General features: G+C 41.6%; 2 protein-coding genes, 1 long non-coding RNA gene and 4 other non-coding genes across 7 annotated transcripts; 1 reads left to right on the top strand and 6 right to left on the bottom strand.

Annotated features, from left to right (window-relative positions):
* Positions 1-1,248: 1,248 nt before the first annotated feature.
* On the top strand, positions 1,249-2,188 carry LOC149695155 (uncharacterized). Its single transcript, XM_089867408.1, has one exon. It carries the CDS (start codon positions 1,259-1,261, stop codon positions 2,186-2,188), a length of 930 nt encoding a protein of 309 aa, XP_089723534.1. The 5' UTR covers positions 1,249-1,258.
* Positions 2,189-20,539: 18,351 nt separating this feature from the next.
* Positions 20,540-22,083, bottom strand: LOC149695154 (uncharacterized). Its single transcript, XR_016382497.1, has 2 exons — positions 21,711-22,083; positions 20,540-21,629 (listed from the first exon to the last, which is right to left on the bottom strand). It is a non-coding gene; the product is annotated as an uncharacterized LOC149695154 (long non-coding RNA).
* Positions 22,084-41,142: 19,059 nt separating this feature from the next.
* Positions 41,143-43,272, bottom strand: LOC149695153 (uncharacterized). The gene is made up of 3 exons (XM_089867499.1): positions 42,749-43,272; positions 41,563-42,659; positions 41,143-41,147 (listed from the first exon to the last, which is right to left on the bottom strand). Exons 2-3 carry the CDS (start codon positions 42,050-42,052, stop codon positions 41,143-41,145), a joined length of 495 nt encoding a protein of 164 aa, XP_089723625.1. The 5' UTR covers positions 42,053-42,659; positions 42,749-43,272.
* Positions 43,273-51,099: 7,827 nt separating this feature from the next.
* Positions 51,100-51,222, bottom strand: TRNAL-CAA (transfer RNA leucine (anticodon CAA)). Its single transcript has 2 exons — positions 51,185-51,222; positions 51,100-51,145 (listed from the first exon to the last, which is right to left on the bottom strand). It is a non-coding gene; the product is annotated as a tRNA-Leu (tRNA).
* A 2,322-nt stretch (positions 51,223-53,544) lies between these two features.
* TRNAL-CAA (transfer RNA leucine (anticodon CAA)) lies at positions 53,545-53,666 on the bottom strand. Its single transcript has 2 exons — positions 53,629-53,666; positions 53,545-53,590 (listed from the first exon to the last, which is right to left on the bottom strand). It is a non-coding gene; the product is annotated as a tRNA-Leu (tRNA).
* A 1,565-nt stretch (positions 53,667-55,231) lies between these two features.
* Positions 55,232-55,353, bottom strand: TRNAL-CAA (transfer RNA leucine (anticodon CAA)). Its single transcript has 2 exons — positions 55,316-55,353; positions 55,232-55,277 (listed from the first exon to the last, which is right to left on the bottom strand). It is a non-coding gene; the product is annotated as a tRNA-Leu (tRNA).
* A 10,280-nt stretch (positions 55,354-65,633) lies between these two features.
* TRNAL-CAA (transfer RNA leucine (anticodon CAA)) lies at positions 65,634-65,756 on the bottom strand. The gene is made up of 2 exons: positions 65,719-65,756; positions 65,634-65,679 (listed from the first exon to the last, which is right to left on the bottom strand). It is a non-coding gene; the product is annotated as a tRNA-Leu (tRNA).
* Between the last annotated feature and the right edge of the window lie 6,333 nt (positions 65,757-72,089).

Genomic DNA, 72,089 nt, shown 5'->3' with positions numbered 1-72,089 from the left:
TCCACTAGAGTGTATACTGGACACAGGGTGGCAGCACCTCGTTACGTCTAGCACTCGTGCAGTCCTATGTTGGCCGAGGCCCAAAATGGCGGCACTCACCCAACCGATTTTCGTAGAACGATACGATTTACTAACCTTGATAATATTAAAACCACGAAATCCCCGCTAATAAGGAATATCTCTAACGAAAGCTGGACTTAAGAGCTAACCGTTTTGATAGTTTAAATTTTAAATAGCGCGCTATTGCCGTAAAAATAACACTATACAGAGCAGCTAAAGAATGCTGCACTAACCAAATACGTTCGCTGCAACACCTAAACTAGGAGCCCTCGTTATGCTGAGAAAGCTTGCTGTGTTTTATATTGCACCCAGAGAGGAGATTCAGAAAACGTAAATACAAAATTTGAGAGTTTAAGGCGAAGTTATTATTAAAAAATTGTTTCAGATTTCATATCATAAAGTTCCTTCCTTAAAAAATTCTGCAATGAGATGTCTATGGCTGAAGAGAATTCGGCGTCGCGATTATATTTATAAACCAGTGAAGCGCATTTTAGTATGCTTCAAGCATTTCAAATCGTCTGATTTCAAAACTTTTAATGGGCAATTTGGGAATAGACCAAATTATTTGAAAGAGGGAGCTGTACCTTCAATATTTCCGTGGGAGTTTTCTCATAAAACTAAAGTTACCAGAATTATGGAATCAACATCTATTAAAATCCCTAAAAAAACATGAAACCACCGTAGAAACAATATCAAAAGAACATACCACAGAGCAAAACAATATCAAAAGAACATACCACAGAGCAAAACAATAGTGCAAAAAACAACCATTCTAGCGAAGAAAGCATAATACCCGTAGCAGAAGACCAGGAATGTGTTATAGAACCAATATTATCTGATATAGTTACAGTTGTTGAGCCACTCAATGATTATATGAGTTCTGAAGACCAATGTATAAAAGATTTATCGGAGAAGCATTTTGACCAACCAGAGAATAATATTAAATGAAAATGTGCTGAAACAATAAAAGAGCTGAAAACAACCATCGAAAAACTAAATAGAGTAATTGAGGTACAAAATTTCAAGATGAAGAAAGCAGAAAAAGATTTGCGTCATGCGAAGAACTTAAAAAAAGTCAAAAATATTGATTTTAAACCGAGCATAGAGAGAATAAAGAATAACAACAAGGACATTTTACACAGGATTACCTAACTATAAAAAACTCATGGCTTTATACCATCGGCTAAATCCAGGTCCAATGGGGGAAAATTTAAATTTATGGAATTGTGGCAATGTTTCACAGCACACAACGCCTACAGGTCGTCCCAGAAAACTGAGCGTAGAAGATCAGTTTCTACTTGTTTTGATGCGTCTACGATTGGGTCTATTTTTAAAAGACTTAGCTGATCGCTTCAGTATTTCACCCAGCACAGCATCAAATTATTGCATATCATGGATAAATTTCATGTACTTTCACCTAGGAAAAATAAACATATGGCCAACACGAGAGGCAATTGACGCAACTATGCCGCAAGATTTTAAAACGGAATACCCCACTACCCGGGTCATAATTGATGCTACCGAAATAAAATGTCAAACCTCTAAGTCATTAGTATTGCAATCAGCATCATACTCAAATTACAAATCGACTAACACGTACAAAGGACTTATAGGCATAAGCCCGAATGGATATGTCACATTCGTCTCACATTTGTTTACCGCATCCATATCAGACCAGGAAATAACTAGACGTAGTGGCTTTCTGAAGTTGAAAGTTTCGGCAAATGATAGTGTCATGGCTGATAAGGGTTTTCTCATTGAAAAAATGTTAGACAAGATAGGTGTGAAATTAAACATACCACCATTTTTGAGCGAAAATGGCCAGTTTACCAAAGAAGAACTAGAGACATCTCAAAAGATTGCAGCCCTGCGCATCCATGTAGAACGACGAATTGCGCGATTAAGAGGGTTCCACATCATTAACCGTCCTGTTCCCTTAACTCTTTCTCCGGTTATTAACCAACTCTGGACAGTTGTAACTCTATTGACCAACTTTCAAAATCCTCTCATCAATGTCACAGATAATTTATCTCTGAGCTCACTCGAAGATGATGAATTTTACGAAGAAATAACAGTACCTATTCATGAAGAGTTGGATAATTTCGAAGAAGAAATTAAGCAACCGTAAAATGAGTCCCTCAGCGATGAATCAAATGGTTTTATTTCAGATGAATATGAAAATAAGGAAGATGTATCTTTAATTAATTTGGATACTTCATCTGAGGAAGGTAACTTATGTATGCTAAAAAAACAATTGTTCCATACAATTTTTGTAAAACATATTGTAATAAATTTTAATTACAATTAAATGTACAATTCAGTAAAATCATTTTCAGCAACTTTGACAAATTTGTACATTTCAAACTTAGGCCATTTTAGGATCTTTAAAAAAATTGCACAATTTAGACTAACAATCTTAGGAACCAGAGACAATTGCACACTTTAGACTAAAAATCTTAGGAACCAGAGACAATTGCACACTTTAGACTAAAAATCTTAGGAACTTTGACTTTAACGATTTTAGGAACTTTCATTTTTTATTATAACTAGCTATTATTATTAATATTGTTGTTGAGGAGGGTACGCGCCCTAGCACCGATGCCAAAGGCATATTGAGCATCCTCATATTCAGGCCTTGAATAGGCCCGTAGCTGCAGCGTAGCGAAGAATTCGCTCCACCGTAATAGAGGAGACCCTCAAGGGTTCCAAAGTATGTGAATCAAAATATTCTAGTCTAAGCGAGGCGAAGCAGTCGCACTCGCAAAGTACGTGAGCGGATGTTTCTTCCTTCTTCTGACACGACCTACAGAGAGGGTCGTCGGCAAAACCCATCAGATGGAGGTGCCTATTAAGCCGACAGTGCCCGGTCAAAAGACCGGTGGCCAGCCTAATATCCTATCTGCTGAGCGAAATTAGGTCTCTGGCACGAGACCTGCAGGGACCATTGACAAAATGTTTTGTCTGTCTCTGGCCCTCCATGTTATGCCAGAGCTGGTTTTGACAGTCAACCTGTCATGCAGACACCGTTTGACGTGCCTGTAGGAGATGGGGACGGCCGGCTCCGGCCCCAAGAGCTTGGCCTCCGCACCCCTTTTCGCAAATCTATCGGCTTGCTCATTGCCATGATATCCGCTATGCCCTGGCACCCAGTACAACAGAACCCTGTTGCAGGATGCCAGACGCGCTAGCAGATCAAGGCAGCTGCGCACCAGTTGAGAGGTAATCTGACACTGGTTCAGCGCGTTCAGGGCGGCCTGACTGTCAGAATAAATTCTCACAGTCCGTCCGGTATACCCTTTGTTAATACAGTAATCTGCGCAATAACAGATCGCGGCAATTTCCGCCTGGAACACACTAGCGAAGGTACCCAGGCAAGCAGAAAAGCCGACCCTTGTGGTTTGGCAGTAATAGCCGGCGCCAGCGCCGGAATCAGTCTTGGAACCATCGTTGAACCAAATAGTTTCACACGCAGTGCCAAGAGGCAGCAGGTTAGTCCACTCTGCCCGACTGGAAAAGTGGATGCTGAAAGGCCTAGTAAAATCAAAACTGGTAACGGTTTTGTCAGAGCACATCGTAAGCGACGGCTCAAGTGCGGCGTACTCCCGAAAGAGCTTCGTATGGCTGTAATCCCAAAGTCTTGGAACCCAGCAGCCACTAATGTTGAGCCTGTAGGCTCCCATGACAGCCTCCTCCTCAATGAAGAGATGAAGAGGAAGCATGTCAAGGAGCACCTCCAGGGAAGCAGTTGGGGTCGATCTCATGGCCCCCGTAACACCAATGCAGGCAAGCCTTTGAAGCTTGCGCAGGGCAGCCTGCACCGTCTTTAGCCGGACCCTTGTCCACCAGACAAGTGCCCCGTAAGAAAGTATGGGTCTGATGATCCCAGGATAGAGACAGTGTACAGCCTAGGGGTTGAGGCCCCAAGTCTGGCCGACAGAGCTCCTGGTCCTCCAGAAGAGCATCTTGGCCATCTTAGTACACCGATCAAGATGCGGCTTCCATGTGAGTCTGCAATCAAAGGTCACCCCCAGGTATTTCACCTCGGAGGACTTTGTCAGGACCTGGCCAAAGAAAGAGATATCGTTGAACAGATCCTTAGTATTCTTCCTCGTAAAAGGAACAAGGACAGTTTTATCAGGATTAACGGTGAGGTTAACCGCCTGACACCATTGCTCCACGCTAGAGAGAGCAGATCTCATAAGCCCGGTAACAGTATCCGGGAACTTCCCGGTAAAGACTATCGCTACATCGTCCGCATACCCGAAGCAGCTACAGCCCCCAGCACCCCCGAGCCTCCCCAAGAGTTCGTCCACCACCAGGCACCACAACAGGGGGGAGAGCACTCCACCCTGAGGGCAGCCCCTGCTGGTAGTCACCCCTAGAGAGTCCCCAAGGAGGGACGCCGACACCTCGCGGTCGGTAAGCATGGACTTGATCCAGCGGCCAAGAGTGCCGCTGATACCAAATCTCTTGACAGCTTCTGTAATAACCGAGCTAGAGACCTTGTCAAAGGCCCCCTCAATATCGAGGAAGACGGCCAGTGAAATTTCCTGAAACTCGAATGCCCTATCCAGGCAATTCGTAAGGCCGTGAAGGGCCGTCTCAGTGGATTTGCCTTTTTGGTAAGCGAATCGTGAAGAAGAGAGAGGAGTTACCGAAAGTACCTTGTCTCTAATGTACCTGTCCACCAGCTTCTCCAGAGTTTTGAGGAAGAAGGAGGTCAGGCATATGGGCCTGAATGCCTTTGCCTCGAGATAGGAAGCCTTCCCGGGCTTGGGAATAAAGATTACCCTGGAGCGCTTCCAGTCACGAGGTATGTGACCGGGAGCATTGCAAAGTCTATAGATCTTGCATAGCGGAGAGGCGATGTGGTCTAAGCCCTCCAGCAAAAGCAGAGGGAAGACCCCATCGGGTCCCGGAGACTTGTAGGGCTCAAAACAGTTGACAGCCCACCGAAGCTTGGGAATCGTGACAACCTGTCTGGCTACAAGCCAGTCTTCCCTCTTAGCCCTGTGCAAGACAGGGTAGAGAGAGTCGGGGTTTGTTGGATTGATTAAAGTAGAGTCAGGAAAATGGACCTCCAGCATGTGCTTGAGAGTCTCAGCCCCAGACTTAGTGCACACACCCTCTTGCAGCTTAATAGTATTAAGCCGATGTGTGTTGTCGTGCGCTAGGATCTTCATGACCCTAGCCGTGGCAGGGACATTGGAGACTGGCTCACAGAAGGTCCGCCAGGAGTCCTTCTTAGCAGCTCTAATGGCCCTGTTGTATGCGTTAAGGGACTGCCTGTATCCAGCCCAGTCACCCGTGCGCTTGGCTTTGTAAAAGAGCCTGCGCGTGCCTTTACGAAGCCGGCTGAGATCCGCGTTCCACCAAGGAACAAGCCTCGAGAGGTTAACGGTCTTAAGTGGGCAGTTCCGGTGGAATGCTCATAATGGAGCACTGTAAGTCACCAGCAGCCCTATCAAGATCCTTAGGTGAAGTAAGTTTAAGAGTGTGACCCCCTCCGTAGCGTAGGATTAGGTCTTCCCTATAGCCGCCCCAATTAATCCGTTTTGGATTGCGTATCTCCGTCCCCGCCGGGACAGAGGTAGTCGCGACAGTAAAGCAGATGTGCCTGTGATCCGACAGAGACGGCTCATTAGACACATGCCAGTTAGACACGGAAGACACGAGGTCAATGACCTCCCTTCTATTAGAAGTAACAAAAGTAGGTTCATTGTTTTGATTAAGAATATGGAGTTTACAGCCAACTAAATATTCTAGTAAATCATCACCTCTCCTGTTGCAGTCAGAACTGCCCCACGTGATGTGATGAGCATTGGCGTCGCAGCCAATGATTAGTTTGTCCCCTCTCTTTTCACATTGATCGACCAAATTAATCACCTCAATTGTCGGGAGAGAGTCCGCGTCGTGGGCAAAGTATGCAGAGGCAGCCGTGACAGTCAACTTGGCATGCCCAGTGGCCAGGACTAGCTTCACGGCCGCCGTGTCGTGGGACGTGTACAGCGGTAGAGAGATACAGCAAAGATCCCTCCGAACCAGAATACACGCCCTAGGTCTAACAGCAGTTTGGTCATAAAATAGCCCCCCCCGCCGCGTCAAGACCGAGGAATTTGCCATGGCAAATCCACGGTTCTTGTATGAGGGCCAGATCAAGACCCTCTATAGCGAACCTCCTGCAGAGTACCGCAAAGGCCGCCTTACTATGGTGCAGATTGATTTGAATTGCACGTAGCGTCCCCATGGTCCTTAAGAGAGGGGTTCAGAAGGGACCTAGCTACACCTCATCGGTCCCAAGAGGGCTAGTGGCACCTCCCCCCCGACAGGCAAGTTCCCAGTCCCTAGATCCTCCCCCTCACCAGGACCACTAGAACGCACATCGGCTGGATCCCGAAGGGTCCCATCCGATTCTTCCAGTAGGGTGGACTCATCCATGGAAGAACAAGCTTCCGAATGAGCCACTCCCTCCCCCTCTGTGCCTAGAGCGACACCAGCGAGCTCCACAGCGAAATCCCACATCTCGCTAGTCCCACCCCCTGCCGTAGACTCGGCTACAGTGGTTTTGGTGGTTTCCGTGTTCTGAAGGAGTTTGAAGGAACCCTTGTCCACTCCAGTAAAGCCCACGAAACCACCATTCTTAATGGCTTGCAATAAGGAGCCATCAATGAGCAGTACCCAGTACCGTACGGCCCTGTCCACGTACGTCCGGATACATTTCCAACGTTCAGTGGCAAAACCTGCATTAAGGGCCTTTAGGCGCTGAAACAGCACCGCCGGCTCTTTGGTGATCTGGTCCTTGGTGCGAAACATTACCTTAAATGGCTTAGGGAGTTCGCTAGCTCTCATAACTGAGAGCACCGCATCCCCAACTACCGAGTAGGCTAAGTCTTCCTTCAACCATTGCCCAGTGAACGAATCCTCACAGGAGTATACTAGGGCCCCGGTCGTCAGGCTAAAGTTCGCAAGGCGCGGTAGAGGGCTCCCCGAAGGTATCCCATCCAGCGCCCCTAGAATCGCCTTCTGAATTGGGCCCACGTCTTCCTCCGTGATGACCGCCGTCGGATAGCATTTTTTGACAATGGCCATCTTTTCTGAGCTGGCGGCGTCACTATAGGACTTAGCCTTTTTCGACGCCGCCTGCGAGATACTGGGTGAGGGAGTCGAATCCTCCGTTCTGGGCCTCTTCATTGGGTTGTCACGAGCAGCCGCACCCCCAGCGGGGGTGGAGACCGTTTCAGACCCCGATTTGACCTTTTGCCGACCAATCTGTCGTTTGAGACGACGACGCACGGTACGTTTCCAGGGCTTGCCAGACACACGCACCGATGAATCGGCACGAGTATCGCTGGATACAAGCCCTTGTAAAGTGGTATCAGTGAGGGTTCTGCCCTGAGCAGACCCCTGCACCGTAGGTTTGTTTGATTTAGTTTTAGGTAAGTGTTTAGAATCCATAAGAATCCCACGAGTAAGGGGGTAAGTAGGAGGTCACCACCCGGTAGTCCCCCACCCGGGTGAAAGGCTAGATACAACGGGGTGTCGCCTGGTGCCCCGAGGGGATCTTTAGCGATACCGTAGTTTTACTTCCCCAGTACCACGCAGCCCTCGGCACGATACCTCAACACCTTGGCTTGGGAAGGACGCGTATCCGCTTAGCCCACACAACGTAGTGGTTACCAGCTCTCACTACCGAGGAGGTGTGATACATCGCATTGATGAGGACCCAAGCTAGCGTGTGTAAAGTTAAGAACGCGAGCGGGAAGCCAAAGCAAGGGGGGAAAGAGAAAACACCCCATCTACCTTGCGTCCCCAACTTCGTGAGCCTATAATTAGCTAAATGAGGCAGCATGTACGTGAAAAAAAGCCTTTAAAATGGATTCCATCTTTTTCCACTTCTCAGCATTGAAACGAACCCGAATAATAATCAACCCAGCAGGCATATATGTTACATAATCACACCAATTAAATCCTAATAGAACCATTTGGCCCATAATTTGATAGTAATGATTATGGTTTTCGTCCAAAACTGGTTTTCCATCAACAATTTTTACGTGAATTTCTTCTTTTAAAAGATCCGTTGGGTTTTTATCTCGCTTTGACCATGGACATTTAATTTCCAAAAGTCCGTAAGGTTCGTCTTCTTTTGGGTCTTGTATTAAACCATCAGGAAAAGTACCCAGCCATGGTTTTGCAGGATCAATAATATATGCAGAAGTGTGCACAGTGACATTATGACCAATGCTGGGTTAGTCGTCCTATTATCGGACGCTCCTACTATCGGTCACATTTTTAAAAAGTTGTTTATAAAACTGCAGGAGAAAAAAGGAACACTGTAAGTTACCTAGTTTTAAAGAGGGTCTCGAAATCTGTATGTTGCATGTAATAATACAGACGGGGCGCAATGTAAGAGGAGGAAAGCGCAAACGAAACGGATATCCAAATTTTTGGATTAATTAAAACTAATTGATGGGCCGAAAAAATTCTTCCCCCCATTTTTAAATCGTGTTTTGAGGTATATAAATAGAAGCCAATTAAAGTTATGTGTATGGCTGTAAATCCCGAATCTTTTTCTATAGATTGCTACTTTAACCGTTAGTTCTAGGTTTTTTTACATGACAATACAACGCGATTCGTATCTAATGTAGAAAACCTATTATCGGACAGCTTTCAAACACGTTTTAACAAAAAATATTTAACGTAGGCTTACAATATAATAAGAGAAGGGATTGTAAATATTTAATGCTTAATACGGTTAGTGATGTTCAGAATCAGTCAAGTGTCAGAGAAGTAACAGTGTTCACGGGTATTTTATTGTTAAAAAAATTGGTGTCCCAATTGAGGAACCATTGTCCGATACAGAGATCCCAGTGTCCGATTACGAAGACCCACTGTCCGGTTCAGAGATCCCAGTGTCCGGCTACTAAGACCCACTGTCCGATTCAGAGATCCCAGTGTCCGGCTACTAAGACCCACTGCCCGATTCTGAGATTCCAGTGTCCGGGCTACAAAGAACCACTGTCCGATTCAGAGATCCCAGTGTCCGGGCTACAAAGAACCACTGTCCGATTCTGAGATCCCAGTGGTCGAGCCAGATGTATAGGCGTCCGATATATGGAACATGGGTATCCGAATCAACATCCAAATAGCCGATAATAGGGTACGATACTTGCAGAACCAAATCCATGATTGGGACAATATTACATTGTTCTTTTGGAATTATTTCTGTACCATTAGGTGCAGAAACGTTCAAAATATATATTTCATAAACTTTTCTAAGGTTTTCTGTGATTTCCTTACATTTTACCATAAATTTTTAAAATGTGTCCGATAATAGGGGAACTAACCCTATCAACACAAAATCTGGCACCCACCAAACCAATTTCAACTGCATACGCCACAATCATAGCTTCCCTGACGAAATTTTACAACCCAATTCCACTCGAAATTGCCGAACGTCACAAGTTTTACAATCGCTCCCGCTTCCCTGGTGAATCCATATCTTCTTACCTTTCTGAACTTTGCAAACGGAGCGAGTTGTGTCAGTTTTCCGACCAGTCCAACATGCTACGTGATCGTCTCGTATGTGGCATCTACGATCAGCAAATCCTTGATCGTCTCATTTCTGAAAGTGGACTCACATTCGAGAGGGCCACAACCATTGCACTGAATATGGAGAGTTCCGCCAGAAATTCCAAGGAAATGAAACGCACTACCAATGGTTCAAGTCTTAATGGAGTCCACGTCATTCACACTCGAGATCATCACATACGCAAACGACCCACGTCGCATCCACCGTTCGCCCAGCCTACTGCACCTGCGGTCCATCGACCTTCAAATATATCCGGCAGAAGACAATGCATAAGGTGTAACGATCCCAATCACGCACCACCGGGCACACGCCCTTTCATCAACACAATTTCATCCAAATGTCAAAAGAAGGGACATCTAGCCAGAGCTTGTCTTGCCGCCAGGGCGAAGAACAAGAACAATCGTCACGCAAGACCCAAGCGAGACAACCATCGCGCAATACGAAAGATCAATAGAACCAAACGGATACGAGGTATTCCACGTAAGGACCAGTAACAGCATAGAGCACGGAAGTCCACCACGACCGACTATCATCCACTGTAACATCTTTTAGAGGAAAGGAGCAGGGCATAAGTCTAACATTGGTAAAAGCTCATAATGAGACAGAGGGCAATGATAGAGCCGACGCGCTTGCGAAGGCAGCAATTAGAAACCCGACTACTCAGCTAGAGACGAGTGTATCTAAAACGTATATTAAGAAAGTACTCCATACCTTTTGTCTCGAACAGTGGCAGCTTGATTGGAACATGTCTGAAAAAGGCAGGAACGTGTATAATTTTAGAAATAAAGTTAAGGAGAACCTCGTGGTACCAGACCATTTCATGAGTCAGTTCATTAGTGTTCATGGCCAATTCTCACAATATTTGCATAGATTTGGGCATAGCGAAGACGATAAGTGTTTTTGTGGACAGGCAGAGGCGGTTGCCCTGCATTACTTTTACGACTGTCCACAATGTGTAGGGTTTTTCACAAATCGGCCAATAAGGGTAGAAGGCGAGACAAATATTTTAGCAAATGAAACAGTTTTTAAAGAAATAAAGACATTAATGCATTATCCAATACAATATTATTCGACTAATACTTAGAAGCCCAGCAAACGCGTATCTCCTACGGATGTCCCTCCAAGATACCCATATCCCGAGAATATCCGATCCCTTCTGTATATTCCCGGGATGTATAATGTTGTACAAAGCAGGGAGATTTTTATAATATCATCCCTAGTACATTGACTTGATATAATATTTCTGTTACTCCCATTTATATCTCCCAACTTTGTCCGAAGTATGTTTGTTAGGGTTTATCTCTCGGAGATATGTTTCAATGTGTTTACTGGATATCATTTAACTTCAGTTTTCATTTTTAGTACTTATACGTTTCTAAAAAAAATTTTTTACATTCAACTTCAGTTATTTTTCTGTATTTAAATTGTAATATTAAAAATAAAAACAAATGTTTAGATGGCGCACAAGACTTACTTCAAAATATAGTGGGTCGATTAAATTAATGATCAAATAATAAATTTTAATTTTAATTACTGAATAGATTTTTCGTCTAATTTTTTTTAAAATAGCATTTTTATGTCACACAAAATAACCATGCAACAATAAAACACATTTCATTATTTACATTGCCATGAAAATGAGAAAAATAAAATACCTTTAGCTCATTCATTTTCAATTATTTTTCGAAGATTCTCCTTATATCTTATTTTTCTTTCTCTTAAATTATGTTCTGGTTCATCTAATATTTTAATTTTCGTGACAGAAAATTCGAATTTTTTTTCCATTCATTAAGATAATGAATTTTTTCAATATATATTTTTCTTCTTCCGTGATATATGAACTGAAATAAAGGTTGAAAAATCATAAAAAATCCTTATTTGTTTATTTGAATGTACTGTTGTTCACAAAGTCAACAATGTGACGTTTTTTATGACAATTAATTGGCATGCACTTATATTAACGTCATTAAAATGGTTGCAAATTCCTGCCATGGGGAATTGTCGGGAAGGATATTCCTTTCTATATCCAAATAAATTCGTTTCCTCATCTCGATAAGCACTTTCCTAAAATGACATAGGCTTATTTCCCAAAACAACACTCCGAAAAAACCCACGTGAGCCTATAGTAAAATGTCGGGGGTTTGGCTACAGGTGTGGGGACTGGGGAATTATATACGTGACATTCCAATGTTCATTGCCTAAATCACCTCACAAATGATGTTAAAACATATGGGTCACTCTACAATTTCAGTGCCTTTGAATTTGAAAACTATTTACAAGCCATCAAAAAGAAAATGAGTAATTCAGGTAGACCCTAAAAGCAAATAGTAAACCGCATATATGAAGAAAGATATGTAGAGAAGGCAAATTTCTCTGAAAACGCAAGTGGAATTAAACTGAAAAATCCAACTTGTAAAATGGCACATAGCGATGGTTCGCTTATCCCCGGATGCAGTGGTCCACAATTTAGAAAACTCGAGTTGGATGGCTTTATCTTAGGCATACGTGAGTGTGATAACTGTTGCGTGATGGAGGATATGTCGTATGTTACCGTGGAGAACATTGCTAGTAATGAAGATGGTGTCACTGTTGTTATTGGCCGAACATTTGATAAAACCGAAGATTTTTATTCAAAACCTTGCCCTTCATCTCTTGTTGGAGTTGTTAAAGCTAGTGGTGTTTCTCAGATTTTAAAACTGTGGAAGGTTTCCGATGTAGTACGTAAAGTTCAGAAGTACCAAATTAGTGGTGCTAATTGGCTCCTCATCGATCTTTTGCATCTGAATGGTAGGGATTTTGAAGTAGGTTTTTTTTCTTGCTACAGCTAGTTTAAGCTCTTTGCACAATTACAATAACCAGACTTTTGATTTTATTCCTGTGTGTGAAGCTCTCTGCACGCTGGCATTGTTTTTATTATTTTAAATTCGGACCTTCTCATAAAGTTTCCACTCTTTGAAGGAAAATGACGACTACAGGAGGTGACTTTTTCGTGGTGGAATTCTTGGCAACCACTAGTGTTGCGGTTGTCCCAAAGATTTGGGTTGACGAAGAAAGTGATGTTTGTTCCTTTCCAAAGAATGAAAAAGATGGATCTAAATTAGCAAAAAGAGCGCTTCACCAAATAACGACTTTCCAACACTCAATATCAGGATACTTTTTCGCTGTAGTAAGTTCTTCAGTTATTTCCAAAAATTAATACCACTTCAAACTTAATTAAATCTTTCTATTTTGTTAAAACACAGCAACTTACGAGGTTGCTTTTAAGAAAATGAAATGCATAGAGAATGAAGAATCCAGCAGTGGTCCAGATAAGGGTAGAGGTTATAGAAGAAAGAGACCATCAAAACGTTATTCTGCAATTAATGAAGGTTCTGAAGAATCTGAGACGGATTTTAATAATTTAATTTTTTCGCCCGTTCCCAAAATGCCAACATATTCTGTTAACGCCAAGAGGCAAATTCTAGTGAGTGTTAATGATTTGTATCCTGCAAAATATTTTCATAATGTTATTTTACGTTTGTAAGGCAGTACACCCAAACATTCAAATATCCTCTCAAGTGGATCTGAGGAGCATGATAGCGAACTTCATTCTTCTAATGTCACCAAAGTTTCAAGAGATGATCCACATTGTGGTTCTAAGAAACGAAACTCTAGTGAGATCTAAAAATTCTGGCCTCTGGAAACTATATTCATAAAATTATTTTTTAAAAATGATACTCCAAAGTTTTCAAATAGAGAATCTGGCATTGAATCGCGTAGTCAGGCTAATATTACATCCATTTCTGAAATGTCAAGAACTTCTGCTTGTCACATTGACTCAGATGAAATGAATCACAATGGCATCATTAATACTGAAGATTCCCAGTCATCTACATTAGGTCTAATTAAAGGTGGAAACTATTTTTTATTTAAAAAACTCATACATTTTTATTTTTAGAAACCTGTAACGATCTGAAATCTGGTACTGGATTAGGAATTAGCGGTAAGTTTAAATCTAGCAAACAGTACCTTTCTTAATTGTATAGTTTTCAGACTAGGAGAATTTATATCATTACACCAGGAGACCAGGCTACAAGAAGTACAGAAGTGGCTGCACTTTGTACTCCTTGTATAGCCCCCTAGTCTGAAAACTGTATTGTTAATTGTGTTCACCCGTTCTCAGTACTGATATGATTTTCATACAGGCAATCAGCGACAAAATCCCGGATCTAAAAAACCTACGGAAGTAGGTAACATTTTTTCCTCCTGGAATGATTTTGGTTAAAGAAGGTATATTAACATCAGAAATTGACCTATCCCTCATAATAAGACTATGCACTAGAATAAACTTATTATTCATTTAAGATTGGTATCGAAATGTTAATAGAAATTTCGAAATATTAAAAGTAAACTCTAATGAGATGTTGGCAATGATGGAAAGTTTTATGAGGCACATACAAAACAGTAAAGGAGTCTCGATGTCCGATTCGCCTGTGGCGGAATTTGACTTTCCATTTCCGCTATCGTCAAATGATGATCTTCAGAAACTTGAAAAAAACTTCAAGATCAAGATTCAACGGCACAATTTGTAAGTTATTTAAGAATGAAACTAACGAACCTGTGCCAACTGATAACACCCTTTGAACTCTAAAATATAAGGTTCAATTTCTCAAAATAATTGGAGTATCAAACGTGAAAAACACAGTTAAAAGAATTTTTTTAACCATTCTAACTGACGAGGTTTCTGTCCTGTACAATTGGGAGGGACGCAAGACCAAAATGATGTTTAAAAATTTGCGGATGACGGGGGAAATTATTGGTTGGTTGAAAAAATTTTATAATCGTACAGTGCTGGTCTGTGAGCCTAATGTTTTGTGTTTGTAGCAGCAGCAATGTCATTACATAACACAGCGACGAAAAAGTAAGTCGAAGATGAAATTAAGTCTCGTCTTCGCCACGCGCAGGGAAATATTGATATAAAAATAAAGTCTATTTTAAAACATAAATTTTAAAATCAAATTTTACTCTGTTATCGGGGACAGCGAACCTTCTAGGAGTCGACCATCAAATTTTCGACTAAAATAAAGACAATTCTGTTTAAAGATTCTATCTCTAATGCAAAAAGCTTTAAAATGTTATTTTTAAAATTTAAATTATTTTTAAACCAATTGCTTCAAATGTACAAATCTAAAAACAAACAATTTTTGTTAATTAAGATGCCCTTTATAATGTGCAAAATTATTTTTCAATTTAAATTATTTGTAAATGAATTGTTTTAAATGTACACATCTACTAAAAGTCTAAAACCAACCATTTATGTTAATTAAGATGACATTGAAGTTCACAATTTTACAATGTTATTTTTTCAATTTAAATAATAATGCTGAATTTTTTGTTATTTAAGGTTCTATGTTTGTAATGAAGTTTTTAACCACTGATTATTGAATCTAAATTATTTATTAACGTTTAAAGGAAAAAAAACTAATATACAATGAAAATCCCACAAAATAACCCTAAATCTCCAGAAAATGACCCAAGAATGTGGGAAATAATATTTTAGGAATGCTTTTCGGACATTCAATGGATAGTAAACAAAGGTCCTTATTTTATCCTAGGATTATCCCCACATTTATCTGTAGGATCAACGGGGTATAGAAATATTTAGGACATCTGACTGTCCCAGGGACATCCCTAGACTAAGTTTCTTAGATTTAGGAACATCCCAGGGACGATGTCTATGTCCCTGACTGTAATCCGTGGGACGTTCCAGGGACAGTATTGCGTTTGCTGGACCCAGCAAACACATATCTCCCTCGGATATCCCTCTATGGTACTCATATCCCTACATGATCCCATCCCTTTATATGTCCGAGGGATATACATGTTAGCACATAGTTGGGATATTGATCAGCAGATCATCCCTTGGTCATTCATTGGATGTATGTGTATAGTTACTCCCAAATATATCTCTGCACTTCGTCCCTGGTATACTTTAATTGCTTATCCCCTGGAGATTTTTTCAATCGCTCCCTCGGCTATCCCCCTCTGGTACTCATATCCCTACATGATTCCATCCCTTTATATGTCCGAGGGACATACATTCTAGCACAAAGTTGGGATGTTGATCAGCAGATCATTCCTCGGTCATTCATTGTATGTATGTTTACAGTTACCCTACACTTCGTTTAAGATTATTTCAAGTGTTAGGATTTTGTAAATCTTGCAAATTAAATTTAATTATATTGTATGTGGTTTCTATTATTGGTATGCTATTGATTGATACGTAATTAATGATAAACCATTTTGAGAATATAATTATTTCACGTATAGCTGCAGTTTAATTTATACCTAAATTGAAATTTTATACACCGCAACGCTCCATGCCTGATGCGCTCCAAGCGCCGTTAGCTGCAACTACATAACTGTGATACATTCCACGTTATGTAATGAACGTTATACTTTCGCATACGTTTAGTAATATTCATTTCAGCCTTATATATTTGTTTAATTCTTTAATTTAGAACTAAATATGTATAATCGGGTTAATTATAGATGGCGCGAGAGTCGTAATAATTTATAGAGATGACGTCATACAAAATTTTTTTGGTTTCCCCAGCGGTAGGGGGCGAAAGAGAGAATTTCCGACCGGCGACCACGTTGTAAGCAGGCTTAGTCTATTTTAGTCCTACAAACTTTTTTGAGGGCCGCCATTCGACCACGTTGTGTTCATTAGTTTTCTGTTTTCTTTCATTGGTGTTAGGTTCATGAGCTACGCGCGCGCGGAAGCGTTGTGTTATTGTGTATTCAGATAAAGTGAATTTGCTTCGCTACCCTTATAATTACGTCGTTATCGGCCGCGGCTAATTTGCGAGATCGCAGTGTATAGTTTCCGACTTTTGTTCTGCATAAGAAGATCTGAAGATATATCGTAGCTGAGTACATCTAGCATGATTCTAGATATGTAATGTTTTAAATTAAGAAATTGTATTGAATAAGTTTGCTTTAAGTAAAGTCAATGTTGAACGCGATTTATAAACAATTACATGGCTCGTATATCTTTGGGAGTAGGGCCTTATATTTACTGCCGTATTTGTGCTTAAAATGGCGGCGCACTAAAGAGTGTTTAGTCATTGTTATTTTACTGACTGTTTCGTGCTGCCAAGTTTGTTTTCGTTCGAGCCTCAATGTATAGTGGAATGGAATTTCCTGCATCGTATAGGTTTGAGAAAGCGAGATTATTCGTCCACCACCCTCCCTCCCCATTTCGAGCACATAGCCAACTGTATGCTTGCAACCGTCAATCCCAGATCGAATGGGCTATGCTATTTGTTCTTGTTCACTAGATGCATTTCCAAGCCTCGGCACTTTCACAGTGATGTTCATTATCTTCGTGTTTTTGATGTCTTTTTGTTAAATTGAAATCTGTAATAAATTACATTTTGCGTTTAAATTTGAATTACTACATCCGCTATGGGGACCCCATTCCCAACCTTTTTTATTATCTTTCATATGAACGAATAACATTTAACTTCGAAGGTTGTCGTGTATAAAATTATTTAAAAAAGACCTTTACTTGAAATTTATAATTTACCCCATTTTGTGTCTAATTTTTGATTAGTAAATTTGAATTAGTAAAGTTTGTAAGATATCGTACAAAGCACTAAAAATAATTTTTATTTTTAATACGGCCTATATATTTTTTAATTGTTTCTAAAATTGAATTTTACCATCCTCTATGAGGCCATTGTTCCAACGTTCTTTAATGATATTTGTTCTTGATGAAAATTTTGATATATACCATTTTAATTGAATTTTATTTGACATTTGGCAGGTGGATCATTGTTCCAAGTTTTAAGTTTTTAATAGTTTGTTTCTTGAGGTTTCGTATTACTATTTATGATTTTTCTAAATTTATACAAGTATTATTTTTAAGTTTTCAAAATGAATCTTGACAATATCAGCTGCTTGATTACGCCTTATGCTTATCGTATTAACGTATTAAATTCCGGTTCCTTTTGAATTGAGACATTTTGTTACCCATAACTCAAGCTTAGAGAATATTAGTGTATTGCTATTCTTACGGGGACAAAGTTAACCGGAAATACGTCATTGATTTTGGTCCCCATAAAGAATGTAAAGAATATTATGTAAAAGTTTACCTTAAAAATTTTTGGAATTCATTAAAAGATGCAATTTGAAACAAGTCATAAAAGTGAAATATATTTTCGATTTTACGATAAAAGCGGAGGAGATATTGCGTTTTCTAAATGTCCCCGTAAGTGACTTTTTAAACTCGGTCCTCATAAACAATGTAGGACATGTATGTCTGTGTGTGTATGTGTGTTTGTGAGTTAACCCCGGGTACACGAAAAACAAGCGTGGATAGAAAGCGATTAAGGCAAGATCCGCTACCACGTTGGAGCTCGTAATGTGAAAGAATTGCGAAAGGGTATACATTAGCGCTATGGTTTGAGTTAACAGCACTTTTCCGACTTCGGATGGACGTAAAACAAGTTTGTCTGGACCTTTATTTAAGAAATTTTCTCCTTACTCTGGTTTTTGGGGTTAGCGAAGGAGGATGGGGAATACGGGCGAGGTAGCTAGAATGAGAGATTCATTTTCATACGGAAAGGGCACTATGTGTAAAGGTTGCTGCTATTTATTTATAGTTGTCATTGAAAATATCTCCTGACTCTTCAATGTGTATTTGTTATAGGTTTTTATCTACGTTGTGAAAGACATACTGGCTTTACGATTATGATCTGTGAGTGTGTATGTTTGTGGAGGCTGGATAGGCGAAAAGACCTTTTTATCTAGAAGTGGTAAGAACTTAATGTACACCAAACGTTGGGCCATCTCGAATATTAAGTTAGCGAGTTAGAAAACATGAATACTGTACTACATTCGCACATACGAAACTAACACGCCCTTCCCACCTCAACCACACCTAGCTAATACGTAAATTTTTTACGTGACTTGTTCTATAATTGTGTCTTATTCCTTCTAAAATACCCCTGCTTTGGAGAGCACTCTTGGAAAACCGCTTTTTCCCGTTTCGCCTCTCTGTGGGCTACACAGCAATCTTCTCCATTCTTCATTTCTTCGAGGACCGCGGAGCGGTGTGGTAATGGTTATTTTTTGCGCTACTTACCGGGGTTATTATCTTGTTATAGTTTTAATGAAAGTGAAGTTAAGTTGATGAAATTAAATTGAAGTGAAAATATGAACTTGCGAGAGAAGTGTGGACTTCTCTGAGAAGCCTTAATGCGCTCTCGGAACGTAAGTTCAGCTTACTTAGTTGAAACACAGAAGCCTTTATAGTCAAAGCAAAATTTTAATAGACGTCTTGGTAGGATTGCACTTTACGTGACCCACCCAACTAACAATATTTTCTATTTAATAGTTAAAAAATTATTTGGCTGCAGCAAGTTTGTGAAAAACGTTTTCGAACATTATAAAATCCATGCACTTACCGCCATTACGAACGCTATCCGATTTACGCATTCTGCACTCAATCTTGCAAAATAAGCCCGGGAGGGACTGTCAAAAAATGACGTACTCGCGCCGGAGTTATAGCTATGGAATTTTTAAAGCTTTCGGAAACTGTCCATTTCTGATAAAAGGACAAAATATAATGCGAGAAAAACTGCAATGTTTTGGGAAAATCGTTGAATTTTTTGGGAATTCGATAATTGATAACGATAAATTTTGGTAAATGCCGTCAAATTATTCGAGAATTATTTTAATTTACTCACCATTATTTTGGAAAATGTGTCAAATCCTTGGGGAATTTTTTTTGGAACAAAATTTTGAAATAAAACGCGTCAAGTTATTGCAACTATATTTTGGAAAAGGTGTCAAGTTATTGCAACTATGTTTTGGAAAAGGTGTCAAATTATTGGGAACTTAGTAAATGTCAACATCAATATTTCAGAAACGGAGTCTAGTTTTTGCAACTATCTTTTGGAAAAGGCGACAAATTATTGGGAAAGTACCAAACGTAAACATCAGTATTTTAGAAAGGCGTCTAGATATTTCAGCAACATTTTGGAAAAGACGACAAATTGTTGGGTAATTAGCAAATATCAGCATCAGTATTTTAGAAAGGCGTCTAGTTACTTCAGCAAACATTTTGGAAAAGGCGACAATTAATTGGGCAATTAGCAAACGTCAACATCAATATTTTGGAAAACTAGTTAAGTTATTGCAACTTCCCCAGTAGCACTGCCGACGCAGGGCCTACATGGTCGGCTTTGTGTGTTACCGACGAGTTGGTAAAAAGTCACTAATAAGTCGGGAGAGTAATGGTTTGAAAGTCGAAATGTCCGCTTGGAGGGACGATGGCCCGCCGGTTTTCCTACTGTTTTGAGGCTACTATAAAACGACTGTTGGCCGACTATATGTCGGCGTCATTATGCCTACCTAAAGCCGCGCTCAATCCGACGATTTCGCGGCTCTTTAGTATAGGAACGGTAAATCGTCGGTAAAGGGCTGGTAGAGTAAGGGTTTGAGAGTCGAAATGTCCGCCCGGCGGGACGACGGCCCGCCGGTTTTCAGACTGTTATGAGGCGACTATAAAACGACTGTTGGCCGACTATAGGTAGGCGTATAGTCAGGCGTCATTATGCCTACCTAAAGCCGCGCTCAATCCGACGATTTCGCGACTTTTTAGTATAGGAACGGTAAATCGTCGGTAAAGGGCTGGTAGAGTAAGGGTTTGAGAATCGAAATGTCCGCCCGGTGGGACGACGGCCCACTGGTTTACCGACTGTTACGACACGAATGAAATACGACCCTCAACCAACACGTTTGAGAGTCGACTTAACCGCCTGTCAGCAAGAGGTCCGACGCTTTTGCGACGATCAAGCCTTAACTCGAGGCTTCATTCGCTTATAGTAAAGGATACTGATACCAAGTATTGAAATTTCTTTAATACATTTTCAATGAAAATCACTTTAGAATTTGTACTTTGGTTATTTCAAGTAACATACAGGTTGAGCATCAATTATAACAATTTCAAATATTAAACAATGTATTCGATATTACACGACTAGTCGAATGGAAATATTAGCTGCCTAGCTAATTGGTTTTAACCAAAAGTAAAATTTTTCAGGGCGAGTATAATATTTAAATCAATTAAAGCATTTATTAATATTCATTGTTAATATCTTCGATGTGGCAAGTTACTATCTCTCAAATTACAAAAATCTTTATGAAAAATATACAGGGTTGCCACGGAATTTTCAGAACAAAATTCCCGGACTTTTCCAGGTTTTCCCTGACCTTTTTCTCAGATTTTCCCAGACCTTTTAGGGCGGTAGGGTAAATTTTTACAGCACGTTTTAAGTGCTTACAATTAAATAAACTCTCTACATTAAGTTTTCCAATGTATTTGTGGCACCAAAATGAATAAGAATCATTTTAACTATAAATAACAGTCTTAAGAGCTTTTTTGAAGGCATTTACTTTAGAAAAACAGTTCTAGACATTTTTAAGGATTGCTTATGGAGTTTTCTGTGTTAAGAGAGGATAAGGAGAAACTTTCATTACTCTTTCAATAAATACTTTTACCCACTAAAATCAAGTTCCCAGAATTTGCTAAAATTTTTAAAATTTCCCGACTTTTCCCTGACCTTTTGGCCCATTTTTAAATTCCCTGACTTTTCCAGGATATCCAGGTACTGTGGCAACCCTGATATACACTTACAGATTTTTTTTAAGAAAAAAGAAAAACATACAATTCTAAAGGGTATTATTTCACACATTTTTCTCTTAAAATGTTTGAAACCGCAAAAAAATTCTGTAACTAAAACAAATTGAGATCTATTTTGGAATTCAGTATTATTTTCACAACCAAAAATCTTTAATATATAAGGTTTTTGATTTCCAAGCCCCCAAAGCACTTGCTTCTTTTATATTCAAACAAAGAAACTGAAGGTATACATAAACGTTTAAGTTTTGGTTTCACTTTATAGGGGTGTGGTTCCCAGCAGATGAGAAGCTAGGTAAAAAAGCAGAGGCTTATGCATAAAACTGGCTCTAAAAAGTAGATAAATTGATAAATCAATAACAAAATTCAAACCTTACGTGACAAACGAAGACGTTTCTAGTTTATATAGTGTGACAAAGAACCTTAGCGATGAAATTAAAAGTTAGCAAACCAAGAACTAATCATTTTCGACCACAAAAATCTCGTTTAAACATTCTAACGACCCAGCCGCGTCAGAGATACTGGAAAGGCTAACTTGCTTTCGCACTAGCAGCGCCCTCTTCGATGATGACGTGCATGGCGTTATCTTAGTTACGCTAATAGAACAGAGGCGTGTCACCTGACCCGAGAAATTACAGGAGGGAAAATTCAAACTAGAAAATCAGATGTGTTTTCTTGCTTTGCAGTTTTTTTGTAACGTTATGTTTCTAGTGTTGCCAAAAATATAGTATTATCAACTTCTGCTTGTGGGTCGAAATATAGTATAAGTTAAATTTATAACAAAAAATTTGGTGGCATATGCGGAATAGTAAAAGTCAAAAAAACCGTCCCACGGAAAAAGGCCTATACAACAACTTCGTTTTTCATTTTACTCTTTTATAACGTGACCATACCGACTAGCGGGAAGGAGTTGGTAATCAATTGGCAAAAGTGGGTTACATGTTTAGGACGGTAGGCAAGCCTACTTCAAACCACTACAGTTCCAACTGTCGGATAAATGTCGGTTACTAAACGGCCTAAGCATAACTTTGCTTTTAATTTTACTCTTCTTAAACGTCACAATACCGACTTGCGCGAGAGAGTCGGTAATCAATTGGCAAAAAATAAGTTGAAATTTTCTAGACGGTAGGCAAGCCTACTTTAAACCATCTCTGTTACAACTGTCAGATAGATGTCGGCATTGCCAACTAAAAGAAGTAATCGGCTTCATGAGTCGGAAAAGTATCGAAATAAGCATGGTACAGCTGACTGGACCGTAAACCGACTATTCGACCTTTAACCGACTGTTATGCGGAAGGCTTGTGCTACTGGGGTTTATTTTGGAAAAGGTGCCTATTTTTCGGCAATTTGATAAATGAAAACAGCAATATTCTGGAAAGGCGTCAAATTATTTGTAAATTTTTTAAGTTTGAACGGAAAATTTTCGAAAAGGTGTCTAATTATTCGGCAATTTTATAATTGTAATCAATCATATTTTGATAGAGATTTCAAACCCTTTGCCAATTAGAAATGTGAAGGGCAATATTTTGGAGCATGTGTCACATTATTCCGGGATGTAACGAAATGTAAATAGCGTGCTAGGGAGGAACTCAATGGTATGCAGTAATTTGTGGCACTTAGCGTTACCCGTTAAACACCACTTGGAGGTGGCCACAGTCGTTTCTCATGTGGAGTTTTTATGGCATGACCCCTTGAGTACTCCGCAGGGTAACGAAGCCGGCAGCAAGGCAAGAGGGCTTGCCGAATGAAGATACCCAAGACATTGAAGCCCTTTTGTCTACTACCGAAAAACGAGGAAAACTGCATCATTCATCGCTGACTTCAATAGTGTTTTCAGCGTTTTGCCCAGCCACAAGGAACGCCGGCTGTGTTTCTGGATTCAGAACACTTAACTCTTCCTCCGACACGCCAATTTCTATTAGCTCAAGGCCTTAGTTTTCTTCCTGGACCAGGGTAGCATTATTTGACGTCCTCCAAGAACCGACGGAAGTTGGTTCCTGGAGGAAGTTGGTACTTGGAAAACACGCACCTGCACCAATAGGTCGCTATGTAGCTGTTCAATGCCCTGTCAGTTCTATATGAATTAATGCTGTCCTTCAAATGCCTGTTCCTATTTTCGATGTTATTGGTATGAGCTCGTGAATCCTCGGAATTCGCAAACTCATACTTATGAAGGACAGTCAGATGCTCCTGAAACCTCATCAAAGTACAATTCATGTACATTGGGGCACCGTCCGAAACTATAACGGACCCATGGGCTATATTTAGACATTTGCGACCATAAAACCGCCCTGGACAGATTTTTGACCCTTAAAAAGAGACCATCTTTTGTATCTCTGCAGTAAATGCCAAAGATACAGATGGTCTCTCCGGCCAATTGAGCCCCACGGTGGTATTTTCGACTGTATAAATACATTTCGTTCACCTCCACGAACAATCCTGGTCCTCCTATCTAAACCTTGTCGGCCCTGTTCGAGATTACAATCTCGGCTGCCTCGCGGCACATGGAAAAGTAGTCCACGACGGTATGGGCGGAACATTCACAGTGGGTAACAGCGTCAGATACGCTCATGTTGCACACCAACAGGAATACCAAAAAGAGATTGTTAGTGATCGACAAGTTTTGATTGTAGAACCAGGTGTTTTTTGAGGGGACGAAAGCCATTACACATTCGCCTACCAAGTACTCTGGTACTATTCTTTTTTTCGCCTTCAAGGCTTTTCGCTTATTATCGCGAGATTTGGCGGCTGAACAGCGGATTAAATATCCAAATCGCCTTTGAGCATGCTGAACGCCCAAAAGATATCCATTTATCTCCCCATCTTCAGACCTGTTCCCGCATTCACAAATTATCTTTCGTTCATTGAACGAATCAAGTCGCGGGACAAGCTCCAAAGAAAGTACCAGAGTAATGGCGTCCTTCTCTGACCTCGCCTTAAGGGCCTCATCCATACACGGGAAAAATTCTCCCCAATTCTTCAGTGAAACCTTTTGGAAAAATGGCCCTCATTCCCAAAATTAGGGTTTTCATAAATATTTCTCTCCAAATGAGCCTCAGCCATTTAGAAATATCCCCTTGACTCCCAAATATATGAAAGATTGCAGCAAAAATAAATGCCTTAAAAAGCCTCCTGAACAAAAACGTGTCTTATCACGTTGGTTTTCAACGAGTCTCTGCTCCATACGAAACTTAGTTTTTGGGGGGGGACTAGGAATTTCACGGATTAGAAACCTTGTTTTTCGTTGAAGACTGGGAATTTCACGGATTAGAAACCTTGTTTTTCGTTGAAGACTGGGAATTTCACGGATTTGAAACTGGTATTTTGGGGGAGACTGGAAATTTCACGGATGTGAAACCTGGTTTTTTTTGGGCGAGACTGGGAATTTCACGGATGTGAAACCTGGTTTTTTGGGGGAGACTGGAAATTTCACAGATGTGAAACCTGGTTTTTTGGGGGGAGACTGGAAATTTCACGACTGTGAAAGCTAGTTTTTTGTGGGAGACTGGGAATCTCACGGATTAAAACCCCGGTTTTTTGGGGAGACTGGGAATTTCACGGATTAGAAACCTGGCTTTTGGAGACTGGGAATTTCACGGATTAGAAACCCGGCTTTTGGAGACTGGGAATTTCACGGATTGAAACCGGTTTTTGGGGACAGGGTATATCTGGGATTCGAAGCCGGCCACAACCGCTACGTATGCTCAGATGTGGCTTCCGTAGTAAATTATTGATTGTGGACAGGTTACTGCGCAAGTGTGTCGAGCTTTCTTGAAGCTGCCTCTTATAGAAAAATCGAAAATCATTTTGGCCAGTAGAAATCAAAAGTTCCCTGAGTTTTGTATAAATTTCAGTTTTTAACAGAAACCTCAAATAAGGTTTTTAATCAATAAATAGTTAACTTCACTTAGGGAATCGTATTTCAGCAGTTGCGCCTGTGTTGCCAAATCGTCGATAAGGCAAGAGAGACACCAAGGCTTCGTAAGCTAAGCTTTCATGTTTCGTGAACTCGTGAGTAGATCCTCTACTATCCAGACAGTGTTGCGTAATGCACGGGAACATTTTTTACAGGGAATGAAAAAGACATCTTTAGCGAAACCTTTTTTTTTAAAGTAAACTGGCCTTTAAAATGATTAGTTAGTTCAGTGTGGGAAATGTTAAATTAAAATAAAAACACAAATGGATCACGAGGTGTATTACTTTTTGACTAACTTAAATCCTCTATCTTTAGTAGTTAACATTTACCATATTATCACAATTATCACTTAAATGTCTTAAGATATTTTTGACTTTCTTCTTTTGAAGTTTCTATTAGCTGTATCTAGCCAAAAATACAGAGCTGGCTGGCAGTTAAAATCTTCAAAAGAAACATTGTAACCGATTTTTTCTGGTATCCCTGTACTAGCGGAAAACATAACATATTAGGCGTCTCGAAATCGGACTGTGGGTTCAATTAAAGTCAAGAGTATGGATGTAAGAGTAATAACTAGAGCTGGTTAATATGTCCGAACGAAATCAAATTTATTAGCATAAAATACCTAACCAAGATAGAAGGCCCTGGCTAACAAACGATTACAATTAATTTAGATCCCCGTATTATACAGGGTGTTTCTGATAAGTCTGCCATAAATCAAGGGGCGTGTTATTTGGGTCAAACTGAGTGGAAAGTGTCAAAGAACATGGGGTGTACAAGAATTTGCAACGAAGATATGGCCCCCCAAACATTGGCCCCTAAAACAATAAAATATTCGAATATGTAGACTAAAACAAATTCAGCCTTATCAACTTGTTTAGAAATAATGAGACAATTTCAATAGTTTCCCTCTAACATCGTTATTGAACTTTCACCTGGCAGAAGTGTATTAAATGAGTAGAAGTATGCCTACTCTAGTAAAGTAAATTCAAAGTATCATGGTACCTTTCGGTTGGTATTACTTTTATTCTTAACAAGTTAACATGGACGTTACAGGTATTGTTCAAAATGTCCACCACCGGCGTTAAGACAAACATGAACCCGTCTTTCGAAAGATTCTTGGACATGTTGGAAGATTCCTGGCATGTTCCTGATTGTTTGACAACCTTCAATAATTCGTCTTAGCAAGTCTTCCTCATCACGGACTTCATTCTTGTACACGATGTCTTTGAGATGACCCCAAAGATAGAAATCGCACGGATTTAAATCCGGAGATCTGGCTGGCCACGCAACTGGTCCTCCACGCCCAATCCACCTCAAATTAAACGTAGCATTAAGATGTTCTCTAACTGCACGGCTGAAATGTGGGGGTGCCCCGTCGTGCATAAACCACATGTCACGAAGTAATGCTAACGGTATGTCCTCGAGTAGTTCAGGTAAAGTGTCTCTTAAGAACGTGAGATATGCTTCACCATTTAGTCTGGGTGGAAGAAAATGCGGACCTAGTAAATGATTACCGACAATGCCGCACCATACGTTTAAAGAAAATTGCTGTTGGTGGCTTCTAACACTAGTTGCGTGTGGGTTTAATTGGCGCCATTCGTGGTGGTTGTGATAGTTCAGAATTCCATCCTGGGAAAAATGTGCCTCGTCGGTTACTAAAAGGACCCGTGGAAATTGATTGTCCTCTACTCTGGCCAAAAACCACTCGCAAAAGTCGATGCGTCTTGGATAATCTGCCGGGTTAAGAGCTTGCACCTTTTGAATATGATACGGGTGAAACTGATGTCCGCGGAGAATTCGCCAGACCAAAACGTGATTAACATGTAATTGTCGTCCAACTTGTCTGGTACTTGTCGAGGGGTCCTCATCGAACATGGCAAGGACGTCTTCCTCGATTTCCTCCATGTCTTCTGGAATGTCTCGCTCTCGAACGTTGTTGGGTTGTACTTGTCCGATGTCCCTCAAGCGCCTGTCAACAGCTTCGAACATACGACGATTTGGTATGCGTCGTTGCGGAAATTGTTCCTGGTATCGCCGCTGTGCTTCCACTGAATTGCCCTGCGCCAGTCCATACATGAGATGCATATCTGCATATTCTGCATTGGTATACGCCATACTGTACTACCACACGTTCGTTCGAAGTCATACTGTGACGTTATCAACAACATCGCGTTACTTTATAGCAAACCACCGTTTAGTTTTTACGTTTGCGTCATGACTGTCAGCATTGTTTTTTATTCACAAACGTAAACAATAAACGGTGGTTTGCTAAAAAGTCTTTGGGGTCATCTCAAAGATTTTTTTGACATCGTGTACAAGAATGAAGTCCGTGAATAAAAAACAATGCTGACAGTCATGACGCAAACGTAAAAACTAAACGGTGGTTTGCTATAAAGTAACGCGATTTTGTTGATAACGTCACAGTATCACTTCGAACGAACGTGTGGTAGTACAGTATGGCGTATACCAATGCAGAATATGCAGACATGCATCTTATGTATGGACTGGCGCAGGGCAATTCAGTGGAAGCACAGCGGCGATACCAGGAACAATTTCCGCAACGACGCATACCAAATCGTCGTACGTTCGAGGCTGTTGACAGGCGCTTGAGGGACATCGGACAAGTACAACCCAACAACGTTCGAGAGCGAGACATTCCAGAAGACATGGAGGAAATCGAGGAAGACGTCCTTGCCATGTTCGATGAGGACCCCTCGACAAGTACCAGACAAGTTGGACGACAATTACATGTTAATCACGTTTTGGTCTGGCGAATTCTCCGCGGACATCAGTTTCACCCGTATCATATTCAAAAGGTGCAAGCTCTTAACCCGGCAGATTATCCAAGACGCATCGACTTTTGCGAGTGGTTTTTGGCCAGAGTAGAGGACAATCAATTTCCACGGGTCCTTTTAGTAACCGACGAGGCACATTTTTCCCGGGATGGAATTCTGAACTATCACAACCACCACGAACGGCGCCAATTAAACCCACACGCAACTAGTGTTAGAAGTCACCAACAGCAATTTTCTTTAAACGTATGGTGCGGCATTGTCGGTAATCATTTACTAGGTCCGCATTTTCTTCCACCCAGACTAAATGGTGAAGCATATCTCACGTTCTTAAGAGACACTTTACCTGAAATACTCGAGGACATACCGTTAGCATTACTTCGTGACATGTGGTTTATGCACGACGGGGCACCCCCACATTTCAGCCGTGCAGTTAGAGAACATCTTAATGCTACGTTTAATTTGAGGTGGATTGGGCGTGGAGGACCAGTTGCGTGGCCAGCCAGATCTCCGGATGTAAATCCGTGCGATTTCTATCTTTGGGGTCATCTCAAAGACATCGTGTACAAGAATGAAGTCCGTGATGAGGAAGACTTGCGAAGACGAATTATTGAAGGTTGTCAAACAATCAGGAACAAGCCAGGAATCTTCCAACATGTCCAAGAATCTTTCGAAAGACGGGTTCATGTTTGTCTTAACGCCGGTGGTGGACATTTTGAACAATACCTGTAACGTCCATGTTAACTTGTTAAGAATAAAAGTAATACCAACCGAAAGGTACCATGATACTTTGAATTTACTTTACTAGAGTAGGCATACTTCTACTCATTTAATACACTTCTGCCAGGTGAAAGTTTAATAACGATGTTAGAGGGAAACTATTGAAATTGTCTCATTATTTCTAAACAAGTTGATAAGGCTGAATTTGTTTTAGTCTACATATTCGAATATTTTCTTGTTTTAGGGGCCAATGTTTGGGGGGCCATATCTTCGTTGCCAATTCTTGTACACCCCATGTTCTTTGACACTTTCCACTCAGTTTGACCCAAAGAACACGCCCCTTGATTTATGGCAGACTTATCAGAAACACCCTGTATATATATATATATATATATATATATATATATATATATATATATATATATATATATATATATATATATATATAAACAAGGAACTTAGAATCTTCTAAGTCTCAGGCCGCTCGAAAACGTCTAAGTCTCGAGTCTCTCCTTCCTAGCCGAGTCCTTGTCAAAAGGTAACTCTTCTCGACCTCTTAAGTCCAGTCCCTCAATTCTTCTTTTTCTCGGGCATTTTCTTTTTAGCCAGTCATGTATCGAAATTTGGTCTATTTTTTTGTCAAACTGGTTTGTTTATTTAGTAATTTTAGTAATTATAGTACAGAAACAACAAAAACATTAAAGCATATTAGGCAAAAAACATATTAAACAGGTTAATAAAAAAAACCCAAAAACAAGTAAAGATAGTCTACGGTACTTATATACACAAAACGTAAAATCCTAAATCTGGCAAAAAATCATATAACATTCGAAAGTCAACATACAAGGGTGAATAAAAGTAAAGGGGTATTATATAACAAAAAAAACACTGGTGCACTGAGGGATCAGACCCAATGTGGTTCCCGTTCAAAGCCCCAACGCAAAGTAAATTGGACTAAATCAGTGTCATACAGGACTCGGGATCGTTCCGCATTAAAACGGGCAGCAATCCGATTAATGATTAGAGAAGCTGCTTGGTTAACATAATGTGTGAAAGGATAGGCTGACAGCGCGATATGAGAAAGATCGGCATAAATCTCAGTTACAACAACCATGGTAATGACAAAAGTGAAATTACAAATGGTATGATCCCTCCCTGGGGAAGCGACCAAAGACCAAAAGAGTTCTGGTGGGTGGCGGTGGTCTTTCCATCTGAAAAGGCGGTCATTAATAACTTTCAAAACTGATGTAACGTTAGGGCAAAAATAATACATATGGAGGAACGAGCCAAGCGCGGGACAGAACGGGCAAAACCTGTTGTCCATGGAAAGGACAATGTGGGAGAGACGCGTGGGATGAGGGAGAGAACCATGAAGGGCTCGCCAACGGACACGGAGTTCCGCTCTGCTGTTTAATGGGGAGAGCTGACGACCATTCCACCACTGAGGAGTTGAAATGAGAGCGGTATTCGGGGGAGTGATTGAATGTGTGGGAGAGAAACGGTTCGAGACAACTAATGTATATGGTACAGAGGTCGTTACGGAATTGGTAATCATAAGCTTTCGCTCAGAATTACCAAAACGGTCAAATCTTGGGTGAGGTGAAGAAACTATTGGCATCCCTAGAAAGGCATCTCTAGAGGAGAGTAACGGGAGATCTTAGGGTTAATCTTATACCAGGAGTTAATGGCGTTTGCGCAGAAAGGTATTCGGGTGCAAGTGTAAGAGGTATCAAATAAACAATGCGAAAAGTGGGGAATCTGTGGGAAGAATTTACCGAAAAGTGCGTGAGATATTGGATAAAGGTTGTAAGACCAATAATCGGTGTAATGAAACTGCTCGAAAAGCATGAATTTTGCTTTGAATATGGACGAGACCAAGCCCACCGTGACAACGTAGAGGGTAAAGCGACCGGACGGCACCCAGTGAATTCCTGACCAGAGAAAACTAACGATACTAGATTGCCATCTGTGACAACGGTATAAAGGGGGGGGGTGGAGCACCTTTAGGCGATGCCATAAAACGGAGGCCGCTAACTGGTTAGCCAGAAAGACCCTGCCAGTGATAGAACATAAATGTCGAAACCGACGCCATCTGCCCAGCACACCCGCCAGACGAGCTGAATTATGGTGCAAGAAGGTGTCAGAATTACCTAGGAAAACCGCGAGAAATTTGCCACCATCAGTCCGGGCTGAGATCGGAAAATGCAGGGTGGGGAGTTTTACACCAGGCCCCGCACCAGAGAATAAACGGCTTGCCGTAATTAACCTGAGCCCCCGAAACACGAGAGGATTGTAATATCTTGTTCAGTACGGAGTAATGACGTAAGGTCATCGGCGAAGGCGACTGTAACTACGGGAAAGTGAGCAGGAGCGTGGGAACGAGGAATACTACGGCGGAGTAAGGTGGGGGTTCCATGTATAAAACGAAAATTAAGCCGGAAAGCGGGCACCATTGCCTAATGCCACAAGCAAAGAGGATATTACTGGTAAGAGTGTTATTAACTTTGACACGGAAGTGAGAATCCCAATACATGATACGGATATGCTGTTAAAACTCCGGAGGAAAACCATAGCGTGACAGAAGGTTAAACAAATACTCATGACCAACCATATCGAAAGCCTGGCGAAAGTCAATGCTGACGAGAGCCAGAGGCTCATCGCCTGCATTGGCTAGGGCAATGCCATCGCGAAGGATGGTCAGGGTATCGTAGATCGTTCTGCCAGGGATAGAGTAAGTTTGGGTCTTGTGAACAAGCTCGCCGATGACCTCGTTTAAGCGGGAAGCTAAAACTCAAGCAAAAATTTATAATCGGCATTGGTAAGCGACACTGGGCGCCAATTTGCGAGATCAAGCAGGTTCCCGGCCTTGGGGAGCAGGGAGACCACCGAATCAGCGCTTTGGTCCCATTGAACCGAATTCCCATTCGACAGAAGGGGGTTTTTTTAGGGGTCCCATTCGACCGAACGTAGCCAAAGGTGCGATTTTATTATAGTCCCATTGGACCGAAATTCTATTGAACTGGAAGAAGACATACTGTGTGGTTTTGCATTAAATATATTTTTAATTTCACAACTTATTATTGTTAAAATAAATGTGAGTTGAAAATGTATTACTGCACTTATTTTAACTACGTTTTATTTACGGCGAACCTCACCTAACCTAACCCAACCCAACCTTGTTTGGAGGGAAAAAGATTATTTATATGAGTATTAAAACAATTTATTAGCAATAATAGAAATATTTTGGAAAAGATGTCAGATAAATAATTGGAGAATATTTTGGAAAAGGTGGCAGCTAATTAATAGGAGAATATTTTGGAAAAGGTGGCAGCTAATTAATAGGAAAATCTTTTGGAAAAGGTGGCAGCTAATTAATAGGAGAATATTTTAGAAAAGGTGGTAGCTAATTAAAAGGAGAATATTTTGGAAAATGTGGCAGCTAATTAGTAGGAGAATGTTTTGGAAAAGGTGGCAGCTAATTAATAGGAGAATGTTTTGGAAAAGGTGGTAGCTAATTAATAGGAGAATATTTTGAAAAAGGTGGGAGCTAATTAATAGGAAAATCTTTTGGAAAAGGTGGCAGCTAATTAATAGGAGAATGTTTTGGAAAAGGTGGTAGCTATTAAAAGGGAGAATGTTTTGGAAAAGGTGGTAGCTATTTAAAAGGAGCATATTTTGGAAAAGGTGTCAACGTTTTATTGGAACCAAACCAAACCAAACCAAATCTAAACTAACCTAACCTAACCTAACCTAACCTAACCTAAGCTAACCTAACCCACCCGAAACCAAAATTTTAAAATTTTAATTTAAAATTTAAAGACATTGATGGAACTACCATTAAGACTGTACTTCATTTTAAGCACAATCTGTTTATTAATTCTATATATCTCTTGCCTTGAAAGGAATGAAAGTGAGCGTTTTAATTAGTATCACGAAACATTTACTTTTAATATTATTAACATACCTTTCGGAGATCCGAACCAACAACCTATCGCTTCGCAGTCCAACATCGTATCCACTACACCACCGAAACGCTGACGGCTACAGTGTTTCAAGTTATATTCGTGTATTTTTTAGGGGCATATTCGGACGATTGGGATTTCGGTCCATCGGGAATATAGCCATTGGGCTGGAAATCTAAAATCATTGCGGGATATTCGGTCGAATGGGATTTCGGTCCATTGGGAATTCGGTTGAAAGGAACGATACCGAATCAGCGAAGCGACTCCAGTAATAAGGATGTTGATTAATTTCTACGGGGATGCCGTCACGACCGCTGGCCCTCCCTCGGGACAAACGCTTTAGAGCTGAGGTGACCTCGAGTAGGGATAAATCATTCTTAAAAAGATCAGCCTTCTCAGGGGGTAAAACGGGAATGCCATCAGTTAGACCGGAGAATGCCTGATGGTCAAAATTTGTGGTTTTTTGGGGAATATAAGTTACCATAAAACTGAAGGACGGTATCACGTATAGATTCGGGATCCTCCAACAAAATGCCCGACATTATGGTAGCCGAAGCGGCTCGTTTTTCCATTCGGTAAAAGTCTCGCGAGGGAGTATCGACTGAACGGAAGTGGGATTCACGGGCATGCAAATGAGAGGAGGCGGATTGATGCATCAAAAACTCATTGAGGCTTTCAACATGGACCCTTCTCTCCAAGGAGTCGGGATCAGAGGTGGCCACTAATGATTCTAATCGTAAAAGTTCCTGGTTATCAGAAATCTACTTACTGTGCCAAAAAAGAACGCTAAAGCGCTTTATCTCCGGCTTAACGACATTGAACCACTACGGCACCACAGGGAGCTGCGGCGCAGTAGGCGTTGTCAGTTATGAAGGGCAATTTCTGTTAATGTGTCCAGTGACACCACAGACGTTACATCGCAGAGGCTGGTTGACGCCAATCGTGTGACGCACGTTACTGACTAGGCCCGTTATGTATGGTGGTATTTTCGGAACGCGTCATGCGAAGCAAACAAAACAATACCCCAGTAACAAAATCGACGTTGGACCGACGCAGTCGGATCGTGGTCCAACCAACACTGACGTAAAAGCGTCGGTAAACTATCATTTCGACCGTCGAAATGTCCTATCCGTTTAAGCGTCGGCCCGACTTCAGGTCATACAAATTTTGCCAGCACTTTAACCGACTCTAAAAAGTAAGCGTGCCCAGCTCTTACCTTATCAAACAAGAAGTTGGCTTTGTTATCTGGTTATGGTCGGATTATTAATCTAATTGCGGTCGGCTTTATCGACTGTTATTTGTCGGATTTATGGCTTGTTTGTGGGCGGTTTTATGGCTTGTTTGTGGTTGGCTTTATGGCTTGTTTGTGGTCGGCTTTATGGCTTGTTTGTGGTCGGCTTTACGAGTTGATTATGGTAGGCTTTACGACTTGATTATGGTAGGCTTTACGACTTGATTATGGTAGGCTTTACGACTTGATTATGGTAGGCTTTACGACTTGATTATGGTAGGCTTTACGACTTGATTATGGTAGGCTTTACGACTTGATTATGGTAGGCTTTACGACTTGATTATGGTAGGCTTTACGACTTGATTATGGTAGGCTTTACGACTTGATTATGGTAGGCTTTACGACTTGATTATGGTAGGCTTTACGACTTGATTATGGTAGGCTTTACGACTTGTTTATGGTCGGCTTTATGGCTCTTTTATGGTTGGCTTTATGGATTGTTTATGGTCGGCTTTATGGATTTTTATGGTCGGCTTTATGGATTTTTTATGGTCGACTTTTGGCTTGTTTATGGTCGGATTTAAAGCTTATTTATGGTCGGCTTTCAGGTTGTAGTTACTGTCTTCAAAACACCACTTTCATCTGGCATTCTGTCCATCCCACATGGACACCAGTGTGTACTTACTGGCTTCTACTCATTCATCATCGTTAAGGTTAGCGATCGGCTAGGGTTACAAGAAACTTCTAGCCTCCCAATGGTGCAGTTTCCACCAAAGGTTCACGCAATTGAGCTGTTCTTATCCATTACTAAGATTCGAAACCTTATGTACCGATTTGAGTAAGACAACAATGGGCGTATGTACCGATTTGAGTAAGACAACAATGGGCGTATGCTTCATTTCAAACGTCAATATTAGTCTAGTCTCTCAAGAATGTTCAATAGTTATTTTTTAAACGATGAAACGCGCAATAAGGTTAATAATTATCGAAGAGAATATATATAATATTAATTATATTTATTTTAATGTTTAAGATAATCTTAAACCGTTGACACACTAGTGCACATTGATAAAAACGCATTTTAGTTGGTAAGGAGTCGAGCAGCCAACATAATCCTTCATTACATTAACCGAATTAAAATGTAACTATCAGACTACTCTATTCTATTGTTCTCAAGGCCGACTGCAAAACGGAGTTAGCAACTGAAGTTGGATAAGAGTCGGATTTCCGTTGTAAGTGCCAACTAGACCATAAACCGACGAATCTACCTCGAACCGACTCAAACGCGGGAGCTTCATTATAACGAAATTTGAAATGTTTAGTATTGATCGGTAGGTAGTCGGATATGCCGACCTCTCCACCCTTGTTGTTAATTTGATAAAAACCCATGTAAGTTGGTAAGGAGTTGAGCAGCCGACCTAATCCTTCCTTACACCAACCGACTTAAAATGTAATTATCAGCCAACTCTAATTGTTTGTTCTCACGGCCGACTTCAAAGCGGAGCTGGTATCTGAAGTTGGATAAGAGTCGGACTTCAGTTGTAAGTGCCGACTAGACCATAAACCGACGAATCTACCTCGAACCGACTCAAACGCGGAAGAAGCTTCATTATAACTATTCTTTAGTATGATCGGTATCTAGTCGGATATGCCGACCTCTCGTCCCTTGTTGTTATTTTGATAAAAACCCATGTTAGTTGGTAAGGAGTTGAGCAGCCGACCTAATCCTTTCTTACACCAACCGACATAAAATGTAACTATCAGCCAACTCTATTTGTTTGTTCTCACGGCCGACTTCAAAGCGGAGCTGGTATCTGAAGTTGGATAAGAGTCGGACTTTAGTCGTAAGTGCTGACTAGGCCATAAAGCGAAGAATCTACCTCGAACCGACTGAAACGCGGAAGAAGCTTCATTACAACTAAATCTGAAATTTTCATTGTGATCGGTAGGCAGTCGGATATGTCGACCTTTAGACCCATATTGTTAACTTTTATTTGAAAGAAACGCGTGTTAGTTGGTAAGGAGTCGAGCAGCCGACCTAATCCTTCATTACATTAACCGACCTAAAATACAACTATCAGCCAACTCTATTTTATTGTTCTCACGGCCGACTGCAAAGCGGAGTTGGCAACTGAAGTTGGATAAGAGTCGGATTTTAGTCCTAACTACCGATTAGACCATAAACCGACGAATCTACCTCGAACCGACTCGAACGCGGAACACTCGTGTTACTGGGGTAGCTTCACGGCGCGCGCAACGAAAATACCGAAAATAAGGTAGCGTAACTGCAGCAGTAAGGCTGCGGACCTTACCCTAAACGGTGCCATAATGGGATGATGAAACGTAGATGGTCATCAGAGACCGCAGGTGACACACTAGAAAGCGTAACCAAGAAGGAAACACTCCAACTGAGCATTACGAAAGGCCACGCCGTCCTCAATTAATTGAAGGGCCCAAGATTTGTCCGAAAAATAGACAAAAACTTGGCCGTTTTCACGGTAGATATCAGTTGCATTTTTCGCATGTACGATGGAGGTAATGGCAACGAGGAAATCCTAGATTGTAGCTCGGTGTTGGGAAGCACAGAAAGAGATACCAGTTTCCAATCAGTCATCCTTAACGGTGAATGAGTAGGTATCGGTAGCCCAAGTTGAGCCGGCGAAAGAAATCATCAGCGGAGTCAGGGCGACGGAGAAGACGGAATTAGCGCCGGAGGAGATGGCAGCCACACACGGGACGGAGCTGCTTCGCGTAAGCCTCGGAGAGGCCAGAAAAGAAATCGGGATTCTCGGCGAGGCCGCGAGTGTACCATCCATGGTATCGCGTGTAAAAGAAGCCGTCAGCGTGGGGCCAAAGACACATTTGGTGCCGAGAAGGAGCAATTAATCAGCGGTTCCAGGTACCATAAAGTGGCACCGCAGAGACAAGAATGTCCCAACTTTCCAAGTATAGATACAATTATCTATTTATTTATTCACACTTTTAAAATCTTTCAGGATAGCGAATAAATAAATTAGTGTTTTTCCGATTTCAAGTGTCGCGAGCATGATTGTGTAACAATGGCCTTAAATATTTTTCTAGAATGTCCCAAACCGTTACGCGCGAAGTAACGAAAACCCAATGCGGACAGTAGCGCCCGATCTTGCAAACTAGCAAAGCGAAGACGCGCCAGTCTAGACAGGCCTATTAAGAATAAATTACCATCCATACAAAAGTAGATTCCACACATAGTGTTTATCATCAGATTAACAGGTTTTTTTTTGCCATATGTATGCCTATACACCCTCGTTATAGCCGAGCTGGGCACCGAAAATAAAGAATAGATATAGGCCTAATAAATAGATTAAAAAAGGCACCACTATATTTTGTGACAATAATTATAATTCGTACGACTTTATACAGAAAAAACAAAAATAAAATAAAAAAAAACAATTTCTTAATGCAAATGATACAGTAATAGTAATGATATTTAAACGTCATTCGACGATCCTCCTTCACTCCTCCTTGGGGGAGAAGAGCTGGTGTTTCTCGATTGCTTCCCAGTCAGCGTAAAATGGGGACAGCCAAATTAACGAAAACATAGTGAAATTAATAAGGAAGTAAATTATCTGAAAATTCCATGTGAATTATACCTTGGGATTCGAAGTGTAGCACTTCCCCCTATAGCGCCACTCCTTCCCTTTCTTCAACTATTCATAAGAGATATGAAAACATTTTAACTGATGTAATAGGCACAATGCCAACGCTTCCGAGGGACCCCCTTTACGCTAACTTACTTTGGCTTTCTCCCAAGAAAAAAGGGGGATCTTGGGTCGCCTCTCTGGCCTCATTTTCGCCAGCTCCTCACGCCACGTGAGGACCAGGCTGGGAAATAGCACACTTCCTTTGGTCCAAAACCAGTTTATTAATTGCCTGGACTAGTTTTTTAATTCAAAAAGTGGGGGTTATTGGTCCTCGGGACCAGTTTATTAATTTCAAATCTATAGGAGAACAAAGGCTGGGACCACTCCGGAGACCACTTTATTATTTCGGACACTATGGGGTCACTGGTCCCAAGGACGAGTTTAAAAAATATCCTTATTTCCCAGACTGGTGAGGACCCTCCTCCTCTTGGGGCTGGGGATGCGGCTGGAGCAGGGGCTGGGGCTTGGCCAGGGGACGGTGCTCGCCATGGAGCTGGGGCTGGGGGTTGGCCAGAGGACGGTGCTGTCCGATAAATTCTGAAAGGTTAAATACGAATATACTTTTAACTTAAAGCAGTTTCAAAAATAGGAACATGCCCGCTATCCGCGAGTTCAAAAATATTACAAGCCTTACCCTTTTGGTAATACGAATCCCTCTTCCCGTGACGACTTACTCTATAATTCCTTATTAATCTTGTCCCTCACTCAATTTGCCAACCTTTTTGAGTTAACTCGATGTTAAAACTCGCGAATTTCTTAAGAGTACCAGCAAAAGCGGTTAATTTGTTCTGGTTTAGGAGATTACATCCAATTTTAAGCTATAAAGTCCGTTTATAGAATACTAAATATTAGGGAAAATCAGTTGAACCACGTGGACGTTACTTGATTCTGGCCTATTACAAACTCAAAATCATCTTAAAGTGTGATTTTTTTACTTTATACCACCGTATCTTCCATGAATGGACTAGGTTCGACGAAGGCATATGAACTTCTTTGGAATTGGTTTTTGAAATATAATAAGTACTTTAATGGTGCATCAGGTGGAACGACATAATCATCAGCAATTTTTAAAAAGATATGAATAGCAACACCAAAACCTAAAATGGCAGTCTTTCTTGGTCCATTAAGAACTAAATTTCCTACAGTGTCTGTTAAATTAAATAAAAGACTTGGTTTTCAGCAGGTCTTTTCTGTGATCTCAAGGTTGTACCGCCGAATTGGCGATTTGAAGTTTGAAACCGTTAGCCATGGGATTTCTCGAATTCAGAACATCAAAAAGACTAAAAGCAAGTAAAAGAAGTAAAGTTGCGAATGTCGATACGTATAACCATTAGTCAAATAAAATAAAATCGTCTCTATAAATTGTATTGTTGGCCCACATCCCTGAAATGCAGGATCACCCGCTTCCTTTAGGAAGCATACAAAAGTTGCATACAAACCTGAAATACCTGCAATTGTCAGGAAAATTGTGTTTCCAAAAGTTGCATACAAACCTGAAATACCTGCAATTGTCAGGGAAATTGTGTTGTCAAAAGTTGCATACAAACCTGAAATACCTGCAATTGTCAGGGAAATTGTGTTTCCAAATGTTGCATGCAAACCTGAAATACTTGCAATTGTCAGGGAAATTGTGTTTCCAAAAGTTGCATACAAACCTGAAATACCTGCAATTGTCAGGGAAATTGTGTTTCCAAAAGTTGCATGCTTTTTGTTACTGAATATCTCAGTACTTGAGCAGCCAATATCACTTTCATCTTTTGCGTTTTAAATTTGATGTGGAATTTTGTTAGCTTGTTGGCTAATTTCAAACCTTCATGTTGCTGATACTGATGAATAGTAGAAACATACGTCCAGTAAAAAGCCTAATAATTAGCAGGTATCAATCAATGCAGTGCTTAATACGCTTCTAGATAATTATACTTCGCCAGTTCGTGTGTCCAGCAGCATACCATAGTGTTCTCATAATTTTCTGAAGAGTTTTAACATGTGGCATGAATCAACAACAAAATTAACCCGTTCTTCATAATCAGCTGAAATTCTTTTTTGGTCAATGACATATATATTTCAAGCACATCAAATATTTAAACAAATAACCTGGATTAGAGAAATCACACTGGATTAAATCCTCAGTAATAACATCACCGAGTGAGTTTGCCATTGTAATGTTGCTTCGCAAGCCATCACAAAATAAAGCAATGCACTTGGTACCAGTATTTTTAATTTTGAAAAAACATTCGGTGACTAAATTTTTGAGAAGCCTACCTACAGTTCAATTTACAAAGAAATATCCTAGTGGAACTTTCCAATGTCCATTGACAGCTGTTGCCATAAACACAAGTGCCGACGTTGCAACAACATTGTTATATTCGGCATTATTGTCTAGTCCAAGGTTGACGTAGCCAGCGAATTCCTTGCCTATCTATTCAGTGTGTTTCATCAAAGAGGAGAAACAAGGCTATTAGCACTAGATATTCTGATTTTTCAACCTCTTGTTTTATACAGGGTGTTTCTGTCCATCACAAATTAAGGGGCGTGTTTATGGGACCAAACTGAGCGGAAAGTACCAAAGAACATGGGGTGTACAACATTTTGTTACGGAGATATGGCCTTCCAAACATTCGCCCCTAAAACAAGGAAATATCCAAAAATGAGGAGTAACACTTAAGACCGACTAACCAGCTTGTTTAAAATTACTAGACAATTTCAATAGCCTTTAATCGAACAATTGATTTCTACCTTTACTAATCAGAAGCGTATAAATGAGTAGAAGTATGCCTACGGTGGTAATGTAAAATTAATCCCAAGTGACATGATGTTTCAAGATCTTCCCAGCACCAAGTAAAATGGTTCTGATTGAAGGGACTTTTATTAGCACAGCGTAAACAACGTTATTTTCAGGAATTAGTCCAAATGTCCACGGGCGGCATTACAAAAACGAGGCAGTCTTTCGAATGATACTTGGACATGTTGGAAGATCCCTGGCTTGTTCCTGTTATCTCAAACCGTAAAAAGCTACGCAAATCTTCATCATCACGGACAACACTCTTGTACGTTAGGTATGACCTTGAGAAAACCTAAGAGGACATCTCGAATGTATTTGAAAAACCCATCTCCAATTAAGGGGCGTGTTGTTTGTTTCCAACAGAGTAAACTCGCCCAGAGAACAATTACAATGCAGAGCCACGTTTCGGCGTTAATGGCCCACAAAGGTGGTCCCAAAAACAAGAACAAACTTTAATTTGTTTCGTTCAGTAAGTGTTTCATGTGTCATAGATAAAACGCCATGATTAATGCACGAAGAAAATGAATTTATTGACAAGTTTTAACATTTAATTGCAACTAGTTACAAAAATTGTTCAAAGTGTTCACCACCCGCGTTAAGGCACACATTAGCACGTCTTACAAATGATTCCCTTACACGTTGAAAAATGCCTGGAGTTTCGCGAATTGTTTGACAGCCGTGAATTATTCGTCGACGTAGCTCTTCAACATCGGGGACTTCAGTCTGATAAACTAAGTCTTTCAGGTGGCCCAAAGAAAGAAATCACAAGGGTTCAGATCGGGTGATCGAGCAGGCCACTCCACAGGTCCACCTCGACCTAACCACCGCAAAGGGAAGGTCGCGTTAAGATAATTTCGGACCGCGATGCTGAAATGTGGTGGTGCACCATCGTGCATGAACCACATTCTGTTTACCAAACCTAAGGGTACGTCTTCGAGTAGTTCCGGTAAATCGTCCCGTAAGAACTGCAAGTAAGCCACACCGTTTAACCTGGGCTCTAGGAAATTTGGCCCAATTAAATTGTCACCCACAATACCACACCACACGTTTAAACTGAATTGTACTTGGTGACTTCTAACGCAAGTTGCGTGGGGGTTTAGCTGGGACCATTGATGTTTATTATGTAAGTTAATAATACCATCCCGTGAAAAGATAGCTTCGTCAGTAACCAACAAATCCCGTGGGAAATCGATATCGTTTACTTTAGCCAGAAACCACTGACAAAACGCCGTGCGTCGTGGGTAGTCCGCTGGATTCAAACCTTGAACTTTTTGAACATGGAAAGGATGAAACCGGTGGCTTCTGAGGATTTTCCACACGAGCGTGTGGTTTACGCCTAATCGGCGACCAACTTGGCGGGTACTTGATTCAGGCTCGTCCTCGAAAATGGTGAGAACTTCGTCTTCTACGGCCTCTGGAATGGCTCTCGCTCTAGGTTGAGGTCCAGCCGGTTGGATTCGTCCATCTTGCCTCAAACGTCTGTCCACAGCCTCGAACGTCAGTCGATTTGGTAGTCGCCTCTGCGGAAATCTTTCCTGATACAAGCGTACAGCTGCAGCGGCATTCCCCTCGGCTAGTCCATACATTAGGTGCATATCCGCATATTCGGCATTTGTGAAGAAAGGCATTGTAACAGACTTCGTTGAATTATGAGTTTAATAAAACAAACACATGTACGTGAAACCTCTTTTATTCCTTTCTTAAAAAACATAGTGCTCTGTTTTAGTGCTCTGTTTTTTAAGAATAGGCGAAGTTCTCACTATTTTCGAGGACGATCCAAAAACAAGCAGCCGCCAATTGGTTTGCTGATTAAGAAAAAACCACACGCAACTTGCGTTAGAATTCACAAAGTACAATTCAGCTTAAACGTGTGGTGTAGTATTGTGGGTGACAATTTAATTGGGCCATATTTCCTAGAGCCCAGGTTAAACGGTGTGGCTTACTTGTAGTTCTTACGGGACGATTTACCAGAACTACTCGAAGACGTACCCTTAGGTTTAATAAACAGAATGTGGTTCATGCACGATGGTGCACCACCACATTTCAGCATCGCGGTCCGAAAACTTGTCAATAACATTTTCTTTGTGCATTAATCATGGCGTTTTATCTATGACACATGAAACACTTACTGAACGAAACAAATTAAAGTTTGTTCTTGTTTTTGGGACCACCTTTGTGGGCCATTAACGCCGAAACGTGGCTCTGCATTGTAATTGTTCTCTGGGCGAGTTTACTCTGTTGGAAACAAACAACACGCCCCTTAATTGGAGATGGGTTTTTCAAATACATTCGAGATGTCCTTTTAGGTTTTCTCAAGGTCATACCTAACGTACAAGAGTGTTGTCCGTGATGATGAAGATTTGCGTAGCTTTTTACGGTTTGAGATAACAGGAACAAGCCAGGGATCTTCCAACATGTCCAAGTATCATTCGAAAGACTGCCTCGTTTTTGTAATGCCGCCCGTGGACATTTGGACTAATTCCTGAAAATAACGTTGTTTACGCTGTGCTAATAAAAGTCCCTTCAATCAGAACCATTTTACTTGGTGCTGGGAAGATCTTGAAACATCATGTCACTTGGGATTAATTTTACATTACCACCGTAGGCATACTTCTACTCATTTATACGCTTCTGATTAGTAAAGGTAGAAATCAATTGTTCGATTAAAGGCTATTGAAATTGTCTAGTAATTTTAAACAAGCTGGTTAGTCGGTCTTAAGTGTTACTCCTCATTTTTGGATATTTCCTTGTTTTAGGGGCGAATGTTTGGAAGGCCATATCTCCGTAACAAAATGTTGTACACCCCATGTTCTTTGGTACTTTCCGCTCAGTTTGGTCCCATAAACACGCCCCTTAATTTGTGATGGACTTTTTAGAAACACCCTGTATAGGCGAAACTTTCTGCGGTAAAGCCAGAATTGCCACCAATTTTACTAGTCCATTCTCTAAGTGTGTTTGGATGAGGCGAGCAGAAATGTTTTCGAAGGAAGTCGTATGCCTTTGGTGAATGGAAATGAAGCGTCATGGCAAAGTTTCTAATTAGATTCGAATGTTGTTGTTTCTTTCGATTTTTGAGTCCAGACTGTCGTAGTTGAGAAAAAAGCTGTACCGCTGTTGGGCCAAACTCATAAATATCTGTGGCGTTTTCTTCGAGTAAACGTTTTTGCTTTTTCATTTGTATTAAAGTATATTTTAGGTTGCCAAGTTTCATGTCTAAACGTTTCCGGGTCTGTTTAATTATCTTAAGTTTGTTACGGATTGTTTAACCTGTAATTTTTATTTTTTTAATGTCGCTTGTTGATTTAAGATCTTTGAAATTCACAGGTGTTTGGCACGATTTCTTGAGGATTATGCTCATGAGCAAAAGTCAAAATCACACTATGCCATCTTGAATTTAATACCTCTGAAGCTGGTGGTTCAAGGATTAGTGCTGTATTGTCAATGGATTCTTCATGGCCATTATCACCTACGAGTTTATCGTGGACCTCCAAACCGGCAACTTCGTCTTTATGAACCACAAAGGCATCAACAACTTCTTCATGGATCAAGAAATTCCTGTTTTCGATTTCTTCAACACTAGATTCGCGCAGCATGGAGTATGTCTGTGGAAGTAACTGAAAATGTTAAAAATGTGGTATGAAGGGAAAAATAAAGTTATTTCATACATAATCTTCCATTATATATTTTTTAATATTTTCTAACGACTGATGGTTAGCAGTCCTTAATTCATTCAGTGACATCCATAAAAATAACAGGTTGTACTAAATTTTCGCGAAATGTTTCGATGCCATTGCAAATTCCGAGTAGGTACGACACACTGTTTTATCTACGAGTGATGAAGATGAAGCGGAACACGATGGTAATTCTACGTCATTGCAACTAAAAGTTTTCTATAACACATGTATCACATATCGAACTGGATGTGAAAATTTTTGAAACACAATAAATACTTTAGTTCCAGTTTTATTAAATTCTAAAAACGTCGTCTATAATTTCCATCAATGTATCATCTGTCCTAATTATTTCCACGAAAACCGAAGGATTTGCGTTTTGAGCTTGGACGAGATCTGATAATCGCTTTTGTTAGAGTGAGTTTCACATACGAAGTGTTTTTTTCCCGGGATGGAAATTCGACCGAAAAATCGCGGCGAGCCACTTCGTGCATAATGAAGGGTTAGATACTGGAAACCTTTTAATACAAGTTAACTCGGGCATTAAACCTAAATCCTGATAAATATACAAAAATTTTCACTAATTTGCGGATCAATATACCTATGAAATGCAATCCTATGTGTGGTAGACCGATTGCTACACTTTGAAACTGCGTAACATATTACCATTTTTGTAATTTGTATTTAATTACAAATTATTTAGAGATTGATTAAACATTTGATACAAAAACAGTTTAATTTTCTTTATTTTTGCACTTTCAAACGTAATAAATTTACTAAAGCTTTACATCGAGTTAAAAAGTATAATGTGACTTTTCTATATTTGAATGTTTTAACTTCGCATTTCCCGCGAATATTCAAGCGCCGTCGCAAAACAAAAATATTTTTTAAGTTTGCGATGGATGGCATTAGTAGTTTGACCCTACTATTCATAGTTCTCGAGGATGTGGGGAATTGGAATTAAAAACGAGATTTTTCAACAGTCAATAGTGAGTCTACTCTTTTATGTCTATGGATTTTAACTAGCGGGACTAAAGGCGGTCTGACTCCGATCGGGCACTATTAGCCCGTTAAAAATCGTGTCTCAAAATTTAATTCATTTTAAATGAAGTTCATTAAAACACTAAATGTCGCATATAGTATTTATATATTTTTTATTAAAACCAGAATCTAATTTCTTCCAAATGTACAAGAAGTGTAACGCTTTTCCTAGTAATGTGTCTTATCCCTTCTATAATACCCCTGCTTTGGAGAGAGGTTGGGAAAATCAAATAAAATATACGCTCCAGGAATGGAAGGTATGTCTGGGGGTTGGGTTGACCAAGGAATTTCCGGTCTATGCAATTTCAATGTAGCCGGAAATACCTCGGTCAACCGAGCCTGCCTTTGGAGCGTACTAGGAGGGGCCAGACAAAAATTTACACTAGAGGAAGCTACACTTTCCATTCCTGGGGCGTGTATCTTCTTTGGGAAAATCGCCTTTCCACGTTACTCAGATATTTTCAGTTCTTTTCGGAGGCTCCGTGAAGGAGCTTCTATCTTTTTGAGGAACGCCAAGCAAGGTGGTAGTTGGTTCTGTCTGTGCCACTTACCATGGTTGAAATCGGGTTATATATCTAATGAAAGTGAGGTTAATTTAATAAAATTGAATTGAAGTGAAATTTAAAGATCCGAGAGAAGTGCGGACTTCTCTGAGAAGCCTTAATGCGCTCTCGGAACGAAATTACAGCTTTTGTAGTTAAAACGGAAGCCTTTGTTAGTCGAATAAGTCAAAATGATGTGTAAAGGTACCAACTGCTGTAGGAAAGAAAAGGAGGCAGTAAAACAAGGGAAGTTATTCTCGTAAGAAGAACTTAAACCATTGATGTGATAAGTTTTTAAATATTTCAATATCGTGGTGTGTTAAGAGTGGCTTTGTAAGCCACTTCTGTTACTTTGCTTGAAAAATGTAAATTGTGATTTGAAATGTTTCATGGCAAGGTTTCGTAACAACTGTGATTTGAAAACTCTTTTGTGGAGTTCGAAAACAATTTTTTCTTGAGATGTGAAAATTTTTATATTGTAAACAACTAGGAGTTTAATCTAGACTTTAGTTTTGGAAATATCTTCTATTCTGAATCGGTTTTTCCGAAATGAATATGTCTGGGATTTGAAGCCTGCGTTTGGTTTTAAAGTCTCGGATTTTCCTCTCGGACTTTATAGGTAGGAAATACCAGGGAATTGAAACCTGCTTTCAGGTATTTGAAACTTGGTTTTTTTGGAGATTTGAGATATCAGGGATTTGAATCTTGGTTTTTTTGGGAACTTGAAATATCAGGGATTTGAAATCCGTTATTTTGGGTAATTAGAAATATCAGGGATTTTAAACCCGGTCATTTTGGGAGACATGGAATATGAAAGATTTGAAACCCGGTATTTATATATTTTTTATTAAAGCCAGAATTTAATTTCTTCCAAATGTACAAGAAGTGTAATGCTTTTTCTAGTAATGCGTCATATCCGTTCTATAATACCCCTGCTTTGGAGAGAGTTTAGGAAAATCGCCTTTTCCACGTTTCTCGCCTCTCGGCGTTACTCAGATATTTTCAATTCTTCACGGAGGCTCCGTCACCATAGTCTCCATAGATAATAAACACCAGGATCAGAAGGTCGGGGCAGAGCTTGCCGAGCTTTGTTGGGTTGGTTCTACTTCCGGAAACTAGCGAATGCGTACAGCGTAGAATCATGGATAAATAATGCACGTGTTGAAAACAAACTTTCCCACGTGCATTCTTTAAAGTTTTTATATAAACATTAGGCCTATCGGTTATCATCTTATTGTTAGGAGCTGGAGCATAACTTTTAAATATCGCGCCAATGTAAGGATAGTTGTGCGCGCAACGCCATCTCTTAAACTTAACTGTAACTACAACAATGAAATGTAATAATAGTTCCGCATTGATTAAACACACACGTCACGTTTCTTTATTAACTTGAGCACTAAGTCATTCAACTTACAATTAGTAAAAAATACTAACAGGTTATGGGACCAGCACGCGAATGACTTGTGTAAAGACGAGGAAATTACACTGCGCTTTACAGTACGAGAAGTAAGTTTTCGGAACCATAACGGTGACTTACAACAAAAATCGGGACTACCTGTGTGGGAAGCCTTTGTTGAGGAATGAGAAAAAAGAATTTGATGTTTAACAAGAAGAAATAAACATTAAATACTGAGCAGCAGTTGATGTTTAACAACAGAAATTAACATTAAATGTTGAGCAGATATCGACGTAAGAAGACATATTACTTTCATTGTCTATTTTAAACATGGGTGACGAATATCACACGGAGAAGTTGAATGAAAATTACTATCGTCACTGGTCCATGAGGGCTCAAGGACTTCTCGAGGCTAAAGGATGTTGGCAGCGGTAGATCCAGGTTATCCAGAAGATATAACGGCGGCTCAAAAGGCCCTTGACCATAGAGCTAGGTCAATTTTTTTATATGATCGTGCATGACCAATTGCTAGATGACATCGCTGAATGCGCGAATGCAAAAGAAATCTGGGTTACGTTGAAAGCCATACACACCAGTTTCGACACTTGGCGTGGTCTGCAATTATTGAAGGACTTTGTGAACACCGAAAAGAAAACCAGCGAAAGTATCGGTGAATATTTAACCAGAAGAAACGCTCTATACCATAAAATTAAAAATGCCGGATTCGAATTTGACGATTTAGTACTAACTGGGTTTGCTGTGCTCGGTTTGCCTCAAGATTACGAATTCTTGTCACGAAGTTTGAAAATTGACAACAATGATTTAAATATGACTACTTTGAAAGCTAAGCTCATCGAAGAAGAGAGACGTTTACAGTTTTCAAACGGAGGCGCGAGTGTGAAAGAAAAATCCTCTGCGATCGAAAATAAAGCACTAGCAACACAATCGGTCTCTAGAGGGAAAGATATAAACGGGTTCTACAAGAAGAAATTTTGCAAGTACTGAAGCAAGCGGGTCTTGTAAAAGGAACCCACCCCAGATCCAATCAACGGATTATTCAAATAGACGCTGTTACAAATGCCTGGAATTTGGACCAATTGCCAAAGATTGTCCGTATGATTAGACTGATGTACAGAAGAAATCAGAAGAAAGAATTGGTGCAAACTCTCACTCAGCTGCAGCTATTCAAAACAAGATTTTGAAAGCTACGAGACAGAAAAACCAAGCCTTTAATGTTGATGATATTCGGGTGATGGATAGTGGCGCAACTGATCACATGACATCTTATCGGGATAAATTTGTTACATTTACCGAGTGTGATACTGACATTGAAGTAGCAGGAGGGGGGATGTTGAAAAGTACAGGAGTAGGAAACACTCGTATTATACTATCCAAAGAATGTGGAAGTTGGATGCTTACTTTACGTAACACCTTGTACGTGCCTGACTTAGGGGGTAACCTCCTATCCGTGCCACAGATCACGGAAAACGGTCTAAATGTTTCAATAAACAAAGAAGAAGCTGTTATCACGAAGGGTGGTCATATCATTGCGACCAGAAAGAAGGAAGACAGCCTCTATTACATCACAGAAGAAGAAGACGGTAATAAAATTAAATCCAAGACAATGACAGCTAAACTAGCGTCAAAATCTGAAGACCTATGGCACAAACGATTTGGTCATCTTCATTCGGCCGCTCTACGAGAATTTGCTACCAATGCCGAAATCGACATAGCAATTAATGAAGAGAAGAATGTGGGGAACTGCGAAGTCTGCATGATGGGAAAACTCATAGCTAAGCCTTTCCCCAAACAAAGTCTCACAAGAGAGACGGAACCATTGATATTAATACAATCTGATGTCGTAGGCCCCATGACTCTAACTTCCAAGGGGGGGAGGAAATATTTCGTCACTTTTATAGATGATAACACGAGATATACCGAAGTTCACATGTTACAGCAAAAGAGTCAAGTGGAAGAAAAATTCGATGAATACAGAAGAAAAGTCGAAAATTTTCAAGGCAAGAGAATTATTTCACTTCGTAGTGACAATGGGGGCGAGTATACCGGAAACTCAAATATCGTGCCAATGTAAGGATAGTTGGACGTTTTAAAATTACATCTCATCCAGTTATTTTCATGAAAAATATCGTGTCAGAAGTGGGATTCGAACCCACGCCCTCATACGAAGACCAGAATACACTGATTCACATCGTGAACGAAGGAAGTTAAACCCCTTGAGTCTGGCGCCTTAGAACGCTCGGCCATCCTGACGTGGTTTTGTGTAATTTGGACGTTTTAAAATTACATCTCATACAGTTATTTTCATAAAAAATATCGTGTTCGAAGTGATATTCGATCCCGCGCCCTCAATTGAGGACTAGAATACACTGATTCACATCGTGAACGATGAAGCAAAGCCCCTTGAGTCTAGCGCCTAAGACCGCTCGGCCATCCTGACGTGGTGTTATGCAATTTGGACGTTTTAAAATTACATCTCATCCAGTTATTTTCATCAAAATTTCGTGTCAGAGGTGGGATTCGAACCCACGCCCTCATACGAAGACCCGAATAAACAGATTCACATCGTGAACGAAGGAAGCTAAGCCCCTTTAGTCTACCGCCTAAGACCGCTCGGCCATCCTGACGTGGTGTTACGCAATTTGGACGTTTTCAAATTACATCTCATCCATTTATTTTCATAAAAAATATCGTGTCAGAAGTGGTTTTCGAACCCACGCCCTCATACTAGGACCAGAATACACAGATTCACATCGTGAACGAAGGAAGCTAAGCCCCTTGAGTCTGGCGCCTTAGACCGCTCGGCAATCCTGACGTGGTTTTGTGTAATTTGTACGTTTTAAAATTACATCTCATCCCGTTATTTTCATAAAAAATATCGTGTCAGAAGTGGGATTCGAACCCACGCCCTCATACGAGGACCAGAATACACAGATTCACATCGTGAACGAAGGAAGCTAAGCCCGTTCAGTCTGGTGCCTTAGACCGCTCGGCCATCCTGCCGTGGTTTTGTGTAATTTGGACGTTTTAAAATTACATCTCATCCAGTTATTTTCATAAAAAATATCGTGCTCGAAGTGATATTCGATCCCGCGCACTCATAGGGGGACTAGAATACACTGATTCACATCGTGAACGATGAAGCAAACCCCTTGAGTCTAGCGCCTAAGACCGCTCGGCCATCCTGACGTGGGGTTATGCAATTTGGACGTTTTAAAATTACATCTCATCCAGTTATTTTCATCAAAATTTCGTGTTAGAAGTGGGATTCGAACCCACGCCCTCATACAAGGACCAGAATAAACAGATTCACATCGTGAACGAAGGAAGCTGAGCCCGTTCAGTCTGGTGCCTTAGACCGCTCGGCCATCCTGACGCGGTTTTGTGCAATTTGGACGTTTTAAAATTACATCTCATCCATTTATTTTCCTAAAAAATATCGTGGCAGAAGTGGGATTCGAACCCACGCCCTCATACGAGGACCAGAATACACAGATTCACATCGTGAACGAAGGAGGCTAAGCCCGTTCAGTCTGGCACCTTAGACCGCTCGGCCATCCTGACGCGGTTTTGTGCAATTTGGACGTTTTAAAATTACATCTCATCCAGTTATTTTCATCAAAAATATCGTGCCAGAAGTTGGATCTGAACCGACGCCCTCATACAAGGACCAGAATACACAGATTCACATCGTGAACGAATGAAACTTAGAACCCTTGCGTCTCTCGCCTTAGACCGCTCGGCCATCCTGACGTGGTTTTGTGTAATTTGGACGTTTTAAAATTACATCTCATCCATTTATTTTCATACAAAATATCGTGTCAGAAGTGGAATTCGAACCCAAGCCCTCAATTGAGGACCAGAATACACAGATTCACATCGTGGACCAATGAAACTTAGAACCCTTGCGTCTCTCGCCTTAGACCGCTCGGCCATCCTGACGTGGTTTTATATAATTTGGACGTTTAAAATTACATCTCCTCCACCTATTTTCATAAAACATATCGTGTCAGAAGTGGGATTCGAACCCACGCCCTCAAACGAGGACCAGAATACACAGATATACATCGTGAACCAACGAAACTAACAACCCTTGAGTCTGTCGCCTTAGACCGCTCGGCCATCCTGACGTGCTTTTGTGTAATTTTGGACGTTTTAAAATTACATCTCATCCTTTATTTTCATAAAAAATATCGTGTCAGAAGTGGGATTCGAACCCACGCCCTCATACGAGGACCAGAATACACAGATTCACATCGTGAACGAAAGGAAGCTAAGCCCCTTGAGGCTGGTGCCTTAGACCGCTCGGCCATCCTGACGTGGTTCTAAGTAATTTAGACGTTTTAAAATTACATCTCCTCCAGTTATTTTCATAAAACATTTCGTGTTCGAAGTGATATTCGGTCCCGCGCCCTCAAAGGAGGACTAGAATTCACAGATTCACATCGTGAACGAAGGAAGTTACACCCCTTGAGTCTGGCGCCTTAGAACGCTCGGCCATCCTGACGTGGTATTGTGTAATTTGGACATTTTAAAATTACATCTCATCCATTTATTTTCCTAAAAAATATCGTGTCATGAGTGGGTTTCGAACCCACGCCCTCATACGAGGACCAGAATACACACATTCACTTCGTGAACGAAGGAAGCTAAGCCCCTTGAGTCTGGCGCCTTAGACCGCTCGGCCATCCTGACGCGGTTTTGTGTAATTTGGATGTTTTAAAATTACACCTCATTCAGATATTCTCATAAAAAATATCGTGTCAGAAGTGGGATTCGAACCCACGCCCTCATACGAGGACCAGAATACACAGATTCACATCGTGAACGAAGGAAGCTAAGCCCGTTCAGTCTGGCGCCTTAGACCGCTCGGCCATCCTGACGCGGTTTTGTGCAATTTGGACGTTTTAAAATTACATCTCATCCAGTTATTTTCATAAAAAATATCGTGTCAGAAGTGGGATCCGAACCGACGCCCTCATACAAGGACAAGAATACACAGATTCACATCGTGAACGAATGAAACTTAGAACCCTTGCGTCTCTCGCCTTAGACCGCTCGGCCATCCTGACTTGGTTTTGTGTAATTTGGATGTTTTAAAATTACATCTCATCCATTTATTTTCATACAAAATATCGTGTCAGAAGTGGAATTCGAACCCACGCCCTCAAACGAGGACCAGAATACACAGATTCACATCGTGAACCTAAGGAAGCTAAGCCCCTTGAGGCTGGCGCCTTAGACCGCTCGGCCATCCTGACGTGGTTTTCTGTAATTTGGACGTTATAAAATTACATCTCATCCAGTTATTTTCATAAAAAGTATCGTGTTTGAAGTGATATTCGATCCCGCGCCCTCAAAGTAGGACTAGAACACACTGATTCACATCGTGAACGTTGAAGCAAAGCCCCCTGAGTCTAGCGCCTAAGACCGCTCGGCCATCCTGACGTGGTGTTATGCAATTTGGACGTTTTAAAATTACATCTCATCCAGTTATTTTCATAAAAATATCGTGTCAGAAGTGGGATTCGAACCCTTGCCCTCATACGAGGACCAGAATACACAGATTCACATCGTGAACGAAGGAAGCTAAGCCCCTTGAGTCTGGCGCCTTAGACCGCTCGGCCATCCTGACGTGGTTTTCTGTAATTTGGACGTTATAAAATTACATCTCATCCAGTTATTTTCATAAAAAGTATCGTGTTTGAAGTGATATTCGATCCCGCGCCCTCAAAGTAGGACTAGAACAAACTGATTCACATCGTGAACGATGAAGCAAAGCCCCCTGAGTCTAGCGCCTAAGACCGCTTGGCCATCCTGACGTGGTGTTATGCAATTTGGGCGTTTTAAAATTACATCTCGTCCAGTTATTTTCATAAAAAATATGGTGTTAGAAGTGGTATTCGAACCCACGCCCTCATACAAGGACCAGAATACACAGATTCACATCGTGAACGAAGGAAGCAAAGCCCCTTGAGTCTGTCACCTTAGACCGCTCGGCCATCCTGACGTGGTTTTGTGTAACTTGGACGTTTTAAAATTACATCTCATCCAATTATTTTCGTACAAAATATCGTGTCAGAAGTGGGTTTCGAACCCACGCCCTCATACGAGGACCAGAATACACAGATTCACATCGTGAACGAAGGAAGCTAAGCCCGTTCAGTCTGGTGCCTTAGACCGCTCGGCCATCCTGCCGTGGTTTTGTGTAATTTGGAGATTTTAAAATTACATCTCATCCAGTTATTTTCATAAAAAATATCGTGTTCGAAGTGATATTCTATCCCGCGCCCTCAAAGGAGGACTAGAATTCACAGATTCACATCGTGAACGAAGGAAGTTACACCCCTTGAGTCTGGCGCCTTAGAACGCTCGGCCATCCTGACGTGGTATTGTGTAATTTGGACGTTTTAAAATTACATCTCATCCATTTATTTTCCTAAAAAATATCGTGTCAGAAGTGGGATTCGAACCCACGCCCTCATACGAGGACCAGAATACACAGATTCACATCGTGAACGAAGGAAGCTAAGCCCCTTGAGTCTGGCGCCTTAGACCGCTCGGCCATCCTGACGTGGTTTTCTGTAATTTGGACGTTATAAAATTACATCTCATCCAGTTATTTTCATAAAAAGTATCTTGTTCGAAGTGATATTCGATCCCGCGCTCTCAAAGTAGGACTAGAACACACTGATTCACATCGTGAACGTTGAAGCAAAGCCCCCTGAGTCTAGCGCCTAAGACCGCTCGGCCATCCTGACGTGGTGTTATGCAATTTGGACGTTTTAAAATTACATCTCATCCAGTTATTTTCATAAAAAATATGGTGTTAGAAGTGGTATTCGAACCCACGCCCTCATACAAGGACCAGAATACACAGATTCACATCGTGAACGAAGGAAGCTAAGCCCCTTGAGTCTGTCACCTTAGACCGCTCGGCCATCCTGACGTGGTTTTGTGTAACTTGGACGTTTTAAAATTACATCTCATCCAATTATTTTCGTACAAAATATCGTGTCAGAAGTGGGTTTCGAACCCACGCCCTCAAACGAGGACCAGAATACACAGATTCACATCGTGAACGAAGGAAGCTAAGCCCGTTCAGTCTGGTGCCTTAGACCGCTCGGCCATCCTGCCGTGGTTTTGTGTAATTTGGAGATTTTAAAATTACATCTCATCCAGTTATTTTCATAAAAAATATCGTGTTCGAAGTGATATTCTATCCCGCGCCCTCAAAGGAGGACTAGAACACACTGATTTACCTCGTGAACGATGAAGCAAAGCCCCTTGAGTCTAGCGCCTAAGACCGCTCGGCCATCCTGACTCGGTTTTGTGTAATTTGGACGTTTTAAAATTACACCTCATCCAGTTATTTTCATCAAAATTTCGTGTCAGAAGTGGGATTCGAACCCACGCCCTCATACAAGGACCCGAATAAACAGATTCACATCGTGAACGATGGAAGCTAAGCCCCTTGAGTCTGGCGCCTTAGACCGCTCGGCCATCCTGACGCGGTTTTATGTAATTTGGACGTTTAAAAATTACATCTCATCCAGTTATTTTCATAAAAAATATCGTGTTCGAAGTGATATTCGATCCCACGCCCTCATACGAAGACCAGAATACACTAATTCACATCGTGAACGAAGGAAGCTAAGCCCGTTCAGTTTGTGGCTTAGACCGCTCGGCCATCCTGACGTGGTTTTATGTAATTTGGACGTTTAAAATTACATCTCCTCCAGTTATTTTCATAAAACATATCGTGCCAGAAGTGAGATTCGAACCCACGCCCTCAAACGAGGACCAGAATACACAGATTCACATCGTGAACGAAGGAAGCTAAGCCCGTTCAGTCTGGCGCCTTAGACTGCTCGACCATTCTGACGCGGTTTTGTGTAATTTGGACGTTTTAAAATTACATCTCATCCAGTTATTTTCCTAAAAAATATCGTGGCAGAAGTGGGATTCGAACCCACGCCCTCATACAAGGACCAGAATAAACAGATTCACATCGTGAACGAAGGAAGCTGAGCCCGTTCAGTCTGGTGCCTTAGACCGCTCGGCCATCCTGACGCGGTTTTGTGCAATTTGGACGTTTTAAAATTACATCTCATCCATTTATTTTCCTAAAAAATATCGTGTCAGAAGTGGGATTTGAACCCACGCCCTCATACGAGGACCAGAATACACAGATTCACATCGTGAACGAAGGAAGCTAAGCCCCTTGAGTCTGGCGCCTTAGACCGCTCGGCCATCCTGACGTGGTTTTCTGTAATTTGGACGTTATAAAATTACATCTCATCCAGTTATTTTCATAAAAAGTATCGTGTTCGAAGTGATATTCGATCCCGCGCTCTCAAAGTAGGACTAGAACACACTGATTCACATCGTGAACGTTGAAGCAAAGCCCCCTGAGTCTAGCGCCTAAGACCGCTCGGCCATCCTGACGTGGTGTTATGCAATTTGGACGTTTTAAAATTACATCTCATCCAGTTATTTTCATAAAAATATCGTGTCAGAAGTGGGATTCGAACCCTTGCCCTCATACGAGGACCAGAATACACAGATTCACATCGTGAACGAAGAAAGCTAAGCCCCTTGAGTCTGGCGCCTTAGACCGCTCGGCCATCCTGACGTGGTTTTCTGTAATTTGGACGTTATAAAATTACATCTCATCCAGTTATTTTCATAAAAAGTATCGTGTTTGAAGTGATATTCGATCCCGCGCCCTCAAAGTAGGACTAGAACAAACTGATTCACATCGTGAACGATGAAGCAAAGCCCCCTGAGTCTAGCGCCTAAGACCGCTTGGCCATCCTGACGTGGTGTTATGCAATTTGGGCGTTTTAAAATTACATCTCATCCAGTTATTTTCATAAAAAATATAGTGTTAGAAGTGGTATTCGAACCCACGCCCTCATACAAGGACCAGAATACACAGATTCACATCGTGAACGAAGGAAGCTAAGCCCCTTGAGTCTGTCACCTTAGACCGCTCGGCCATCCTGACGTGGTTTTGTGTAACTTGGACGTTTTAAAATTACATCTCATCCAATTATTTTCGTACAAAATATCGTGTCAGAAGTGGGTTTCGAACCCACGCCCTCATACGAGGACCAGAATACACAGATTCACATCGTGAACGAAGGAAGCTAAGCCCGTTCAGTCTGGTGCCTTAGACCGCTCGGCCATCCTGCCGTGGTTTTGTGTAATTTGGAGATTTTAAAATTACATCTCATCCAGTTATTTTCATAAAAAATATCGTGTTCGAAGTGATATTCGATCCCGCGCCCTCAAAGGAGGACTAGAACACACTGATTTACCTCGTGAACGATGAAGCAAAGCCCCTTGAGTCTAGCGCCTAAGACCGCTCGGCCATCCTGACTCGGTTTTGTGTAATTTGGACGTTTTAAAATTACACCTCATCCAGTTATTTTCATCAAAATTTCGTGTCAGAAGTGGGATTCGAACCCACGCCCTCATACAAGGACCCGAATAAACAGATTCACATCGTGAACGATGGAAGCTAAGCCCCTTGAGTCTGGCGCCTTAGACCGCTCGGCCATCCTGACGCGGTTTTGTGTAATTTAGACGTTTAAAAATTACATCTCATCCAGTTATTTTCATAAAAAATATCGTGTTCGAAGTGATATTCGATCCCACGCCCTCATACGAAGACCAGAATACACTAATTCACATCGTGAACGAAGGAAGCTAAGCCCCTTGAGTCTGGCGCCTTAGACCGCTCGGCCATCCTGACGTGGTTTTCTGTAATTTGGACGTTATAAAATTACATCTCATCCAGTTATTTTCATAAAAAGTATCGTGTTTGAAGTGATATTCGATCCCGCGCCCTCAAAGTAGGACTAGAACAAACTGATTCACATCGTGAACGATGAAGCAAAGCCCCCTGAGTCTAGCGCCTAAGACCGCTTGGCCATCCTGACGTGGTGTTATGCAATTTGGGCGTTTTAAAATTACATCTCATCCAGTTATTTTCATAAAAAATATGGTGTTAGAAGTGGTATTCGAACCCACGCCCTCATACAAGGACCAGAATACACAGATTCACATCGTGAACGAAGGAAGCAAAGCCCCTTGAGTCTGTCACCTTAGACAGCTCGGCCATCCTGACGTGGTTTTGTGTAACTTGGACGTTTTAAAATTACATCTCATCCAATTATTTTCGTACAAAATATCGTGTCAGAAGTGGATTTCGAACCCACGCCCTCATACGAGGACCAGAATACACTGATTCACATCGTGAACGAAGGAAGCTAATCCCGTTCAGTCTGGTGCCTTAGACCGCTCGGCCATCCTGCCGTGGTTTTGTGTAATTTGGACGTTTTAAAATTACATCTCATCCAGTTATTTTCATAAAACATTTCGTGTTCGAAGTGATATTCGATCCCGCGCCCTCAAAGGAGGACTAGAATTCACAGATTCACATCGTGAACGAAGGAAGTTACACCCCTTGAGTCTGGCGCCTTAGACCGCTCGGCCATCCTGACGTGCTTTTGTGTAATTTGGACGTTTTAAAATTACATCTCATCCTTTATTTTCATAAAAAATATCGTGTCAGAAGTGGGATTCGAACCCACGCCCTCATACGAGGACCAGAATACACAGATTCACATCGTGAACGAAAGGAAGCTAAGCCCCTTGAGGCTGGTGCCTTAGACCGCTCGGCCATCCTGACGTGGTTCTAAGTAATTTAGACGTTTTAAAATTACATCTCCTCCAGTTATTTTCATAAAACATTTCGTGTTCGAAGTGATATTCGATCCCGCGCCCTCAAAGGAGGACTAGAATTCACAGATTCACATCGTGAAAGAAGGAAGTTACACCCCTTGAGTCCGGCGCCTTAGAACGCTCGGCCATCCTGACGTGGTATTGTGTAATTTGGACATTTTAAAATTACATCTCATCCATTTATTTTCCTAAAAAATATCGTGTCATGAGTGGGTTTCGAACCCACGCCCTCATACGAGGACCAGAATACACACATTCACTTCGTGAACGAAGGAAGCTAAGCCCCTTGAGTCTGGCGCCTTAGACCGCTCGGCCATCCTGACGCGGTTTTGTGTAATTTGGATGTTTTAAAATTACACCTCATTCAGATATTCTCATAAAAAATATCGTGTCAGAAGTGGGATTCGAACCCACGCCCTCATACGAGGACCAGAATACACAGATTCACATCGTGAACGAAGGAAGCTAAGCCCGTTCAGTCTGGCGCCTTAGACCGCTCGGCCATCCTGACGCGGTTTTGTGCAATTTTGACGTTTTAAAATTTCATCTCATCCAGTTATTTTCATAAAAAATATCGTGTCAGAAGTGGGATCCGAACCGACGCCCTCATAAAAGGACAAGAATACACAGATTCACATCGTGAACGAATGAAACTTAGAACCCTTGCGTCTCTCGCCTTAGACCGCTCGGCCATCCTGACTTGGTTTTGTGTAATTTGGATGTTTTAAAATTACATCTCATCCATTTATTTTCATACAAAATATCGTGTCAGAAGAGGGATTCGAACCCACGCCCTCATACGAGGACCAGAATACACAGATTCACATCGTGAACGAAGGAAGCTAAGCCCCTTGAGTCTGGCGCCTTAGACCGCTCGGCCATCCTGACGTGGTTTTCTGTAATTTGGACGTTATAAAATTACATCTCATCCAGTTATTTTCATAAAAAGTATCGTGTTTGAAGTGATATTCGATCCCGCGCCCTCAAAGTAGGACTAGAACAAACTGATTCACATCGTGAACGATGAAGCAAAGCCCCCTGAGTCTAGCGCCTAAGACCGCTTGGCCATCCTGACGTGGTGTTATGCAATTTGGGCGTTTTAAAATTACATCTCATCCAGTTATTTTCATAAAAAATATGGTGTTAGAAGTGGTATTCGAACCGACGCCCTCATACAAGGACCAGAATACACAGATTCACATCGTGAACGAAGGAAGCAAAGCCCCTTGAGTCTGTCACCTTAGACCGCTCGGCCATCCTGACGTGGTTTTGTGTAACTTGGACGTTTTAAAATTACATCTCATCCAATTATTTTCGTACAAAATATCGTGTCAGAAGTGGATTTCGAACCCACGCCCTCATACGAGGACCAGAATACACAGATTCACATCGTGAACGAAGGAAGCTAATCCCGTTCAGTCTGGTGCCTTAGACCGCTCGGCCATCCTGCCGTGGTTTTGTGTAATTTGGACGTTTTAAAATTACATCTCATCCAGTTATTTTCATAAAACATTTCGTGTTCGAAGTGATATTCGATCCCGCGCCCTCAAAGGAGGACTAGAATTCACAGATTCACATCGTGAACGAAGGAAGTTACACCCCTTGAGTCTGGCGCCTTAGAACGCTCGGCCATCCTGACGTGGTATTGTGTAATTTGGACGTTTTAAAATTACATCTCATCCATTTATTTTCCTAAAAAATATCGTGTCAGAAGTGGGATTCGAACCCTTGCCCTCATACGAGGACCAGAATACACAGATTCACATCGTGAACGAAGGAAGCTAAGCCCCTTGAGTCTGGCGCCTTAGACCGCTCGGCCATCCTGACGTGGTTTTCTGTAATTTGGACGTTATAAAATTACATCTCATCCAGTTATTTTCATAAAAAGTATCGTGTTTGAAGTGATATTCGATCCCGCGCCCTCAAAGTAGGACTAGAACAAACTGATTCACATCGTGAACGATGAAGCAAAGCCCCCTGAGTCTAGCGCCTAAGACCGCTTGGCCATCCTGACGTGGTGTTATGCAATTTGGGCGTTTTAAAATTACATCTCATCCAGTTATTTTTATAAAAAATATGGTGTTAGAAGTGGTATTCGAACCCACGCCCTCATACAAGGACCAGAATACACAGATTCACATCGTGAACGAAGGAAGCTAAGCCCCTTGATTCTGTCACCTTAGACCGCTCGGCCATCCTGACGTGGTTTAGTGTAACTTGGACGTTTTAAAATTACATCTCATCCAATTATTTTCGTACAAAATATCGTGTCAGAAGTGGGTTTCGAACCCACGCCCTCATACGAGGACCAGAATACACAGATTCACATCGTGAACGAAGGGAGCTAAGCCCGTTCAGTCTGGTGCCTTAGACCGCTCGGCCATCCTGCCGTGGTTTTGTGTAATTTGGACATTTTAAAATTACATCTCATCCAGTTATTTTCATAAAAAATATCGTGTTCGAAGTGATATTCGATCCCGCGCCCTCAAAGGAGGACTAGAACACACTGATTTACCTCGTGAACGATGAAGCAAAGCCCCTTGAGTCTAGCGCCTAAGACCGCTCGGCCATCCTGACTCGGTTTTGTGTAATTTGGACGTTTTAAAATTACACCTCATCCAGTTATTTTCATCAAAATTTCGTGTCAGAAGTGGGATTCGAACCCACGCCCTCATACAAGGACCCGAATAAACAGATTCACATCGTGAACGAAGGAAGCTAAGCCCCTTGTGTCTGGCGCCTTAGACCGCTCGGCCATCCTGACGCGGTTTTGTGTAATTTGGACGTTTAAAAATTACATCTCATCCAGTTATTTTCATAAAAAATATCGTGTTCGAAGTGATATTCGATCCCACGCCCTCATACGAAGACCAGAATACACTAATTCACATCGTGAACGAAGGAAGCTAAGCCCGTTCAGTTTGTGGCTTAGACCGCTCGGCCATCCTGACGTGGTTTTATGTAATTTGGACGTTTAAAATTACATCTCCTCCAGTTATTTTCATAAAACATATCGTGCCAGAAGTGAGATTCGAACCCACGCCCTCAAACGAGGACCAGAATACACAGATTCACATCGTGAACGAAGGAAGCTAAGCCCGTTCAGTCTGGCGCCTTAGACTGCTCGACCATTCTGACGCGGTTTTGTGTAATTTGGACGTTTTAAAATTACATCTCATCCAGTTATTTTCCTAAAAAATATCGTGGCAGAAGTGGGATTCGAACCCACGCCCTCATACGAGGACCAGAATACACAGATTCACATCGTGAACGAAGGAAGCTAAGCCCGTTCAGTCTGGCGCCTTAGACTGCTCGACCATCCTGACGCGGTTTTGTGTAATTTGAACGTTTTAAAATTACATCTCATCCAGTTATTTTCATAAAAAAATATCGTGGCAGAAGTGGGATTCGAACCCACGCCCTCATGCAGGACCAGAATACACAGATTCACATCGTGAACGAAGGAAGCTAAGCCCCTTGAGTCTGGCGCCTTAGACCGCTCGGCCATCCTGACGTGGTTTTGTGTAATTTGGACGTTTTAAAATTACATCTCATCCAGTTATTTTCATAAAAAATATCGTGTTCGAAGTGATATTCGATCCCGCGCCCTCAAAGGAGGACTAGAACACACTGATTTACCTCGTGAACGATGAAGCTAAGCCCCTTGAGTCTAGCGCCTAAGACCGCTCGGCCATCCAGACGTGGTGTTATGCAATTTGGACGTTTTAAAATTACACCTCATCCAGTTATTTTCATCAAAATTTCGTGTCAGAAGTGGGATTCGAACCCACGCCCTCATACAAGGACCCGAATAAACAGATTCACATCGTGAACGAAGGAAGCTAAGCCCGTTCAGTCTGGTGCCTTAGACCGCTCAGCCATCCTGACGCGGTTTTGTGTAATTTGGACGTTTTAAAATTACATCTCATCCAGTTATTTTCATAAAAAATATCGTGTTCGAATTGATATTCGATCCCGCGCCCTCAAACGAGGACCAGAATACACAGATTCACATCGTGAACGAAGGAAGCTAAGCCCGTTCAGTCTGGCGCCTTAGACTGCTCGACCATTCTGACGCGGTTTTGTGTAATTTGGACGTTTTAAAATTACATCTCATCCAGTTATTTTCCAAAAAAATATCGTGGCAGAAGTGGGATTCGAACCCACGCCCTCATACGAGGACCGGAATACACAGATTCACATCGTGAACTAAGGAAGCTAAGCCGTTTAGTCTGGCGCCTTAGACTGCTCGACCATCCTGACGGGGTTTTGTGTAATTTGGACGTTTTAAAATTACATCTCATCCATTTATTTTCATACAAAATATCGTATCAGAAGTGGAATTCGAACCCACGCCCTCATACGAAGACCAGAATACACTGATTCACATCGTGAACGAAGGAAGCTAAGCCCCTTAAGTCTGGCGCCTTAGACCGCTCGGCCATCCTGACGTGGTTTTGTGTAATTTGGACGTTTTAAAATTACATCTCATCCAGTTATTTTCATAAAAAATATCGTGTTCGAAGTGATATCCGATCCCGCGCCCTCAAAGGAGGACTAGAATACACTGATTCACATCGTGAACGATGAAGCAGAGCCCCTTGAGTCTAGCGCCTAAGACCGCTCGGCCATCCTGGCGAGGTGTTATGCAATTTGAACGTTTTAAAATTACATCTCATCCATTATTTTCATAAAAAATATCGTGTCAGAAGTGAGATTCGAACCCACGCCCTCAAACGAGGACCAGAATACACAGATTCACATCGTGAACGAAGGAAGCTAAGCCCGTTCAGTCTGGCGCCTTAAGGCTCGTTTACATGTGAGCGAGAATTAAGCTTAAAGCGGAGAGTAGAAGTTGAAAGTCGAATCTTTTTCTCGCGCCTAAAAAAATCGCGTCTGCCAAAAGCGTTTGTTCCTGCTGCTCCACCCGCTCCTTCGTTTACATACGAGCTGGGCGGTAGCATGAGCCTAGATTGCAGAGTTGTCTTTCAGTCGGAAGTAAACAAATAAAATGGCGTCGACTGTCGTTAGTTTACTTCTGCTTTAAAAGAAACTATTGCTTTTGAAAAACATTCGACATTTATAACATAAAAACAAGAGAAAATTAGAACGGAACGTCGTTGGTGGGTGCATCCTATATGGAAAAATAGAATCAAAGAAGGCTATTTTCGCCTTTGGAACGTTACTAGATATAATTTGTCAAGGTGCGTATATTTTCTCTACTTGTGCTTGAGAATAATTTTGATTTAATTGTCGATCTTGAAAGGATGAGGCAATGTGATTACACGTATTTCAAAAATTTTATCTTGTTCTTTTAAAGACATTCTCAATGGTGGTGCCTAGGCCTATTTCGCGAGTAAAACAAACGCAAAAATATCAAACGATATTCGGTCCTTGGATATTATTGGCTTGGAAAATCACGTGACTCTTTGCGACAAGCAAACATGAGCTGAAAAATCTACCACGGCAGATCGGAGCTTATTCGGAACACCCGCTTCATCTATGAGCAACAAGCGCGACTTGAAAAGTTCTCGCTTGTTTGTAAACGGTACGCCTAGGGAACTCAAACTCCAATACGCCTCATCTCTCAGCTTTACGCTTCGACTTTTTCCATTTCTCGCGCACATGTAAACGAGCCTTTAGACTGCTCGACCATTCTGACGCGGTTTTGTGTAATTTGGACGTTTTAAAATTACATCTCATCCAGTTATTTTCCTAAAAAATATCGTGGCAGAAGTGGGATTCGAACCCACGCCCTAATACGAGGACCAGAATACACAGATTCACATCGTGAACGAAGGAAGCTAAGCCCGTTCAGTCTGGCGCCTTAGACTGCTCGACCATTCTGACGCGGTTTTGTGTAATTTGGACGTTTTAAAATTACATCTCATCCAGTTATTTTCCTAAAAAATATCGTGGCAGAAGTGGGATTCAAACCCACGCCCTAATACGAGGACCAGAATACACAGATTCACATCGTGAACGAAGGAAGCTAAGCCCGTTCAGTCTGGCGCCTTAGACCGCTCGGCTATCCTGACGTGGTTTTGTGTAATTTGGACGTTTTAAAATTACATCTCATCCAGTTATTTTCATAAAAAATATCGTGTTCGAAGTGATATTCGATCCCGCGCCCTCAAAGGAGGACTAGAACACACTGATTTACCTCGTGAACGATGAAGCAAAGCCCCTTGAGTCTAGCGCCTAAGACCGCTCGGCCATCCTGACTCGGTTTTGTGTAATTTGGATGTTTTTAAATTACACCTCATCCAGTTATTTTCATCAAAATTTCGTGTCAGAAGTGGGATTCGAACCCACGCCCTCATACAAGGACCCGAATAGACAGATTCACATCGTGAACGAAGGAAGCTAAGCCCCTTGAGTCTGGCGCCTTAGACCGCTCGGCCATCCTGACGTGGTTTTGTGTAATTTGGACGTTTTAAAATTACATCTCATCCAGTTATTTTCATAAAAAATATCGTGTTCGAAGTGATATTCGATCCCGCGCCCTCATAGGAGGACTAGAATACACTGATTCACATCGTGAACGATGAAGCAAAGCCCCTTGAGTCTAGCGCCTAAGACCGCTCGGCCATCCTGACGTGGTTTTACGTAATTTGGACGTTTAAAATTACATCTCCTCCAGTTATTTTCATAAAACATATCTTGTCAGAAGTGAGATTCGAACCCACGCCCTCATACTAGGACCAGAATACACAGATTCACATCGTGAACGAAGGAAGCTAAGCCCCTTGAGTCTGGCGCCTTAGACCGCTCGGCAATCCTGACGTGGTTTTGTGTAATTTGGACGTTTTAAAATTACATCTCATCCCGTTATTTTCATAAAAAATATCGTGTCAGAAGTGGGATTCGAACCCACGCCCTCATACGAGGACCAGAATACACAGATTCACATCGTGAACGAAGGAAGCTAAGCCCGTTCAGTCTGGTGCCTTAGACCGCTCGGCCATCCTGCCGTGGTTTTGTGTAATTTGGACGTTTTAAAATTACATCTCATCCAGTTATTTTCATAAAAAATATCGTGCTCGAAGTGATATTCGATCCCGCGCACTCATAGGGGGACTAGAATACACTGATTCACATCGTGAACGATGAAGCAAACCCCTTGAGTCTAGCGTCTAAGACCGCTCGGCCATCCTGACGTGGGGTTATGCAATTTGGACGTTTTAAAATTACATCTCATCCAGTTATTTTCATCAAAATTTCGTGTTAGAAGTGGGATTCGAACCCACGCCCTCATACAAGGACCAGAATAAACAGATTCACATCGTGAACGAAGGAAGCTGAGCCCGTTCAGTCTGGTGCCTTAGACCGCTCGGCCATCCTGACGCGGTTTTGTGCAATTTGGACGTTTTAAAATTACATCTCATCCATTTATTTTCCTAAAAAATATCGTGGCAGAAGTGGGATTCGAACCCACGCCCTCATACGAGGACCAGAATACACAGATTCACATCGTGAACGAAGGAGGCTAAGCCCGTTCAGTCTGGCGCCTTAGACCGCTCGGCCATACTGACGTGGTTTTGTGCAATTTGGACGTTTTAAAATTACATCTCATCCAGTTATTTTCGTCAAAAATATCGTGTCAGAAGTGGGATCCGAACCGACGCCCTCATACAAGGACCAGAATACACAGATTCACATCGTGGACCAATGAAACTTAGAACCCTTGCGTCTCTCGCCTTAGACCGCTCGGCCATCCTGACGTGGTTTTATATAATTTGGACGTTTAAAATTACATCTCCTCCACCTATTTTCATAAAACATATCGTGTCAGAAGTGGGATTCGAACCCACGCCCTCAAACGAGGACCAGAATACACAGATATACATCGTGAACCAACGAAACTAACAACCCTTGAGTCTGTCGCCTTAGACCGCTCGGCCATCCTGACGTGCTTTTGTGTAATTTGGACGTTTTAAAATTACATCTCATCCTTTATTTTCATAAAAAATATCGTGTCAGAAGTGGGATTCGAACCCACGCCCTCATACGAGGACCAGAATACACAGATTCACATCGTGAACGAAAGGAAGCTAAGCCCCTTGAGGCTGGTGCCTTAGACCGCTCGGCCATCCTGACGTGGTTCTAAGTAATTTAGACGTTTTAAAATTACATCTCCTCCAGTTATTTTCATAAAACATTTCGTGTTCGAAGTGATATTCGATCCCGCGCCCTCAAAGGAGGACTAGAATTCACAGATTCACATCGTGAACGAAGGAAGTTACACCCCTTGAGTCTGGCGCCTTAGAACGCTCGGCCATCCTGACGTGGTATTGTGTAATTTGGACGTTTTAAAATTACATCTCATCCATTTATTTTCCTAAAAAATATCGTGTCATGAGTGGGTTTCGAACCCACGCCCTCATACGAGGACCAGAATACACACATTCACTTCGTGAACGAAGGAAGCTAAGCCCCTTGAGTCTGGCGCCTTAGACCGCTCGGCCATCCTGACGCGGTTTTGTGTAATTTGGGCGTTTTAAAATTACATCTCATCCAGTTATTTTCATAAAAAATATGGTGTTAGAAGTGGTATTCGAACCCACGCCCTCATACAAGGACCAGAATACACAGATTCACATCGTGAACGAAGGAAGCTAAGCCCCTTGAGTCTGTCGCCTTAGACCGCTCGGCCATCCTGACGTGGTTTTTTTTAATTTGGACGTTTTAAAATTACATCTCATCCAATTATTTTCGTACAAAATATCGTGGCAGATGTGGGATTCAAACCCACGCCCTCAAACGAGGACCAGAATACACAGATATACATCGTGAACCAATGAAACTAACAACCCTTGAGTCTGTCGCCTTAGACCGCTCGGCCATCCTGACGTGCTTTTGTGTAATTTGGACGTTTTAAAATTACATCTCATCCAGTTATTTTCATAAAAAATATCGTGTTCGAAGTGATATTCGATCCCACGCCCTCATACGAAGACCAGAATACACTGATTCACATCGTGAACGAAGGAAGCTAAGCCCGTTCAGTTTGTGGCTTAGACCGCTCGGCCATCCTGACGTGGTTTTATGTAATTTGGACGTTTAAAATTACATCTCCTCCAGTTATTTTCATAAAACATATCGTGCCAGAAGTGAGATTCGAACCCACGCCCTCAAACGAGGACCAGAATACACAGATTCACATCGTGAACGAAGGAAGCTAAGCCCGTTCAGTCTGGCGCCTTAGACTGCTCGACCATTCTGACGCGGTTTTGTGTAATTTGGATGTTTTAAAATTACATCTCATCCAGTTATTTTCCTAAAAAATATCGTGGCAGAAGTGGGATTCGAACCCACGCCCTCACACGAGGGCCAGAATACACAGATTCACATCGTGAACGAAGAAGCTAAGCCCGTTCAGTCTGGCGCCTTAGACTGCTTGACCATCCTGACGCGGTTTTGTGTAATTTGAACGTTTTAAAATTACATCTCATCCAGTTATTTTCATAAAAAAATATCGTGTCAGAAGTGGGATCCGAACCCACGCCCTCATACAAGGACCCGAATAAACAGATTCACATCGTGAACGAAGGAAGCTAAGCCCCTTGAGTCTGGCGCCTTAGACCGCTCGGCCATCATGACGTGGTTTTGTGTAATTTGGACGTTTTAGAATTACATCTCATCCAGTTATTTTCATAAAAAATATCGTGTTCGAAGTGATATTCGATCCCGCGCCCTCATAGGAGGACTAGAATACACTGATTCACATCGTGAACGATGAAGCAAAGCCCCTTGAGTCTAGCGCCTAAGACCGCTCGGCCATCCTGACGTGGTGTTATGCAATTTAGACGTTAAAAAATTACATCTCATCCAGTTATTTTCATAAAAAATATCGTGTCAGAAGTGGGATTCGAACCCACGCCCTCATACGAAGACCAGAATACACTGATTCACATCGTGAACAAAGGAAGTTAATCCCCTTGAGTCTGGCGCCTTGGAACGCTCGGCCATCCTGACGTGGTTCTGTGTAATTTTGACGTTTTAAAATTACATCTCATCCAGTTATTTTCATAAAAAATATCGTGTTCGAAGTGATATTCGATCCTTTGCCCTCAAAGGAGGACTAGAATACACTGATTCACATCGTGAACGATGAAGCAAAGCCCCTTGAGTCTAGCGCCTAAGACGGCTCGGCCATCCAGACGTGGTGTTATGCAATTTGGACGTTTTAAAATTACATCTCATCCAGTTATTTTCATCAAAATTTCGTGTCAGAAGTGGGATTCGAACCCACGCCCTCATACGAGGACCAGAGTACACAGATTCACATCGTGAACGAAGGAAGCTAAGCCCGTTCAGTCTGGTGCCTTAGACCGCTCAGCCATCCTGACGCGGTTTTGTGTAATTTGGACGTTTTAAAATTACATCTCATCCAGTTATTTTCATAAAAAATATCGTGTTCGAAGTGATATTCGATCCCGCGCCCTCAAACGAGGACCAGAATACACAGATTCACATCGTGAACTAAGGAAGCTAAGCCGTTCAGTCTGGCGCCTTAGACTGCTCGACCATCCTGACGCGGTTTTGTGTAATTTGGACGTTTTAAAATTACATCTCATCCATTTATTTTCATACAAAATATCGTATCAGAAGTGGAATTCGAACCCACGCCCTCATACGAAGACCAGAATACACTGATTCACATCGTGAACGAAGGAAGCTAAGCCCCTTAAGTCTGGCGCCTTAGACCGCTCGGCCATTCTGACGTGGTTTTGTGCAATTTGGACGTTTTAAAATTACATCTCATCCAGTTATTTTCATAAAAAATATAGTGTTCGAAGTGATATTCGATCCCGCGCCCTCAAAGGAGGACTAGAATACACTGATTCACATCGTGAACGAAGGAAGCTAAGCCCCTTGAGTCTGGCGCGTTAGACTGCTCGACCATTCTGACGCGGTTTTGTGTAATTTGGATGTTTTAAAATTACATCTCATCCAGTTATTTTCCTAAAAAATATCGTGGCAGAAGTGGGATTCGAACCCACGTCCTCACACGAGGGCCAGAATACACAGATTCACATCGTGAACGAAGGAAGCTAAGCCCGTTCAGTCTGGCGCCTTAGACTGCTTGACCATCCTGACGCGGTTTTGTGTAATTTGAACGTTTTAAAATTACATCTCATCCAGTTATTTTCATAAAAAAATATCGTGTCAGAAGTGGGATCCGAACCCACGCCCTCATACAAGGACCCGAATAAACAGATTCACATCGTGAACGAAGGAAGCTAAGCCCCTTGAGTCTGGCGCCTTAGACCGCTCGGCCATCATGACGTGGTTTTGTGTAATTTGGACGTTTTAGAATTACATCTCATCCAGTTATTTTCATAAAAAATATCGTGTTCGAAGTGATATTCGATCCCGCGCCCTCAAAGGAGGACTAGAATACACTGATTCACATCGTGAACGAAGGAAGCTAAGCCCCTTGAGTCTGGCGCCTTAGACTGCTCGACCATTCTGACGCGGTTTTGTGTAATTTGGATGTTTTAAAATTACATCTCATCCAGTTATTTTCCTAAAAAATATCGTGGCAGAAGTGGGATTCGAACCCACGCCCTCACACGAGGGCCAGAATACACAGATTCACATCGTGAACGAAGGAAGCTAAGCCCGTTCAGTCTGGCGCCTTAGACTGCTTGACCATCCTGACGCGGTTTTGTGTAATTTGAACGTTTTAAAATTACATCTCATCCAGTTATTTTCATAAAAAAATATCGTGTCAGAAGTGGGATCCGAACCCACGCCCTCATACAAGGACCCGAATAAACAGATTCACATCGTGAACGAAGGAAGCTAAGCCCCTTGAGTCTGGCGCCTTAGACCGCTCGGCCATCATGACGTGGTTTTGTGTAATTTGGACGTTTTAGAATTACATCTCATCCAGTTATTTTCATAAAAAATATCGTGTTCGAAGTGATATTCGATCCCGCGCCCTCATAGGAGGACTAGAATACACTGATTCACATCGTGAACGATGAAGCAAAGCCCCTTGAGTCTAGCGCCTAAGACCGCTCGGCCATCCTGACGTGGTGTTATGCAATTTAGACGTTAAAAAATTACATCTCATCCAGTTATTTTCATAAAAAATATCGCGTCAGAAGTGGGATTCGAACCCACGCCCTCATACGAAGACCAGAATACACTGATTCACATCGTGAACAAAGGAAGTTAATCCCCTTGAGTCTGGCGCCTTGGAACGCTCGGCCATCCTGACGTGGTTCTGTGTAATTTGGACGTTTTAAAATTACATCTCATCCAGTTATTTTCATAAAAAATATCGTGTTCGAAGTGATATTCGATCCTTTGCCCTCAAAGGAGGACTAGAATACACTGATTCACATCGTGAACGATGAAGCAAAGCCCCTTGAGTCTAGCGCCTAAGACGGCTCGGCCATCCAGACGTGGTGTTATGCAATTTGGACGTTTTAAAATTACATCTCATCCAGTTATTTTCATCAAAATTTCGTGTCAGAAGTGGGATTCGAACCCACGCCCTCATACGAGGACCAGAGTACACAGATTCACATCGTGAACGAAGGAAGCTAAGCCCGTTCAGTCTGGTGCCTTAGACCGCTCAGCCATCCTGACGCGGTTTTGTGTAATTTGGACGTTTTAAAATTACATCTCATCCAGTTATTTTCATAAAAAATATCGTGTTCGAAGTGATATTCGATCCCGCGCCCTCAAACGAGGACCAGAATACACAGATTCACATCGTGAACGAAGGAAGCTAAGCCCGTTCAGTCTGGCGCCTTAGTCTGCTCGACCATTCTGACGCGGTTTTGTGTAATTTGGACGTTTTAAAATTACATCTCATCCAGTTATTTTCCAAAAAAATATCGTGGCAGAAGTGGGATTCGAACCCACGCCCTCATACGAGGACCGGAATACACAGATTCACATCGTGAACTAAGGAAGCTAAGCCGTTCAGTCTGGCGCCTTAGACTGCTCGACCATCCTGACGCGGTTTTGTGTAATTTGGACGTTTTAAAATTACATCTCATCCATTTATTTTCATACAAAATATCGTATCAGAAGTGGAATTCGAACCCACGCCCTCATACGAAGACCAGAATACACTGATTCACATCGTGAACGAAGGAAGCTAAGCCCGTTCAGTCTGGTGCCTTAGACCGCTCAGCCATCCTGACGCGGTTTTGTGTAATTTGGACGTTTTAAAATTACATCTCATCCAGTTATTTTCATAAAAAATATCGTGTTCGAAGTGATATTCGATCCCGCGCCCTCAAACGAGGACCAGAATACACAGATTCACATCGTGAACGAAGGAAGCTAAGCCCGTTCAGTCTGGCGCCTTAGTCTGCTCGACCATTCTGACGCGGTTTTGTGTAATTTGGACGTTTTAAAATTACATCTCATCCAGTTATTTTCCAAAAAAATATCGTGGCAGAAGTGGGATTCGAACCCACGCCCTCATACGAGGACCGGAATACACAGATTCACATCGTGAACTAAGGAAGCTAAGCCGTTCAGTCTGGCGCCTTAGACTGCTCGACCATCCTGACGCGGTTTTGTGTAATTTGGACGTTTTAAAATTACATCTCATCCATTTATTTTCATACAAAATATCGTATCAGAAGTGGAATTCGAACCCACGCCCTCATACGAAGACCAGAATACACTGATTCACATCGTGAACGAAGGAAGCTAAGCCCCTTAAGTCTGGCGCCTTAGACCGCTCGGCCATTCTGACGTGGTTTTGTGCAATTTGGACGTTTTAAAATTACATCTCATCCAGTTATTTTCATAAAAAATATAGTGTTCGAAGTGATATTCGATCCCGCGCCCTCAAAGGAGGACTAGAATACACTGATTCACATCGTGAACGAAGGAAGCTAAGCCCCTTGAGTCTGGCGCCTTAGACTGCTCGACCATTCTGACGCGGTTTTGTGTAATTTGGATGTTTTAAAATTACATCTCATCCAGTTATTTTCCTAAAAAATATCGTGGCAGAAGTGGGATTCGAACCCACGCCCTCACACGAGGGCCAGAATACACAGATTCACATCGTGAACGAAGGAAGCTAAGCCCGTTCAGTCTGGCGCCTTAGACTGCTTGACCATCCTGACGCGGTTTTGTGTAATTTGAACGTTTTAAAATTACATCTCATCCAGTTATTTTCATAAAAAAATATCGTGTCAGAAGTGGGATCCGAACCCACGCCCTCATACAAGGACCCGAATAAACAGATTCACATCGTGAACGA

Source organism: Phalangium opilio, unplaced genomic scaffold (genome assembly GCF_054372755.1).
Source record: "Phalangium opilio isolate 3A_F unplaced genomic scaffold, DU_Popi_V2 ptg000022l_1, whole genome shotgun sequence".
NCBI classification, from domain to species: Eukaryota; Metazoa; Arthropoda; class Arachnida; order Opiliones; family Phalangiidae; genus Phalangium; species Phalangium opilio.
Note: the sequence above shows the minus strand (reverse complement) of the source record. Positions and strands in the feature narration are given on the sequence as shown.

Bases quoted from the DNA above. Each gene is read 5' to 3' on its own strand.
- LOC149695155 (XM_089867408.1), top strand. From the start codon at position 1,259: ATGGGGGAAAATTTAAATTTATGGAATTGTGGCAATGTTTCACAGCAC.
- LOC149695153 (XM_089867499.1), bottom strand. From the start codon at position 42,052: ATGCCTTTCTTCACAAATGCCGAATATGCGGATATGCACCTAATGTAT.